General features: G+C 38.6%; 2 protein-coding genes across 2 annotated transcripts; both read right to left on the bottom strand.

Moving 5' to 3' along the window:
- Positions 1-18,591: 18,591 nt before the first annotated feature.
- LOC121997417 (putative germin-like protein 2-1) lies at positions 18,592-19,571 on the bottom strand. The gene is made up of 2 exons (XM_042551813.1): positions 19,311-19,571; positions 18,592-19,234 (listed from the first exon to the last, which is right to left on the bottom strand). Exons 1-2 carry the CDS (start codon positions 19,420-19,422, stop codon positions 18,699-18,701), a joined length of 648 nt encoding a protein of 215 aa, XP_042407747.1. The 5' UTR covers positions 19,423-19,571; the 3' UTR covers positions 18,592-18,698.
- Positions 19,572-20,042: 471 nt separating this feature from the next.
- On the bottom strand, positions 20,043-50,534 carry LOC121997416 (twinkle homolog protein, chloroplastic/mitochondrial-like). Its single transcript, XM_042551812.1, has 21 exons — positions 50,263-50,534; positions 50,032-50,147; positions 47,231-47,286; positions 47,030-47,087; positions 46,841-46,936; positions 43,719-43,802; positions 43,533-43,613; positions 43,371-43,436; positions 43,121-43,231; positions 37,763-37,810; positions 37,569-37,654; positions 37,251-37,311; positions 36,292-36,474; positions 23,989-24,120; positions 23,857-23,918; positions 22,474-22,557; positions 22,102-22,233; positions 21,909-22,005; positions 21,707-21,835; positions 21,557-21,624; positions 20,043-20,517 (listed from the first exon to the last, which is right to left on the bottom strand). The coding sequence occupies exons 1-21, from the start codon at positions 50,489-50,491 to the stop codon at positions 20,409-20,411; spliced, it is 2,088 nt and encodes a 695-aa protein (XP_042407746.1). The 5' UTR covers positions 50,492-50,534; the 3' UTR covers positions 20,043-20,408.
- Positions 50,535-72,089: the final 21,555 nt, after the last annotated feature.

Raw genomic sequence — 72,089 nt, 5'->3', positions numbered from 1 at the left:
GGATCAAAGGCAAGAAGAGAAGCTAGGGTTAGGGTTTTCTGTACTCATTGTAAGCTTTGCGCTTGTATTTTGTTTCCCTTTCCTTTCTTCTTGTACTGAGAGTCTTGTAGGGCTTCTCCGCCCTCGGTAGTTACCGAAAAGGAGTGTTTTCATAGTGGAGGGTGTGTGCGTGGTGTGGATCCTTGGATTAGTCACCTCTTGTGAGGTGGATACCAAGTAAACCAACCGTGTTAGCGTTGTTGTATTTGTTTCTGTATTTTCCGCTGCACATCTTTGAAGGAACAAGCAACACCGAGCAACGAGCGAACGCAATGAGCGAACGCGACGAGCTATTCACCCCCCCCCCCCTCTAGCTACTTTTGGTCCTAACATCTTCCACCCAGCAAGGGAGTGGGGTGGGAGTACTACTGATCTCCCCCAAAGAAGAGTGGACGCAGCTGTCTGTTCGGCTGGACTACCCAGCAACCAATAATGAGGCCGAGTACGAGGCTCTCATAGCCGGGCTGCAAGCCGCTTGGCACGTGGGCGCCATCAGAGTTCTGATTCATTTTGACTCACAGTTAGCCGCCCAACAGCTCTCCGGAACGTTCAAGATCAATAGCGCTCATCTCAGGCTCTACGCCGAGGCTTTCGAAAAGTTGAAAGCCAATTTCCAGGAGGTGGTTATAAAGAAGGTTCCCCGAGCGAAGAATCAAGTGGCGGATGAACTGGCGAAACTAGCCAGCTCCATATCGTCGATCATCATTCAACAGTCGATCGACCAAGTGTCCCTTGTGGCCCATATCGACCGAATGGAGGGACTCGCCTTTCCTAACAATTGGAGAACGGCGCCGATAGAGTTTCTGCGAGTGGGAGCTACGCCTTCTGATCGGGAAGAGGCTCACCTGCTGAGAAGGCGAGCGGGCAGATTCACATTAATCGGAGACCAGCTGTACAAGAAAACTTTCTCCCGACCGCTGCTCAAATGGATCGGGCTCGAAGACATCGAATACATACTGCAGGAGGTACACCAAGGCTCCTGTGGGGGACATCCGGACGGCCGTTCCCTAGCAAGGAAGATTTTGCTAGCTGGATACTTTTGGTCGACCCTTCAGGAGGACGCCGCTCAGACCGTATCCACTTACCTGTCCTGCCAAAAGTACCACAATCTCTCACACCGCCCGATGGAAGAAATGAAGATGTCCGTGGTATCCTGCCCGTTCGACCAGTGATGCCTGGACATAGTAGGCCCCTTCCCCATAGCAACTGGTCAACGAAAGTTTTTACTCGTTGTCGTTGATTACTTCTCCAAGTGGGTAGAGGCCGAGCCGCTGGCCAGGATCACCGAACAGATGGTCAAGAAGTTCATCTGGCAGCACCTTATTTGTCGGTTCGACATCCTGCGCCGACTCATCTTAGACAATGGAAGACAGTTTGTCAGACGACAACTCAGAGAGTGGTGCGAAGGATACGACATTCAGCAAACCTTCAACTTAGTGGCTTATCCTCAAAGCAATGGGAAAGCCGAAGTATCCAATTGGGAGATCCTGCGGATTCTCTGAGTCTGACTCGACCACGTCGGAGGCAGTTGGGTGGGCGTGCTCTCAGGCGTATTGTGGGCAATCCGAACGACGCCAAAGGAGGGAACGGGCGTCACGCCTTTCCACTTGGTGTATGGGGGCTAGGCAGTCATTCCCATCGAAGTCGGAATAGAATCTGACCGGGTGTAGCAGTACGATGCGGACAACGCCGAGCGAAGACAACTGGAGCTTGATTATATTTGGCGGATGAGACGCGCGCCAAGGCGACCGCTCAGCTGACGGCCTATCGACAAAGAATGAGGTAAAGCTACAACCGACGAGTGATTCCCCGATCCTTTCAGGTCGGCGACCTAGTATGGAAGAAGGTGAAGCCGGTCGGCGATGTCGGCAAGCTGGAGGCTCCGTGGGATGGACCGTTCAGGATCATGGAGAAGCTCCGCTCGGGAGCTTACTATTTAGAAGATGAAGACGGACGGCGACTGGTGTTGGACCATGAAGAATCGATAGAGGGGGGGTGAATATCGATAAAAAATATCGTCGAAAAGAGTTAAGCACAGCAGAAAATATAAACAAAAAGAAACAAGGCTAACACAGGTTCTTTTTACTTGGTTCGAAGCTTGTGTCGACTCCTACTCCAAGGCCCACCCACAAGGGTGCTTTCGTTGGACAATTCACTAGCAATTCGAATATAGATTACAAATTAAGTACAAGATTGCTAATAAAAAATTACCGACAATAAAAAGAATTAGAATAGAAAAGGAAAGTTTATCGGAGATCACAGCGTTGCAGGAGCACAAGGAAGCAAATTGTCAGTTCTGAGTTGTATCTGAAGCTCCACCCCTGACCCTTCTTTTATAAGATGCTCGGGGCACTCGCAGCCCTTCGGGGCGCCTTGGTGTGACGTAGCCGACCCAACCAGCGAGCTCCACGTGTCGACGCCGCGAACTGGATAAATTTTGCCTCCGGGCGCCCGGACCACCTTTCTCCAGAAACTCCTTCTCCCGCAAGACAAGGTTAGTCCGAGGCAATGTATATCCTGCAAAACAAAGTGTTAGCACAGTTTATAATTTGACAAAAAGAGTATTAATTAGATTCCATCTCTCCGAGACCGGAATCTAGTCGAGATCTCGACTTAGAGTTCCGAAATAGTTCTAAGTCAGATCGACGCCTAAGTTCCCTTCTTGGGAATGCGTCCTCACAGTCACTCCCCTCTAGTGGCTTACCTTTACTTACCTTTCAGACGTCCGGTCAGCCCTTCGACCCTCTGGACTTCGTGCCAGCTATCCGGTCAGCCCGTCGACCTAGCTATACTTCATACCAAATGTCCGGTCAGCCCTTCGACCCATTTGGACTTCGTGCCAACTATCCGATCTGCCCGTCAACCTAGCTGGGCTTCGTGCCAGACATCCAGTCAGCCCGTCGACCTGTCTGGACTTCGCCTGCACACTTGATCAGAGTGTTAGACAACGACAAACCTAACTTAACCTAATTTGTCATTCATCAAAATCTGAGTTAGACCGTTAGTGCTAACCGCACCAACAATCTCCCCCTTTTTGATGGAATGACAACCTGGTTAAGTTAGTGAAAAAATGTAAGTAAAACAAGCATTTATAGGGTTTAAGTTAGATTTTAAATTTGATATTTTGTTGTACTAACTTAACCACCTATCCCTCCCCCTTTGGCATTCATCAAACATGAACATAGAAAGAAATGCAAATAAAAGAATACAACCAATGTAAACATTGCACGAAATAAGGTCAAGTTGACTTGGGGGAGTTTAAAATTTAAAACATAGTCAATTTAACTTTTTATTTTTTAACTTTTGTAAAATGACTAAGTTTTGAAAGATATTTTTCAAACATAAGTGTTACAAAGATAATTTTATAAAAATAAGAATTTCGAAACCAGGTTGATAGTAATTTATAAAACTCATTTTGCAAAAATCCATATTGATAGTAAAGTTAAGTAAAACTTTAAGCTGAATCCAATTTTCAAAATTTTCAAAACTAATTTTAGAAAATTTAGCTTTTAATTTTTCAAAGTTTAAGTAAAAATCTAATTATCAAATTAAGTTTTGAATCTAATGATCAATTTTTAACTCTAAGTTAGACCCATTGTTCAAGTTTAACTTTTAAAACCAAGTAAAAAGTTTTTAAGATTCAAATCTTGTAAAAACTTAGTTTTATAAAAGATAGTTTTTCAGAGATAACTCTTTAAAAATTGAGTTGGTAGAGTTCAACTTTCAAATTAATTTTTCAAAACTAAGTAAGATCTAATTTTCAAGACTAAGTTTGTAAAATTTGATTTTCAAATTCAATTTTTTTTTTAAAAAACTAAGTTAAAAAAAATAGTGTTTTAAGATCTAAGTCTTTTAAAAATAACTTAGTTTTTATAAGAGTTAGTTTTCAAATATAGGTTTACCTAATTAGATTTGCAAAAATAAGTTAGATTTTTCAAACACATTGAAAATATTTTTAAGAAAATATTTTCACAAAACTAATTTCAGAATAAAGGAAAAATAAGTATGAAATCAATTAATTCTCCCCTAAACCTGACATAATTTTTTAAGTAAATCCAACTTTAGTGAGATAATTTTGAAAAATAGTTTCGAAAAAAAATTAAAGATAAGCTTTGTAGAATTGATCAAATTTTCAAAAAAGAAATTTTTTGCAAGTTTAAAACATTATAAGTTTTATAAAGGCAAACGTAAAATTTTCAAGTCAAATTTCAAAATTAATTTGTATTTAATTTTCAGACTATGTTTGAATTTGAAGCACTTCTTCAATATTTTTCAAAAACAAATTAAGTTATTTTTAATAAAGGAAAAAATAGATATTTAATTAATTCCTCCCCTGAATTTGATATAGTTTTTTTATTTATTTATTACTCTTCCTTAATTTATTTCTCCCCCTGAATTTGATACTCCCTCTGAATTTATTAGGATTAGCTAACTTTAGAATTAGTATTAATTTATTAAAGTTATTAAACAATATTAAGGTTCAATTTGAATCAATCATTAATAATGATAAATTATGATTTAATTATAGTGAAATTAAGATTTTGATTAACGTTAAAATTTAGATTTATTGAGCTAAATTAATATTAAGTATTAATTAACTATTTAATGTAAGGTCAAATCTAATTTAGATTAAAGTTAATTTTTGAAGTTCGTACTTCAATTATTTACTTATTAAGTTATTAATTATAAGTTAATCAAATTATAATTATTTGTTAATAATGTCATTAAGGTTTAGATTTAGTTTAACATATTTTAATGTAATTTACATTTATTTTTTTTAATTTTATTCTAACTTTAAGTTTACTTGAAATGCATTTTAAAAGATTTTATTAAAAGATTTTATTTGCTTTTTAAAAGATTTTTTTGAGGTTAACAAAATTTTATTAAAGTGAAAAATAATATTTAAAAGATTTTTTTAAATGATTTTTAAAAAGTTTTCAAAAAAAAATAAAAGAATTTTTAAAATAATTTTTAAATAATTTTTAACATAATTTTTAAATAATTTTTAAAAGAGTTTTTAAAATGATTTTTAAAAGTTTTAAAGGAATTTTTAAAATGACTTTTAAAAGTTTTTAAAATAGTTTTTAAAACAATTTTTAAATAATTTTTAAATGAGTTTTAAAAGAGTTTTTAAAATGATTTTTAAAATAATTTTTAAAAGTGTTTTTAAAATGATTTCTAAAAGAGATTTTAACTAATTTTTAAATAATTTTTAAATGAGTTTTAAAATAGTTTTTAAAATGTTTTTTAAAATAATTTTTAAATGCGCTTTAAAAGAGTTTTTAAATTGATTTTTTAAATAATTTTTAAATAATTTTTTAAATGATTTTTAAAAGAGTTTTTCAAATGATTTTTAAAATATTTTTTTAAATAATTTTTAAAAGAGTTTTTAAAATGATTTTAAATGAGTTTTTAAAATGATTTTTAAAAGTTTTTAAAATAATTTTTAAAAGAATTTTTAAAATGGAGTTTAAAAATAATTATTAAAAGAATTTTTAAGATGATTTTTAAAAGTTTTTTAAAATAATTTTTATAATAATTTTTAAAAGTTTATAAAATAATTTTTAAAAAAAAATTTAAAATGATTTTAAAAAGTTTTTAAAAGAATTTTTTAAAATGGTTTTTAAAATAATTTTTAAAAGAATTTTTAAGATGATTTTTAAAAGTTTTTAAAATGATTTTTAAAAGTTTTAAAAAGAATTTTTAAAAGTTTTAAAATGATTTTTAAAATTGTTTAAATTATTTTTAAAATGATTTTTAAAATTTTTTAAAATGATTTTAAAAAGAATTTTTATAAGTTTTTAAAATAATTTTTAAAATGGTTTTTGAAATAATTTTTAAAAGAACTTTTAAGATGATTTTTTAAAATAATTTTTAAACGATTTTTAAAAGTTTTTAAAATGATTTTTAAAATAATTTTTACGATAATTTTTAAAATGATTTTTAAGTTAAAATAATTTTTAAAATAATTTTTGAGTTAAAATAATTTTTAAAATCATTTTTGAGTTAAAATAATTTTAAAGATAATTTTTGGGTTAAAATAATTTTTAAGATAATTTTTAAGTTAAAATAATTTTTATGTTAAAATAATTTTTAAGATAATTTTTAAGTTAAAATAATTTTTAAAATAATTTTTAAGTTAAATAGTTTTTAAAATAATTTTTAAGTTAAAATAATTTTTAAGACAATTTTTACGTTAAAATAATTTTTTAGTTAAAATAGTTTATAAAGTTAATTTTAAAATAAATTTTTAAGTTTAATCTTTAAAATAAATTTTGAAATTTAATTTTTAAAATAAATTTTTAAGTTTAATTTTTAAATTTAATTTTTAAAATAAATTTTTAAAATTTAAAATTTTAATTTTTAATTTTTAATTTTTAATTTTTAATTTTTAAATTTTAATTATTAATTGTTAATTATTAATTGTTAATTTTTAATTTTTAATTTTTAATTTTAATGTTTAATTTTTATTTTTAATTTTAATTTAGTCATCTCATCCGATTGATGTTTTCAATCAGGGAATCTTATTATTTTGTGAGACGAGTTAGGTTCAATTTTAAAGTTTGGTGTTAACTTGTGTTAGATTTAGGTTTAGCTTTTGGTTCACCAAATAGACGTTCTCTGGATAAAGTTCTGAGCTATGGTGAGTCACTTGGACATCATTAGAGTAACCATGCCTTCGAGGTTTTCCAAATAGTCCTATCCACTGAACTTAGTACAAAACCTTGATCTAACTGGTTAGGATCCATAAGGGGTAGCTTCGGTCAGTTCCACTTAGCCAAATGCACCAGGTCGAAGCCATATCTTCATAGACTAAGCTTCCCTAACGTACTATCATCCAAAACTTCACCGGTACCATTTTTCAAGTTAAACTTGAACCTAGGGATGGCAATGGGGCGGGGCGGGGGCGGGTTTGTTATTCCCATCCCCGCCCCGTTCTCATTTTTTCGGGTTCGGGGATTCCCCAAACCCGAACCCACGGGTTCGGGGATTCCCCATCCCCGCCCCATTTCTAAATGTAATTTATATTATTATTATTATTATTATTATTATTATTATTATTATTATTATTATTTAATAATAATTATTAATGATAATATTAATATTAATATCAATATCAATAATATTATTATTAATAATATTTTCAAAAATTTTAATATTAATATTAACTCTATTATTAATATTTTTTTTAAAAATCATATTATTATTTATTAATAATAATAATAATAATATTCGGGGCGGGTTCGGGGATGGGGATAGTATTCCCATACCCGCCCCAAACCCGCCCCATCCCCGAAAAATCGGGGATCCCCATCCCCATTTCAGGTTTTCCCCGCGGGGCCCCAAACCTGCGGGGAAAATTGCCATCCCTACTTGAACCCTTTTTAACTAGTCCTAATTACCCTGTCGGATAGGTTGGTTAGGGTTACCATATCGGGTATGTTAGTTTTGGAGGTGCTAGCTATTCTGGAGCCTCCCCCTGAATTATTGACCTTTAATTTAATTTTTCATTTTGGGTTTATGTCTATTTCTTTTATAGTTATAATTTACTTGATGATAGGTCCAGTTTTGGTGAGTTTTAAAATATTTAGATTTTGAATTTTTTTGTTTAGGTTTGTATTCTGGTTTTTGATTTGGTTTGTTCGAATTTATATAATATATTTTTTCTTTAGGTATATAGTATTGGTTAAGTCCTACTTGCGTGATCAAACACGCTTTCGGAACCCAGGCTTTACTCGTTGGTTTGTGTTGGGTTATTAATGATTTAAAAGTTTTATTTGAGTTTGACTTATATCCAAGTCCGGTTTTGTTATAACATGCGTTTTGATTATTTAAAATTAGATCTAAGTTTTTTAATCTTGTTGTAAATTTTTCTAACATTTATTTTAAATTATTAATTTCTGATTTTAGTGTTAGATTCTCCTCCTCAAGTGTTGGATCTTGAGTTGGATTATTATTTGCAATTTGTTCTTTGAGGTTTTGATTCTCCTCAAGGAGTAATTTGTTTCCACTTTCTAATTTAACTAATTTACTATTTAAGCAAGAAATAATTTTTAAAAACTTTCGATTTAAAGTTAGGCATACCTCTTCGGAACCTTCGGAAATGAGTACGGACTCGTGGCTCGATTCGGGTTCGGACCCGTCTTTCGATTCGTTTTCCGACTCATCTTCGTAGGCCATTAGCGCAAGATGACTCTGGTGCTTCTAATCTTCGACCTCCGATTCGTCTGAGGAGGAGTCGTCCCACGTCGCTTTAAGGGCCTTCTTTTTGGTAAGCTTCGTTTTGTCGATCTTCAATTTCGGACACTCATTCTTGTAGTGTCCTTTCTTGTTGAAGCTTTTCTTTCTCCTGGTGAACATTTTTCTTACCAAGTTCACCAGGTACTCTTCGTTTTCAGAGTCTTGGTCAGAATCTTTTTCAGGTTCAGGCTTGTTCTTCTTTTCTTTGGAGGAACCTGCAAATAAAGCAACACCTTTCTCGGCTCCAACGTTAGTCTGCTCATGTAACTCTAATTCACAAAATAATTCATCTAATTTAAGTTTAGATAGGTTCTTAGAAATTTTGTAGGCATCCACGATGGATGCCCACAAATTGTTGCGTGGAAACGCGTTTAATGCATACCTGATTAGGTCTCTGTTTTCCATCTGGTGGCCTATTGCGTGGAGCCCGTTGAGAATATCCTTGATCCTCGTGTGTAGCTGACTCACCGTTTCTCTTTCCTACTTTTTTATATTAAATATTTTATTTAATAGCAGGTCTCATTTCGTTACCTTTGCGTCACTGGTGCCTTCGTGCAACTCGATCAATTTGTCCCATAGCTCTTTAGCGTTCTGATGCGGTCCTACCCGGTTCAGCTCTTCCCTTGTCAGTCCGCATTGTAATGTGTTGATCGCCTTGTTCTCCGTTGATGCCTTCTTCTTTATGTTTGACGTCAATTGTACAGAATCCAGTAGATTCCTGGAGCTGTCAACTGGTATTTTGTAGGCTTTCATGACGCTGGGCCACTGGTCGAAATCCATCTTGAGATACACCTCCATCCGCTTCTTCCAGTACGGGAAATCATCCCCGTTGAACAGGGGAGGTCGCACTGTGCTGAATCCCTCAAGTTGCGACATTTTAATCTGCACACAGGAGAAAAAACAAGAGAGGTTCCAAGACTTGTTCTTGAATTAGTAGTGCGGGAAGAATAATACAAAATATCTAAATTAGTGTTGCAACAATTTAGATTTTAATTACAACGGAAAGAAATTTCCAAAAAGATAATAATAACAGTTTGGAATTGTACGAAAAAACTGAAAGCCGAAAGAAAAAAATTTTAAAACAGATCACTCCCTTGTCTGATTGGTGGTTGCACCAAATCAGAGTGATACCTGCTCTCATACCACTTGTTAGACCGTGAAGAATCGATAGAGGGGGGTGAATATCGATAAAAATTATCGTCGAAAAGAGTTAAGCGCAGCGGAAAATATAAACAAAAAGAAACAAGGCTAACACAGGTTCTTTTTACTTGGTTCGGAGCCTGTGTTGACTCCTACTCCAAGACCCGCACACAAGGGTGCTTTCGTTGGGCAATTCACTAGCAATTCGAATATAGATTACAAATTAAGTATAAGATTGCTAATAAAAAATTACCGACAATAAAAAGAATTAGAACAGAAAAGGAAAGCTTGTCGGAGATCACAGCGTCACAAGAGCACAAGGAAGCAGATTGTCAGTTCTAAGTTGTATCTGAAAGCTCCACCCCTGACCCTTCTTTTATAGGATACTCGGGGCGCCCGCAGCCCTTCGGGGCGCCTTGGTGTGACGTAGCCGACCCAACCACGTGTCGACACCGCGAACTAGATAAATTTTGCCTCCGGGCGCCCGAACCACCTTTCTCCAGAAATTCCTTCTCCTGCAAGACAAGGTTAGTCCGAGGCAATTTATATCCTGCAAAACAAAGTGTTAGCACAGTTTATAATTTGATAAAAAGAGTATTAATTAGATTCCGTCTCTCTGAGACCGGAATCTAGTCGAGATCTAGACTTAGAGTTCCGAAATGGTTCTAAGTCGGATCGGCGCCTAAGTTCCCTTCCCGAGAATGCGTCCTCATAGTCACTCCCCTCCAGTGACTTACCTTTACTTACCTGCCAGACATCGGATCGGCCCTTCGACCCGTCTGGACTTCATGCCAGCTATCCGGTCAGCCCGTCGACCTAGCTGGACTTCGTGCCAAATGTCTGGTCAGCCCTTCGACCCATTTGGACTTCGTGCCAGCTATCCGGTCGGCCTGTTGACCTAGCTGGGCTTCGTGCCAGACATCCGATCAACCCGTCGACCTGTCTGGACTTCGCCTGCACACTCGATCAGAGTGTTAGACAACGACAAAGCTAACTTAACCTAATTTGTCATTCATCAAAACCTGAGTTAGACCGTTAGTGCTAACCGCACCAACAACTGGAACGTCCATGGAGTGCAAACCATCTCCAGCCGTACCGAGCTGGGTGAAAGGTGCGCTGATGTATTCAGTACCGTGTATCCCTTCTTTGCCCTATGTTTCTTTACTGCAGGGTTAAAATCGAAAAGCAAAGGATTGCAAAATTATTACTGAACGGTTCAGCAACTCTGAAGACCGTCGATCGACGACGTTAAACGGCAGAGTTGAAGCGGCGACTATAAATACCCCTCTCTGAAGACCGTCGAGCAGCGACGTTAAACGCCAGAGTCGAAGTGGGGACTATAAATACCCCGCTCGGAAGACCGTCGAGCGGCGACTACAAATACCCCATCCGGAAGACCGTCGAGCGGTGACTACAAATACCCCGCCCGGAAGACCGTCGAACGGCGACGTTAAACGCCAGAGTCGAAGCGGCGACTATAAATACCCCGCTCTGAAGACCGTCGAACGGTGACGTTAAACGCCAGAGTCGAAGCGGCAACTATAAATACCCCGCTCGAAAGACCGTCGAGCGGCGACGTTAAACACCAGAGTCGAAGCGGCGACTATAAATACCCCGCCCGGAAGACCGTCGAGCGGCGACGTTAAACGCTAGAGCCGAACCGGCGGCTATAAATAACCCACTCTGAACATCGTCGAGCGGCGACATTAAACGCCAGAGCTGAATCGACGGCTAGATAATTAAAGACTTCATCCGGGATCGTAGTAAGAATCCCGGCGTGGTCACGGACAGGAATGGTGAAGTCTTCAGGGAGACGGCCCTCTGTCTTCAGATAATCGACCGTGGTAGTGACGACCAACTCGAACGCACGAACAAGCCGAACGCTCGCTATCTCAATGAACTCTGTCGAACGGATATAGTTTTGCCGTAGGACGGCGGCGCGGGTCGGCTCGGCCTCTTGATATTCTTTGAACCTAGCTCGGGAGGCCTCCAGCGCGTCCTGAAGGTTCATTAACTTCTCTCGCAGGGCAGTCGCCTCTGCCGAGCAGGCAGTCTGTTCAGCGGTCATCAGGTCCGCCAACTCCTGGACCCTCCGCGCAAGGGCCCGGGCCTCAGTGTTATTTATCTCCAGATCGGAGATAGCCGTGTTCTTTCTAGTGTTGGCCTGCTCGATCTTTTTGTCATACGTCTTAACCTCGGCCTTGAACCGATCCATCATGGTCTGCAGGCCAGAAGATTTGTGTTGTTCGGCCTCCAGCAATCTCTTAGTCTTGTCAAGGTCCGCCTTCAACTCAGCATAAGAGGGGCCTTGAGGGGGAGCCCCCACCAGAAACCTTGAGCTTCTTGAACTCCTCTTCTAGGAGCGCCAGGCGGTTGCTCACTGCAATACTTTCCACCCAATACTGCAACAAGATCAGAGGGGAAAATCAGTGCCAAATGGAAATGAAAAAGTGAAGATTATGATGAGAATTACCTCGGTGGCCTGTTGTATGTGGCTGTTGCTGAGCAGCCCCAGGGGCATCAGAGCAACGCGCGCCCGAGCGTCCTCCCATACCTTCGCTAGGGTCCCCGGATGGTTATTTGGTGTTCGGGGCTCGCCTGTCGGTCGGTCGCCTGCAGATTTTCCTTCGTCGATAGATGGAGTATGGCCTTGATAATCCTGCGCCTGCCCAGGGTAGATTGGGCAGAGGCTGAGGGGGCAGAGGACTGGCCAATCGGATCGGAGCGGATAAGAGATCGCCTAATTTTCCGCTGAGCGGGAGGGAGTGAGCTAAGGGGCTGGACAGGGATGAGGTCAGAAGGCCAATCGCCTTAAGAAGGGGTCCGGTCGGAAGATAGTGCTTCCACCGTCGCAGGAGCCGACGGAGGGGGAACGTCCGTCTGCTCGGACACACGCACGACTGAGGTGGCCGAGCAGGTGGGTGTGTCCGTTCGGGGTTGTTTGAGTCCAGCCAGTGGAAGCTCATCACCAGAAGACCCCGCTTCCTCTGGCTGAATGGCCGGTTGAGTACCTGACGGAGCGGTCTCTCCTGCCGCATCGGTAGTAGCGGTCCGAGCGACAGACGCATCGCCCATAGTTTGCGCCTCTTCGCTCTCGCCTTCATGAGAGCCGACCGGAGCGATACCGAGTCTCTCCGCCTCCTGCGCGGCAGCTGCCTCTATCTCGGCAGCCTTGCGTTTTATCATGCCGATACCACCGACTTCATCATAGTGGCATCTGCAAGAAAAAGAAAAGAAATCAGTTAGACCCAAAGAAAAAGAGAGAAAGTTATTTCTTACCAGGGCCGCCTGGAAGTCTCGTTCGGGTCGAACTTAAGCCGAACATATACATCATTCCTTCGGGGAGCAGCTTATAGATATCCAGCTTCAACCCGGCCAACCGGCTAGCTGCATTGAGGTAGGTCGGCTCGGTCCTATATTTCTTCAGGTCGAGCAAAGGTGGCAGGGTGGTCTGCCACTTGATCCGAAAGGGAGGCCGTTCGGGGAGACACAGATAGAAAAAGTAATCCTTCCAATGCTTATTGGAAGAGGGCATTCTATCAAAAAAGACAAGGCCGATCCGAGACTGAAACAAAAAGGTACCTATCTCGGATTGCTTCGGATAATAAAAATAATGGAAAACTTGAGGCCTTAGGGGAATGTCGTATGCTCGAAAAAGCACAACTATGTCGCATAGCAGCCGAAAGGAGTTTGGAACGAGTTGGGCGAGCGGAATGTGAAAGTAGTTACAGACTTCTATTATGAAAGGGTGAATGGGAAATATAAGGCCAGCTACGAATTGATCTCGAAAAAAGGTGACAGTGACGGCCGACGGGTCGTGAGGCCGATCAGACGGCTCAGGTAAAACTATCTCGTAGTCAGGGGAAAGATTGAAAGCACCTATCAGGCAAGCGGCGTCACCCGAGTCGAACCGACTCGCCATGTTGTGGTACCAAAGGCCGAGAGAAGGGTCAGAGGAACTGACCATGATCGGAAAACGAAAAGCTCGGTGGTTTTGCCAAAGGATAAACGGGAAAAGGCCGACAGGGGCAGAAATAGCGCACAGGAAGGAAAGCCAACGCACGAAGGAATGCTACGACAAGGTAGAGCAACGAAGAAGCTTACTAGAAAGTGAAACGCAAAGGAGAAGTGTGCCGAGAGTTCGCCGGAACACCAAAGGAGCAAGTCGCCAGAGCAATGGGCACGAAAGAAGTCGCCAAAGCACGAAGGCAGCAACAATGGAACAGAAGTCAACCTCAGGGTTTTATAGAAATTGAGCTCGGCCAGCCGGAGCCGTCCGATCTAGGTCACAGGGATTGAGGCTTGCATCCGACCGTGAAATTCAAACCACCGCATGTCCCATCAGAGCTGACGCCCCCGTCGTACGATGATGGCGGTGGTGCCATGTGGCGCCAGGTTATAGGGCGGCATTTAATGGAGGCCATCAATCGGCGTGGCCGCGTGCTCGATTTTGACGACGGGAGTTTGCACGAATTCCGAGGGGATTTCGATGACGACAGCTTTGATCACAAGCGGACCCGGACATGGAGCGATAAGATTAACAAGTACCGGCGCACTCCCCGCCGAGCGCCCAACGAAGGTTCGACTGAGCGGATCACCCATGCCCACCTTAAGCATTTCATCATCACAACCGATCGGCCGGCAAAGCACTAAACCAATTTGTCCAGTCAGTCGGGCTTACAGCCTCCTTCGACTATACTTGAAGGGGAGGCATGTGATCTAGGGGTAAAGTGGGACCAGGATGGTAGAGGAGCCAATGACACATAGGGGTCAGAGTCAGCACGGTCAACATCCCGGGCTCGGCCGAGCGGCCGGTGTACTGCCCGGGCGGCGATGCAACAACCCAGCGCAACGCTGGGTTTCCGACGCTCAGGGGCCGAGCGGAGTCCCCGCTTGGCCGGACGGTGGACACGGCTCGACTACGCGTGGCGAGGCGAGAGCAGGATGAAGCATTAGGAGACGAGCGGGCCTCCCACTCGGCTCGGTCACTCCCTTAGTAGTGTGGGGGCGCAGCCTAGTGGACCCCCCACTCAGTCTTGTAAACGGCCAGATGAGCAAGAGGGGATATCTTCCTCGGGGCAGGTGTCATCAACAAGCGGCATGGTTGGCGGCATGGTTAGGCAGAGAATCGTACGGTGGAAGCCTCCACTGTCACGTCAGGGATATGCCCGGTTTGTTAAGGTATAGCGTCAGACACGCTTTTCTGACACACTTGTTACATGTATGCTTTGAGAAGCGCACATGTCTTGGTAAGCGTGCACGCACCTTCAGGGAGCCCTATATAAGGACCCCCAGACTTCAACGGAGGTATGCGCTATTCACCACTGTAGCTATAGTTCTCGTTACTCTGCTTCGATTTCTCGTCGCCGGGAACTGACTTGAACGTCGGAGGACCATCGTCGGGAACCCCTTCCTGGCTCGGTTTTGTACTTGCAGGTTCCCGAGGGAGGTCTACGTCATCCTGGAGCTTACGTGAAGCCAGCAGAGAGTGTCACGTCCTCAGCGGCCATCGTCTTAGCACTCGGACAGGATCAGTTTTTGTACTTTGTTTTATAGTGTTTTTTTATATTGCATTCAATTGAGATTTGATAAACGTTGGGATAAGATTTTGTAAGTAAATTTGCTAGGAAAAACTTGAAGGGAGTTCTTGTGATTAAATAAGACCAAAACATTATCCACTATAGTATTGTACACCAGATTCTCGGTTGACATGTTTGTTATGGAGTTTTCTACTTACAATTTTTCTACTGTTAGGATGTATACTAAAAGTCTAGTTTTTGGTATAAACATTTATCTAGAAATAAGAATCACATTGGTCAAATGTCTACCTTTATGATAAATGTAGTTGTTCAATTAATTTATATTGTAGATAACATGGTGTGTGGTGTCACACACAGAGGATCATGTTATCAGTACCTTATCAATTATAAACAGTAGCTCACGACCAAGATGGAAAAGAACAAACCATTGGAAGGTCGTAGTGTAATTAGGTATTAGTTTATCTTAACTATATAATTACACTAGTACACTTAGAGTGTATTGAGTAGGACCATTAGAGGTCGTTTCTTTTATACTGACTTTATAAAGGAACAAAGACCTCAGTTATTATGGAAGTGTGTGCTCTTAATCCTAATATAATAACAAGCACATATATTTGATATTCATTTCTTTAATTTATCAATGGGTGAGATTTAGTTCGATAAATCAATAAGCCCGATAAGTTGGGAAATGATATCACTTATAGTATGTGTTGTTGATTATAGAAGGAAACTGTGTCCTAGTGATCTAGGTTGAGAATGTCCCCAAGAGGAGCTCATAAGGATTGTCATGTTAAACCCTGCAGGTGGACTTAGTCCGACATGACGATGAAGTTGAGTGCTACTACTCTTGGAGCTAGATATTAATTAAGTGAGTTGTCAGTAACTTACTTAATTAGTGGACATTTGTTATCTTAAACACAGGAAGACTAACACACTCATAATAAGAAGGAACCCAAAAATGTAATTTGGGATTGGTGCGGTAGTTCAATAATAATTCTTTAGTGGAATGAATTATTATTGATGAAATTAAGTTGTGTGTTCGGGGCGAACACGGGATGCTTAATTTCATCGGGAGACCAAAACCAATTCCCCCTCTCGGTCCCTATCGTAGCCTCTTAATTATAGAGTACTATACTCACCTTCTTACCCATCCTATAGGGGCCGGCCAAGCTAGCTTGGAGACCAAGCTAGGGCCGGCCATGGTTTGGTTCATGGGTGAATTCATGTGGCCGGCCCTAGCTTGAACTCAAGCTTAGGTGGTCGGCCCTATTAAAATAAAAAAGAATTTTAATTTTAAAATTTTTCTTATGTGGATAACATGATTTAAAAGAGAGTTTAAAAATTTAAATCTTTTATTTTATAAGATTCTACAAAAGATTAAGAGAAGAGCTAAATCTCTTTCCTTATTTGTAGATTAAAAGGTTGATTTTAATTTTGGTAAAAACTTTCCTTTTAATCATGTTCATGATTTAAAAGAAAGTTTAAAAATTAAAAAAATTCTCTTTTATTAGTTTCTACAAAAGATTAAGAAAAGATTTGATATCTTTCCTTATTTGTAGATTGAAAGGAGATTTTAATTTTTAGAGATAACTTTCCTTTTTGGAAATTATCCACATGTTTAAAAGAAAATTTTTAATTTATAAAATTTCCTTTTTATTAACCAATCATGAAGGGATAAAAATTATTAGAGAAATTTTTATAAATTTCCGGAAATAAATTAGGAAGTTTTAATTCTTGTTTTTAATTAAAACTTTCCTTGTTTTGGGGAGAAAGTGGCCGACCAAGAAAATTGGAAAAAGAAAATTGATTTTTAATTAATAATTTTTTCTTTTTCATGGCAAAAGAATTAAGGAAGTTTTTATTAAAATTTCCTTATTTGCCAAGACCAAGGATTCTAAAAGAGGGGGTAGAGGTGCCTTAATGGTGAACGACTCTATTCTTTTTCTTCCTCTCTTTTCTTCCTAGGTGTGGCCGGCCCCTAGAGGTTCCCCTTCTCTCTTCTCCTTCTTGTGGCCGAGACTTCATCACCTCTTGGAGATATAAAAGTGGCTGGATCTAGCTTGGAGAAAAGGAGAGAAAGGAGGCTTGTTTCTTGCATCCCTTGGAGCTTGGTTGGTGGAAAAAGTTCTTCATCCTTTGGAAGTTTTTGCTTGGCCGAAACTTGAAGGAAGGAAGAAGAAGGTGCCATGGTGGTTCTCATCTCGGAAGATCATTGCCCACACAATGTCCGAGGTTAGAAGAGGAATACGGTAGAAGATCAAGAGGTCATTAAAAGTTCACAAAGAAAGGTATAACTAGTAATTGTTTTCCGCATCATACTAGTTTTATTTCTTTGTAAAAATACCAAATACAAGAGGCATGTGATTCTAGGTTTCAAATTAGTTTTCGATGTTGTGTTCTTTTGTTTTCTTTTCGAACTTGTGCTTCAATTGTTCTTTTTGGTTAACCTAGAGTTATTTAAGAAAATTAAATATTAACTTTCCTTAAGAGGCTTTGTCTAGGCGGTGGTGGTTGCTCCCATATCCAAGAAGGCCATGTGCCTCACCATGCAGTCCTGGAAGTCAAATTTGGAAATTAATATTTAATCAACTTTGTGACCTAGGTGATTTGGATCGAACGTGTTAAGTTCCGCAGGAGATCCAAATCTAAACCTAAAAGAACATATAAGTTAAACTTGGGATCAAACGTGTTAAATTCCGCAGGCGATCCAAGTTTAATTTAAAAGAACACATGATAGCTAGGAAAGGTTCAGATCTTGTACAAAATTTTTATACAGAAGAACCATTAGGTTTTCCAAGTAGCAACCAACACCTACAGTGTTAAATAATTTCTCTGCTCTCCATTCTATAGGCAACCATTGATTTTTTTTTTTTCATATTTGGTCATCCTCACTTGAGCTATGATTAATCATCCCAATTGAAGGAGTCGGGAAAGATGAAACCTTCACTACTATTTATGGTGAAACCTTCACCTGCCATCATCATCATGATTAATGGTGTCAATCCTAATTTATGGTGCAGCTTGACTGTTTTTCCCATGCTCTACAAGTGTCATGAGATTTGATGCATTTACAAGTTTGCAAACTAGGGTCCGAAACCTCTTCATGGAATGATACTCTAACTCTTGTTCCACAGTATATTAGTCGAAATTTGTTTCCACAATATATTAATTCAGCATGTAATAATGCATTATTAAGTGGTAATTGCTTATGTACTCATTTCTTTTTTGAATAACTGTTTTCCATTTGTCATTTTTGTTTAATTGTTCTGTGACTTTTTGTTTGCTTATCTGCGAGTATATCAGAGTTGAATTATTTCGTATTGTTCTAATCACAATATTGATGTGCTAACGTGCATTTGGAAATTGATTTTTTATTGGAGTTTTTTTTTGTTTCTGTTGAATTCTTTATGGAAGTTTGATTAGTGTCTTTGAGTATGTTTTCAGAACAAGGTTCTTAAGTTATGTTTATTTGATCTTCTGGCAGCACTATATTTCCTAGGAAGAATGGTTCACATTTTTGCTGTCGAGACTTGTTTATCTCCTTCAACTTAGTACGCGAATAAAGAACCACATGAGAACAATTTGTTCCTTTATTGTGTGAGACAAATAGAGGCTACTTCAAATGAAATCAACAGGTAAATTCAAACCAATACAACAAGTTATGCTTCCCTAGCAAACAAATAGTCAAATGCATGCAAACACAGGCATTGACAACAACTATGGCTAATTTAATCTGATTTAGAACTTGGCTTGTATCATGTCAACAGTCTGCTTGCTCACTTGGAAAGCCTTAGCAAGCACCTCGTCAGAGATGGGCGGCGTCGATCCGAAGACTGCATTTGGAACCAAGATGACTCCAGGGTTCTGGCTGCTAAGCCCGGAGATGGCAAATGCACTGGTAGCACCGATGTTGTACTGGTAGTGAATGAGCCCTTGAGGAAACACAAAAACATCGCCCTTGTTAAGAACCTTGGTGAATTGCTTGTTCCCAGGGTTAGACGTGACGAAACCGACAAGGATGCTGCCTTCCAAGACCGTGAAGAGTTCAGTGGCACGCGGGTGGGTGTGGGGTGGGATGAGGCCATATGGAGCAAAGTCGAGTCGAGCCAAGGAGATGCCCAATGTGTTCAACCCGGGGATCTGATCCACGGCGACAGGGGTCACACTAGATCCACCTGCATTCGAGGTGTTGCCAGGCTTATCGAGACCAGAGAAGAAGAAATTATCGGCGGTGACCGTGTTTGGGTCCTTGCAAGCGAAGCCATTAACAAAGACTGCAAAATATGCATGAAAAGAAGTGTAAGTGAACGTGACAAAAGTAAGAATTCAATGAGCAGAATTTATAGTCACCTGCAGAATTCTTATCGGCGACGCAGAAATCTTGGAGCTGGCTAGGATCAGAAGCCATGGCAGCAGTGGAAGCTAAAGCAACTAGGGCGAGGAAGATGATGGGGCCATCCATCTCTCTAGTCTCTCTATCACTTGGCAGAAGAAGCTTGAGAGGTGGTTGATGAAATGAGGTTGGGTTGGAGGAGTTGAGTATTTATAGATCCTTAACTGTGAAATTTAGATTAATAAATATATATTAAAAGTTTGTCTTGGTCAAATTGAGATCAGGAAGCGTGTTCATTTGAACTGATGTTTTCAACAAATTTGAACGCTGATGGAGTTGAAAGAGTCACTGAAAATGACTTATTTATTTTTGCAAATATTAAGATTTGCTCCAAATGTCTAGAAGTTGTACAGGTGATGATTGAGATAGTTTATGTTATATTGGGATTGCCATTCATGACCAAGTTATGGTTGAGTATGAACAAGAACTTGCTTCATGCATGCATGCATGACAAAGTAGCTGAGAAAATTAATTTGTTGTGATTGGTTGCCATAGAAATATTATTGAAACTAAGATGACATATATTAAGTTACTATGTGGAATTCTTGCTCTTTGAAGGACCAATTCTTAATTTATGCTTTACCTCCACCAAGTACCTCTTCACTTGATCAACAATCCAAAGTCGTTGCATAAAGTTCGATTTTTATGGTGAGGATTAAAGAATCTTGTTATCCTTTTACGATTCCAACTTTAAAGAATATAAAATTTTCTCTATTGAAAATTACATAATAGAGTCTTCACTTTAAATTGAAACTCTACCATTCAGTACTGAATATTCCGTAACGACATTACACAGCTATTCAAAAAGAAAACTAGAAACAAAATTTTCACGGACTGACTAAATGCATAATCTTTCAGTCGGAGAGCTGAACTTAAACCCGAAGCAAGTTATGTGGGCGATGCCGATGAGAATGCAAGGACCCCTGCCATTTTTTTCTCTATAGGTCAAACAAGAACTCTGCCATCAAGATGGAATTTGAAGGGGCTGCATCCTCCAAATACAAAATTTAGTGATGAAACATGGATTGGAGTTAGGAACTTGGTATCATTTCTTTTTATTGCTTCACGAAATCTTGATAGGGAGTCCTCTCCAATTTTTCCTCAGAGGAAGTCACAGCAGTCCCAGAACAATTCTGATCTTTATCATGAAACTCTCCTGTGACACTGTAAGATAAAGCGACAATAGAGTCAGATAGTTCAGAAAAAAAAAAGGATTTATTGTGTAGGAAAGACCCATCAAATAGAAAGAAAAAAAAAAGGTAGAGAAAGAGATAATTGTCTTCTATATGATATGAGAGCAACGTAACAAGTGAGAAACAATTATTCCAAGTCTGTATGATATAAGAGAAAAAGTAATGAGAAACTCGGACGAACAACTACTCAGACCTTGTATACATTGTTCTCTTAATCTTCCCTAGAATCTTCTTTCAACATCAATGAAGCAAACAAACTAAATCTCACATCAACGAAGAAAATCTCCCATGAACATTTGGTATACTAGTGACTAGGCACACGATATATGGCATCTTCAATGGTCTAGCACACTTAACAATATGGAAAAATACCTTAAATGATTGGGTATGTCAACACACTCCCACAGCCAACCACATGCCTAGGTCACACTCTGCACACACCTACACTGGACTCTAGGCATGATGCTAGGCCACATGCAGCCCAATCTCATCGAAAGCCCAACACCTTTCTCTGATTTCCTTTATTTTTAACCTCTTTTCCAACCAAGAAACTAGGAATGTAAATGAACTGAGCAGAGCCGGGTTAACTTTCTTTAAACTTGATCATTTTCTTATCAAGTTTGTCCAAAATAAAAGCCTTATCAAGATTGAGCTTTTTCTCGAGCTCAACTAGCAGTTTTATTGTCCTTATCATTTTGGCAAAATGTTGACAAATTAATATTTCTAATTTTAATATATTATGGATGATTAAGCATTGTAAAACTGTATAAATTAAAAACAAATTTAAAAAAAAAAAAAAAAGGAACAAGTTCATAAGAGAGATTTAGACAAATTAATAAAAAAGTTTGTTCATAAACTATTCACGAGTTTTGTTAATAAACCATTAATGCATGCAAGCTTATTTGTTTTATATATTCTTTTACTATCAAATGAACATAAATTCTTATCGAGCCAAACACCAAACTTGCTAATAACAAGCTGTTCTTATAGAGAACAAGTGAGCAAAATACCGTTTATAAGATAGCGATGCTACTCCAACTGTACCAGAAACCTTATTTCGTACTTTACGCACATATACCTAAATAAATAAAATTGAGACAAACGTAAGGCAATTTTGAAAGCATATTAGAAGTTAAGACATATAAATGATGATTGTGAACCTCAACACCAAGGCCAGTAGTCAAATTCCGATCGCGATGGATGACAATTCCATTATCACATTTATTTACAAAATGTGCACTTCCACTAATATCATATAGGTTAGGTGCCCTACCATCCCAATCGTGTAGCTGAAAGTATGTTAGTTTCAGAAGAAAAATCGAAACATCAAATAGAACATGAATACCATCCTAAACTGTATACCTGTTTTGGATGGGCAACAAACCACACATGACAAGAGTGATGCTCAGCAAAGCGCTTGACCTTAGTAAGCATTTGGCTCACGTACTCTGTTTCTGTTCTGTACACAAAAAGCAAGATTGGATTACTAAACACACATGGCTAGAAACACCTAATTTAAACTAAAATTATGTCTGAGCTATCAAGAAATGCTCACTGAAAGTTGAAACGTTGATGATCAAGTTCATTATATGGGTCAATAACAAGACCACGAATACCATAACGAAGAACTGCAAGTTTAGCACGGTCAAGAACCCAAGTTACAGATGGAAGGCAATCATCCTCGCACCTATTATAGATTCAAAAAGCAATCAATTGCCAGCTGACACAGATCAAAAACAAATTACCACAAAGCTTTTGCTTATCCAATATATCCGACTAGAGAAAGAGAGAGAGTTAATATATCAAGCAATTTATGTGTAAGATGAACTACACAGTACTTCCTTTGTCTATTCATGTGTATGAAGGAAAAAAAATCAAAATCACTGGAACAGAGAGAAACTGAATATGCTTCCACATAAAGACTCACCGAATTAGATAAAATGTATTATCGAGCCATTTTTTTCCCGCTTCAAATTCCTCAACAGTCATTCTGTCAGTAGATCCACCATAACTAAAAAGATCCATGGCCAAATAAGTTAATATTAGTATAAAAAAGAACAAAAGTAATAATTAAGAATGAAAGAATTGATAGCAAATTTCAGGCAGACAAATTATAAAAGGTGGTTATGTCATATCTAGAATAAAGTTTAATGGATCAAAATATAAGCAATGTTAAAAGCAAACGTGAAAAGGGTGTCTAATTATAGAATTAACATAATCTACATTTTTTTATCATACATCAACTATCAACCAACAGATAATACAATGAATAAAAATATATTATGATGGTATAGACATGTTCAAAAGCAATTCTAGACTTAGTTAAGTTGACTTAATTATAGTTGAACATAGACCCTTCCCCGCGATCCCGCATTAGCGGGAGCTTCATGCATTAGGCTGCCCTTTTTTTAATCAATTTGAGTAGCGTCTAAGGTGTGGAGGAAGACTAATAAAAATGATTTAATTGGATTTAGTATCACTAAGGAAATAATCTTTCAGAAAGTTCAATGGAAGATCCATCAAGCTCAAATCACTGAGACTTACATAGCTTGACAATGATTATGACTCCATAGATCCACAATGTGGGAAAAATAATGACTGTTTGGGGAGTAAAGAAAGTCAAGAGAGATATAATTGTATTATGTGAGCTCTAATTTTTATTTTTACTTAAATTGACAGAGACACCTATATATAGAGCTCTAATATAATACCAATGGACATGACAACTCATTGGAGGCTAACCCACATTTTGAAGCACTCATTTAATGGTTACCTCTCTACTCCTATTTCTCTCCTTTCTCTCATAGGAAACACGAGCTCCTCAACATGTTGGAGCATAAATAATTCAGTTTCTAGTTTGTTACAAAATAGAAAACACACACACACACAAATAACAAATTTCAAATTTGTTTAGAATTATTGTATAGAAGGGGAGCCTTGGCACAACAATAAAGTTGTTGTTTTGTGACCAAAAGGTCAGGGGTTCGAATCCTGAAACAGTCTCTTCCCCAGGACCCCGTATGGCGGGAGCTTCGTGCACCAGACTGCCCCATTTTTTTTAGAATTATTGTATAGAGGATTTTATAGAGAGAAATGTAGATACAATTTATGGGTCTGATGAAACTCTAGAATGATTAAATGCTACATTCTCAAAGATAACATATCAAATTACTCGCAGAGAAGATAATAGCAAGTGCAATCCCATTGATGGTTGATTACCACCCGAGCATGTTTTCTTCAAAGGGAGCATAAAATTGAGAGAATCCTAAGTCACCATTTTGGACAGGTAAACTATCATGAAATTTGTTACCTTGCACTGAAGAAGGGTTTCTTAATGTGCTTTTCCAAAAGTTTCCGTGCATGTTCTTCAACCTAAAAAATCAGCATCATAAATAATGCAAGCACAAGAAAAAGGTAAAAGTAGAAGATTCACATAGTAAACCTTGTTTTCCATTGAGCAGAGTGCAAACTTCCATCCATGCCTTTCATTGATATTACATAACAAGGCATCTATCCACTCACTTTTGCCTGAATTTGGAACGCCTGTTATTAAGGTCAGCTCTCCAGCCACAACCTGCTCAAAAAACAAAATAAATTTGCAAGTAAATCTTGCATAAAATTGTAAACATTGACATGTATCTATGAACTCCCGTCTTGCCTAAGAATGTCAAAGAAATTGAGATTCTTTTATATCATTGCTCCAGAATTGGTAACTAATAGATTAAAAAATGCCACAAACAATAAATTTTGAGGACAAATGTAATAGACTTAATATCTACAAAGATGGCAACTCGCAAAGAAGCTATTGCATGATTAGCATGGGACAAAAAAGTGTGAATTGATACAACCGCATGCTGGATGCTGAATTAGATAGTTGGCATAAAATGAAGCCTAACCATTGGACTTTGTGGCATCATTTTGGCATCTTAAGTTCAAAATGTTTGAAAAAATAAAATACGAAAACTAATCCTGATAAAAGGACATACACATGAGATCCTTAATAAATCATTTTTGGCACCTCAAGAGCAACATATGAAAAGATTGAATTGTTGGTTAAAATCTGAATGATTTGAGGTATTATTGTAGTAACCTCTAAGAATTTACAAGATAATATATTATTGAGGCATAAGAAATTTCTCAATCTCATGGATCACATGAGATTTATAATCACAATTCTAATATAACAACTAGCCACCAATTTTCTGCACTTCCTATCAAATACCATGATATAACAAAAAAAAAATAGCAAGAGTCCTAAAAGTTAGCTATGAAGTTTCACCTACTTAGCGGACAAGAAGCTAAGCCAGCATAATCATAATAACTCAGTCAATATAGAAACCAGTTCTGTAATATCATATCAAGGAACACTAGTATATTGTAAATTATTGATAGCAACTAGTGCATTGCAAGTAAGCAATAAGGTTTTTGCAGGATGAAGTGTTGCTTTGGCTCAATTATTCTCTTGATCATTTCATGCAACACCATAATCATATTAATGCAGGGCACTTTTTATTTATTTATTTTGAGTGGGTCATGCAAGTGGTGCAACTCTGTCAATGCAACTCAAACTCAGACGAAGAAGATGGGGATCACCTTATAAGCCCTCAAAACAAGAGTAAAACCATGTTAACAATTGCATTAATCTTAACATAAGATCAATAATTAGATAAGATGTGTATAATAGACACAAAATAGTTGGGAATCAAATTTTGCTGTTGATTGTTGTCATGTAAGCCAGGTCATTAATGATTTTGTGGTTGTTTGTCTAAGAGTGGTGATTCTGTTCGAAAGTTGAGAAGACGACGGGTGGGAACGTGGTTCTAGTGGTGTTGATAGAAGAAGACTCCGCGCTGTATTGCCAAACAAAGAGAGTTAGATCTGGGCCAGAGAAGGGGTCCCCGACATTAGCACTCCGATGCTCAAGTCAGTGATCCGTGTACGAGGAGAAGAACAGCAGTAAAAAGACTATAGCAATGGACGTGTTCAAATATGAAGCATCACATACCTCCGTCAGTAGATGGAGACCTCCTTTTATAGTGTCACGTAGCGTCTGTGCATGCATCCCAAAGCATGTACACATTTTCCAAAGCTTTCCAAGAAAAGACAAGTTGAAAAATATCTCTAATGCCTTTAATTAAGCGGGCACGCAAATCTTTGATGTGATAGACTGGAAACTTCTAAAGTACATTCTTTGTTGTTGACAACACAAACTTCCAAAAGGGACGTGTATGTGGGTCCCGCTGTAGGCCGACAGGGAGCCTCTCTGCCGAGCTAGTGACTCGGCCGAGGTGTCACCAACTCGACCGTACTGAATGGAACTATCGTCCCGTTCTTCATTCGACCTTACTGCTGTCGGAGAGGTGTATTAAGGTCCGATCGGCCAGGGCGATGGGCCGGATAACTTAGTATTTGGCCACACAGACGATCTGGTGGGCATTTCACGTCCAACTGGCTCTCAGGGTGTGCTCGGCCAACTTTGACTTATCCACACTCCGCGGTCTTGTAGTCCACCTAGCCCCGCGATTTTAACCGTTTGACTTTGACCTTCATGTCAGCCGGTCTTCCTTACTTTGACCCACCTTTTGGGGGCTCTATCTTCATCACCATATCACAAGTCTTCCCCTCAAGTCTAGTCGAAGGAAGCTGCAAGTCCCACTGACTGGACAATTAGTATTTTTTACAACTCTTCTTCCCGACCACGTTTGGCTTCTGGACCACCGCTCAAATTCTAAGAAAACTCCCTGCCTCCCAGACAGGGGACTTCGAGGTTGACACCGCTCGGATCGGACGTGGACGACAATTAGTCATTTGTTAGCTCTTTTCTGATCCCTTTCCCGAGCGGCCACTCATACTCCCAATGCGTTTTAATTACCACTGACATCATCCTGATTTCTCGAAAATCACTCAAATCTTTTTCCATTAATGCAAAGCATGCCCAACATGCTTTTTAATTATATGCCTGCTAATTATATCCATTCATCATAAATGCATCCGATGATTTACCTCCATGTGTCATTTTTTCCTGTCGTCGAATGTATGATGTGACAAGCGACTGTTGGGATTCGATGTGACGACTGCCTTTTCGAATTCGACAGCCCAAATTAAACCTCGCTTTCCTAAACCCTTAATCGGACGACTCTGATTAACCGATGGCTGGGCTTTTAAAACCCTTTATTTCTCCCTTTGTCGTATCGGACTCGTCTTCGTCTTCGTCTTCTTTGCTACTTGCTCTATGTTCATCGCAGGTGATTCTTCTCAAGTAAGTTCTTTCTCCTTTCTCCCTTTGATCTCTGATGGCGCGCTCTCCTTCTCCTCCTGTCATCTCGTAGCTGTGGTACACCTCCACCAAGTCCGGCTTCAATGTTGACGAGATGGACCAAATGAAAATGACTTATCACATTCTTGACAATTACCAAATCGTCATCCCTTCTGCATATGATTGTCCTCATGCGCCCCTGACGACTTCCTCCTTTTCTTTAAGGATCAACTATACGTCAGTCTTCGTTTTCCTATCCATCCTTTTTTCTCTGAAGTTTGTAGGTATTTTCACATCCCGTTATCGCAATTGGTATCGAATTCCTTTAGGTTACTGTGCAGGATTGTGGTACTATTCCGTTTGTATAGAATTCCTCTCATGCCTCGTATTTTCCGTTATTTTTATTACCCCAAATTATTCAAGCCAGGCGTCTTCCCTTTCAAGCCCGAATGGGTGTCGTTTATTTTGAAAAAATGCCCACGTCCAATAAGGATGGTTAATCTCATTACTTCTACGTCCGACTTCCCAACCGGCTCGCTTTTCAGAGCGGCTGGCAGTTGGATCTACCAAACTCTCTAAGGCTGGGAGGCCGATGGGAGTCGACCTACCTCCCAGCAGCCGCCCAGTTAACAGGTCTAAAATACAGCATACACAAGCTACTGCTAGAGGGCGTCTTGTATATATTCAGGCTAAGTCCCATCTGAGTTGGACTGCCCGACCCTTTTGGTAAGCGATTTTTCCTTCTGTCACTTTTGAATCTAATTGATTTCTTTTTCTTTTTGACAGCCAAAGTGATGTTCAAGGCGTTGCTCAGCGGCTCTAGCAAAACTGATGCAATAGTCGAGACCAGGGGGGCGGCCAAGATGGAGAGTCACAAGCTCTTGCCGGTCCGGCCCTCTGAAGAACAGATCGGCGAAGCAGAAGTGAGCCGGGCGGCCAGTGACGCCGCGGTGACGCCGCGACCAACACTGGCAAGCTATCTCCCGAGCGCTCTTCCATGGCACCCAAAGCAGTTCCTTCAAAATCTACCACCTCTAGCGAGTCGTTAATCCAATGCCAACGCCGCAAAAGACTCTGGCTGAAGGCTTCTTCCCGCTCGAAGGCCTCTATTCCACAAACTTCTGCTGCCGCGTAGGCTCTGCGACCTCCATCAGAGCGGGTGAAAGATCTTCCACTGCAGTCCCCGAGAAGGTGGTCGATCTACCAACTCCCCCATCCTCCAATTGGACACCATCCCTGTCAACGCTGTCGGCCGGCACCATCCCGGCCCAACTAATATCTTTCCTACGGCTTCCGCTGAGTTATAAATAAGTGCATGCTCACTTATAACTCGGTCGAACGGCTCGAGAGTATGAGACACTAAGGCTTGAGGGCATGCTCACTTATAACTTGGTCGAACGGCTCGAGAGTCTAGAGGCTTCTCGCGAGAGCAACCTCGCTTATAACTCGGCCAAACTGCTCGAGAGTCTAGGACACGTATTGTGAGGACTTTGCTCGCTTATAACTCGGACGAATAATACGAGTCTAGAAGCTTCGCACGAGAGCAAGCTCACTTATAACTCGATCAAAAGGTGCGAGAGTCTGGGACACTTAGTCGTAAGGCCATGCTCACTTATAACTCGGTCGATCGGCTTGAGAGTCTAGGACACTTGGCGTAAGGACTTTGCTCGCTTATAACTCGACCGAACGACATGAGAGTCTGGAAGCTTCGCGCGAGAGCAAGCTCACTTATAACTTGGCCGAACGGCGCGAGAGTCTGAGACACTTAGTCGTGAGGGCATGCTCACTTATAATTCGACCGAATGACGCGAGTCTGATAGACTTAGTTGTACGGGCATGCTCACTTATAACTCGGTTGAACGGCACGAGAGTTTGGAAGCTTCGCGTGGGAGCAAGATCACTTATAACTCAGCCGAACGGCGTGAGAGTCGGACACTTAGTCATGAGGGCATGCTCACTTATAATTCGGTCGAACGACGCGAGAGTCTGAGACACTTAGTCGTGAAGGCATGCTCACTTAAAGCTCGGTAGAACGACACAAGAGTCTAGGACATTTAATCGTGTGGGCATGCTCACTTATAACTCGGCTGATCGACTCGAGAGTCAGGGACACTTGGTGCAAGGGCTTTGCTCGCTTATAACTCGGCTGAACGGCATGAGAGTCTAAAAGACTAAATAATTTTTCATTTAAATTTTCCTGCATTCATAGAACAAATATTTATATAATTTATATATATTCAATCGCAAACTTACTACCTGACCCGATAGGACTGTAGATGGCTTGCGCTCCAAGACTGGTCCAGATTCCTCCCATGTTCATTTTGTAGATAATAAGATTTCGAGCTGAGCTTCTGTATCACTTTATATGGTTCACCCTAAGCGGCCTCTAATTTGCTTACGTCGCCGACCGACTTGATTCTCTTCCAAATTAAGTCACCGACCTGGAAAGATCTGGGAATAACCCTTCTGTTGTAGTTTTGTTTCATTCTCTACCAGTATGCCATCAGCCGAGTGATTGTTTTATCTCTGATTTCTTCTATTAAGTCCAGCTCCATTCAACGCCACTCGGAGTTTTCTTCGTCATATAGTTGCCTCTAATCGAACTCCACACCTATTTTGACTGGCATTACTGCTTCTCCCCCATATACCAAATGGAATGGATTATGCTGGTGACTTCTCAAGGCGTAGTACGATAGGCCCATAGCACGCTCGGGAGCTCGTTAACCCAACTTCCTCTATGGTGGTTGAGCCGAGTTTTGAGTCCTTTGATGATTTCTCTGTTGGAGACCTCCACCCAGCCATTGCTCTGGAGATAGGCTACTGAAATGAAGGCTTATAGAATGTCATAGTTGGCACATCATTCTTTAAGCCTTCATCCTTGAAATTGTCTTCCGTTGTCAATGACGAGCTTGTGAGAGACGCTGAACCAACACACAATATTTTGTCATAAGAATTTGATAACCATCTACTCGATTATTTTAGCGAGCAGTTCAGCTTCCACCCACTTAGAGTAGTCCACAGCTACGAGAAGAAATTTTCTCTGATCGATCGCCATGGGAAAAGGTCCAACAATATCCATGCCTCACTGGTCGATCGGGCAAGAGACAATGAATATCTTTAGTTCTTCCGTAGGTCTGTATGGTATGTTCTGGTGTCTCTGACATGATAGGCAAGTTGCTAATGTCCAAGCGGCATCTGTTTGTAAGGTAGGTCAAAAATATTCAACTAATAAAATTTTCCGAGCTAGTGAACGGCCTCTACTACCATAAGAGCCTTGGTGTACTTCTTGCAAGATATATTGAATGTCTGCTGATCCAATGCATGTGAGCAATAGCCTGAAAAAAGCTCTCTTGTATAAGTGATCCCCTATTAATGTAAACCGCCCAGCTCTCTTATCAGTCAAGCCTGCTCCCGATCAGCCAACACATTGCCCGATCGGAGGAACTTAATCAAAGGTGTCCTCCAATCACTTGGTGCTCCTAATTTAGCTGCTCTTTCAATATGAGCTACCAACATCACCTGCTCGATCGGCCTGTCCAGCGCTATTAGACTTAAAGAACTTAATAGCTTGGCCAACTTATCTGCATATTGGTTATCCATTCGGGGGAGCTTTTGCACGATTACCTCTTGGAGTCCTGCCTTTAACTTCTCGAAGGCCGCAATATATAATTTCAACCTGAGAAAGTTGTTGGGTTGCCAGTTGGGAATCCGAGTAGATAAGAACTCATGTTGCTCCCACATCTTGTAAACCGGCGATCAGAGCCTCGTATTCTGCCTCATTATTTGTGGCCCGGTAGTCCAAGCGAACGAACAGCTGCATTCTGTCTTCCCGTGGTGATATTCAAAGTATGCCCACTCCACTGCCCGCAGAGTGGAAGATCCGTCCACATACTCTCCATGTTTCCTCTGGCTCAGGGTTCTGTATTTCCGTCACAAAATCGACTAAGGCTTGTGCTTTAATTGCCGATTTAGGCTGGTACTGTATATCAAACTCGCTTAACTCCGTTGTCCACCTGATTAATCGTCCGAATACCTCAAGGTTGAGGAGAACTCAGCCTAGTGCACTGATAGTTAAAAAGATTATGGGTTGAGAGAGAAAATATGGACGTAACCTCCGAGCAGCCAAGACCAACGCGTAGGCCAATTTCTCGAGCAGTTGTAGCGACATTCAGCATCTTTTAATAAATAGCTCAGGAAATATACCGACTGATGTTCATGGCTATCTTGTTGCACCAATGCCGACCTAACAGCTCGCTTTGTGGAAGACAAGTAGATCCAAAACGGCTCGCCGGCGGTTGACTTTGCAAGTACAGATAAAGAAGATAGATAAACTTTGAGCTCTTCCAGTGCTTTGTTGCATTCGGCGTCCTATTGGAATTTAGTGGCTCAGCGCAGAATTTTGAAAAATAGCTTGCTCGATCGGACGACTTGGAGATAAATCTTGACAAAGCCGTAATTCGTCTAGTCAGATGTTGAGCTTCCTTCGAATTGCGTAGAGGGGGCATGTCTTAGAGTACTCTTACATTGCTAGAATTTGCCTCGATTCCCCGCTCGGTTACAATGTATCCAAGGAATCTTCCGCTCTTCGCTCCAAATAAGCATTTGTTAGGTTCAGATTAACTCCATATTTTCTCAAAGTCTAGCACGTGCCCTTGATATTTGCATAAAGATCAGCAGCATAGAGGAATTTTATTAATATGTCATCTACATATACCTCCAAATTTCGGCCAATTTGCCGCCAGAACACTTTGTTTATCAATCTCTGATACGTCGCTCCGGTATTATTCAATCCGAACGGCATGACGTTATAGCAATAAGTCCCATTGACCGTGATGAAGCTAACCTTTTTTTGGTCCTCCTTGGCGAGCGGCACCTGATGATATCCTTGATATGCATTCAGTATGCATATCAACTCGCAGTCAGCAATAGAGTCCGCCACTTAATCAATGTGTGGCAACAGGTAATAGTGTTTTGGGTAGACCTTGTTTAGGTCTCTAAAATTAATGCAGACCCATCACTTGTTCCCTGGCTTGGATACCAACACAACATTGGCCAGCCAGCTCGGGAATTATAACTCCCTGATATGCCCAGCTTCGAGCAACTTTTTCACTTCTGCTCAAATAATTTGATTTTGCTTCGTTCCAAAATCCCTTTTCTTCTGCTTAACCGGGCGGGCATCCGATCGGACGTGCAGCTCATGTTGCACTATTGATAGGGAGATGTCCGGGAGCTCGTGGGTGGTCCATGCGAATACATCATGATTCTGCTTCAAGCAAGCAACCAGCTCGGACTTCTTCTCAGAACTTAAGTCGGCTGTAATGAACGTGGTGGCGTCCGGTCGGCTAGGATGGATTTGTACTTCTTTTTCTTCATACACCAGAGTTGGGGGAGCCTCCCGAATCGCGTTAACCTCAAGTCTTTGAGCTTTCCGAGCGGCTCTAGACGCAGCTCTTACAACCTCCACGTAGCATCTTCGCGCCACCAAATGATTGCCTTTAACTTCGCCCAAGTCGTCAGGAAATTTGATCTTTTGGCAAAATATAGAGACGACGGCTCATAAATCGTTTAGCGTCGGTCGGTCGAGAATTACGTTGTACGTGAAAGACACGTCCACCACAATGAAGTTCAGTCGACCGAGGATTACGTTGTACACAGAAGACGTGTCCACCACAATGAAATTCGTCTGACGAGTTCTCATGAGTGGCTCCTCTCCTAGTGAGATGGCCAACCAAACCTGCCCGATCGGTAATACCTCGTTGCCCATAAAGTCGTACAATGGAATTGTCATGGGTTGGAGTTCACTTCTGTCAATCTGAAGCTAATCAAATGCCTTCTTGAATATAATATTGACCGAGCTGCCCGAATCAACAAAGGTCCAGTGGATATTGTAGTTGACGATCAGTCTTGATAATTAAGGCACCATCATGAGGGACCTCCACTCCCTCCAAATCTCGAGAACCAAAATTGATTTCCGATCCCTATGCTTTTTCTTCGCTGCACCCGATTACGTAGATTTCCTACCACCTGGCATGCGACTTCCGAGCCCAATTGGAATCACCGTCGATCGGGCCTCCTGCTATCATGCTGATGTCGCCCCGAGCGGCGTTGCTGCGATTATCTTCCTCCCGTGCTGACGGGCGTGGCCACTCAACAGATACCCGAGTGAGTCTTTGATTATCTCTTTGTTGGGGTTGTGGTTGGTGCTGCTCCGCAGGCGTATGACCTTGATCATGTTGTTTATCCAATCGGCAGAAATAGTGGCAATCGGGAGAGGGTGATTGGCGACAAATCCCATGGGGAGTTGGTCTGCACGGCTTTGGATTGAGATGGTAACAATCCTTCGTATTATGAGTTGTCAAGCGGTGATAAAAGCAAAATAACGGGGTCCACTGCCGAGGCTCGGTGAATTTTGTCCGATCGGCCTCCACATGCTGGACTGCATGGGCTCGGGGCCCATGATGTTGTTGTGTTGCACCCGCTCGAGGCTCGAGGCCCTTTTGGCGATGGATGGGTGTGAACGGCTCAGTGTTCAGGGATAGTCATCGGCTCGGGGATGACTTCTTTTTTCCGAGTTGATTGGGCTTCTTAGATGATGTACTTCATAGCTCGTCCGAGTAGATGGTCGAAGTTTCTCAGAGTCTTCTAGATAAGTGAGCGAAAGAAGTTATTATCTATAAGTCTCTGCTAAAAGACACTTACCAAGATCTCCTGAGTGATTGATGGGACATCCGTAACCACTTGATTAAATCTCTTAATGTAGCCACAAATAGGTTCACATTAGTCTTCTAATGACAGCGACTGCTAGCAAAATGCTGAAGAAAAGCCACTCAGACGTCCTTGAAGCTGCAGATGGAGCCGATCCGGAGAGCGAGGTGAGGAACACTCCGCACTTAACTCTGTCAGTGTATTGGTGGAGCATGGCTATGTTACTCTCCGATCGTAAGAGGTCTAAAGTGAGGTGGCAATTGATCGTCGAGGATTTCTTGGGAGAACTGCCTCATGATCTGCTCGGGAGAATCGTCGAGCTAGGGTGCTTTGCCTTTCCACATATCCCGGACGAGCACGCTCTTAGAAGATAATCGTTGGATTTTTCAACTCAGCCATGCTCTTCTGAGGGCGTGCGGAATAACGCCCTGTGGTACGGGACAGGATCAGCGTGTTCGATGCTTGTTGGAAGGCGCTAGTCGGCTTGTGGTTCGGCTTGCGGCTAGCAGGGGCTTCCACTCGGGTTCTTTGATCAGCTTGCTAACCTGTCATCGATACAGCAACATCATTTGACGCTCGGCGATCGGCCACTATCTCCTGTTGCTGTTGCACCATCTTTGTAGCTCGGGCATTAATCAACATCTCTAACTCTTACTTGACTTAACGTTACTGTTGTGAGTCATACAACGTCATCCATCTTCACGTCTCGGATGCAGGTATATTTCCTACAGACAACACCAAATATAATCTTGTCTGAAAGCTAAGACGGCAGCTAGCTAGGAACGTGGCTCTGGTATTGACAGGAAGAAAACTCCGCGTCATCCTACAAAACCAGGAGCATTAGTGCTGGGCAGGGAAGGGGTCTCGGCGTTAGCCCTCTGACGCTCAAGTCAGTGATCCGTGTACGAGGAGAATAGTAAAAAGATTGTAGCAATGGGCATGTTCAAATATAAAGCATCACATACCTCTGCCTGTAGATGGAGATTCTCTTTTATAGTGTCACTCACGCATCCCAAAGAGTGTACATGTTTTCCAAAGTTTTATAAGAAAAGATAAGTTGAAAAGTATCTCTGAAACCTTTCCATAAGTCGACACATAAATCTCTGATGTGACAGGCTGGAAGCTTTTAAAATATGATTTGCCTATAGGTCTTAGTTGTCGACTGCACAAACTTCCAAAAGGATACGATAAGACATGTATGTGGGTCCCGCTGTAGCCCGACCGGGGGCCACTCGGCCAAGGCATCACCAGCTCGGTTGTACTGAATGGAGCTATCGTCCTATTCTTCATTCAACCTTACTGTTGTCGGAGAGGCGTATTACGTCCAATCGGCCAAGACGATGGACCGGATAACTTAGTATTTGACTCTTAACCTCGACTGTAAGTGTGGAGGTTGGTCGCTCGGTCGGTCAAGTGAGCACTTCACGTCCGATAGGAGCCAGGGCCCACTCGGCCAACTTTGCCTTATCCACACTCTGCGGTCTCATAATCCGCCTAACTTTACGATTTTGACCGTTTGACTTTGACCTCCATGTCAGCTAGTCTTTTTTTCTTTGACCCACTTTTTTTTTGGGGTGGGGGCAATCTTCATCATCGTATCAAGTGGGTTGTTAACTTGTTATCTTATTTAGCAGAATTGAGATGCAATGCAGTATAACACTTATATAAAGCATCTAGCATTACAGTTTAAGGATATATTATGAGTTAGTAAATTTAAGCATCTCTCTTTTAACCATCTATCCAACTCCTTTCTCCCTCTCTTCCGACCTTATCTCTCTTATTCTATTCTTTTTCATTTTCTACCTCCTCTTTACTTCATTTATTCCCTCTATCCTGTTCTTTCCTATCTTCTCATCAACTACTCTTTCCAGTCATGTCCTGTATCACGTATACTCACACAGTTGAGTGTTAGCCATGTCCTCTATAACAATCACAGCAATGCAATGCACGCTTCTTATATATGGTATATTGGAATGTAGACTCATGCTTTTAGTTTTCGATGGTAGAATTAATTTCCCTGCCAAACAATTAGGTGATTGGAAAAAAAGGATCAGATACTGCTCCTGCTCAGGTTAGTTCGTGAATAGGGCATGCAAAGTCATAAGAAATGACTGATTTTCAAAAAGCTGGATCAGTTTTCTCAGATGGATTGAAATCTCAAACAGGCTCATTCATAGTTTCACGTAATTAAATTTTGGTGGGTAGAGAAAATATTTTTTTCATATTTTAAACTGCCTTAATGATAATTGCATCAGAAGAAATACTAATGTAATTGCAAACTGATTAATCTAGTTCTACAACAATGCTTATACCTTATGTGCTTATGATATATAGGTTTATGAATAATTATGATTATTCACAACTATAATTTTGGTTATCTTAAATGGATATAATAAATATCAGTCTAACCAATTAGCTTGTCCAGATTGAATCACAATTGACTGATTGAACATGGGTTCGATCAGTTAACCAATGTCCAAGAGCTCCTCAGTTTGATTTCGGAATCAGTTTTAAAACTATGGAGAAATGTGAACATATTGCTAGTACGTTAGAGGGTAGGTCTAACTAACTATGCCAAAAAAATAAAAAAATAAAAAAATAAAAAATAGCTAGCTTGAATAGATTAATTAATACACACAATAAAAAAAATATCACCGCGTATATGGCTAGATGTAAACTAAACAAATCAGAATAAAAATTAAACTCGGAGAAGGAAATGTTAGCATTTTAGTTTTTTAAATAAATCAAAAACATATCCCATGAGTAATCAAGTTAAATTCTTACATTGTATAATCCGTCCAAAGCTCTCCAACCAGTAGAGACACCAAGGTGTTCTCTATTACTCTGGTAATAGTATTCATCAATCTCATGAACAAAATCTTTGAACTTAAATAGACCCTTTATAGGATACAATTCAGCATTTTCTACAACCTTCCTCAAAGAATCTGGTCCAAGATACATTAGAACCTGGAGCAAAAGAGTAAAAAAAAACTTTACGACAAGATAACGAGGGAAAACCTCAAAAATCACTTTTTCTTTTTTGCTTCAATATTAAGATGTTAGGGAAAACAGGTAGCCGCAGAGGCCTTCTTCAGTCGAAGGTTAGATAGTTGGTCAAACAAATGGAATCTACATGCATAAACAAACTCCCTTAACCCATTCAAATAATCAAAAATGTAAAACAGAAAAATTAATGACAACCGATATGACACTTCTTTAGTGCCCAGAAAGAAATCATAATCATGTATTAAGAGGCAGCAAATTAATGAAAACTATGGAACAAAATCTTGATTATACACCTCGTACTGCAACTAAGAAAAAAATCCAAATCTGTCATATTCCAGGTACAGCCTACATTCCTATAACTAGTTGACTCAAAACCCATATTCTTAAGAAGTGGCTGCGAACTTATGGTGGCATGGCCTTAAAAGCAACTTGACTGGATCGAAGTCTCTAGAAATTTTTAGGGACTCAGTTATTGGTCCAGTTTTGGATGCTGACACAAAATAGCACAAAAAGAAACATGGATCGTCCTGAGTTTAACTAAGAAAAAATAAAATGCATATTTACTTACAATAATATTTTTAAAAACTAAAAAATAGTCAATTAATGTGACCTAAGCTGAATTTTAGAAAATTCTAAAACGTGTGGAAGTAGATACTTACAAACAAGAAATTCCTCAAAACCACAAGAACTAATGTTTCTAAACTCTCAAATTTAGGGGAAAAAAAGTCTGAGCAAACCTCATTAGCATCTTTGCAAAGTTCAGCATCATTTTTCTTTGGCCACTCAACTCTCCAGCACCTAGTCAAGAATAAGAAATTTACAGTTTATGATATAAAAATGATTAGAGTTAAACAGCATGAAAAGATCAATATAGTGGAGCCCAAACAGTTGGCAAGCAAGACTTGTGATTGTTGTTACAACAGTAAAAAACATTTAAGAGGATAAGAACAAAGAACCATGATTTAACAAAGAACCATTAATCATGCACATTGACAAACATGAAAAAGGATAAAAGATGGTCACCCATGCTGAATCTTTGATGATAAAAAACAAACCTTTCTTTACCAAGGCGTCGTGCTAGTTCTTCAGCTACAGCTTGGCCCGAGTCATCAGAATCTGTTGCTAGTATTATCCGAGATGCCTAAGAAGTTCAACCAAAACATTTCATACAAAATCAACAAAGCAATTATCACTCAGCCAATCCAAGCTAATGTTCAATTCTTATTTATTTGTTTCACGAAAAACCTACCTTTTCTAGATACTCATTGCAGTTCCACAAATATTGGAACTTTGTATCCTGGCTTAACATAATAAAATGATGTGTTAGATTCTGATATTGAATATTAAGTATACAAAGTATAAAATGTAATTAAAAAATTGATATATATATATATATATAAGAAAACAAAAATACTCTGATTATTGCAATGATTTTTCCAATATAGATATTTGAAGAATATAGATATTCTCAAGATTAGTAGGTTACACTATATTGCCACAGCAAACATAAATCAGAAAATCAAATATATGTCTGAAAAAGCACCCTCAATAAAACTAAATTCCAGTGTTATAAATGGCGGTAATGACCACCTACCGCCGCCTTAGGCGGTCAGTGACCGCCTACCGCCACCTAGGCAGTTGATTTTTTTTTACTATTTTTTATACATAATATTATAAATAATTATTATTCTTAATAATATTTAAATATATTAATTAAAAATATAAATTTAATCTAAATATTTTAAAATAATATATATAAATAAATAATTGTTTGTTATCCTGGACGCCCAATTTGGGCGCTTATCATGGGGGCCAGCGTCCATTTTTTGTTTTTAAGCTACCAGCTGTGTCAATAAGATTTTGCCTTTAGTATTACAATAACAACAACAACCAAGCATTTTTCCCACTAGGTGAGGTCGGCAGTATGAATCTTTTTACGCCATTAAGCTCTATCTCCTATTATATCATCATCTATATTTAAATAAATTTTATCTTGTTTTATTGTTGCTAACTAAGTCTTTTTTGGTTTTCCTCTTCCTCATCTAATATTAAGCAAAAAAAAAAAAATTTACTGAAACAAATTTTTAGGTGTGCAGGGTATCAAATCAAACGCCCAAAGTAAAAAATTTATATATATATATATATATATATATATATCAAACTGAAACAAAATTTTAAGTGTGCAAGGTATCAAACGCACAGAGTAAAAAACTCATATATATATATATATAGTTTTATTAAACTTTAATTAAGTCTATTTAAATTATCTTAATTATAATTAGAAGTTGATTAAAATTATTAACCTAAAGTTATTTAATTAAACCCTAACTCACAACTTGTCCGCGCTATTTTGGTCGGACAATGAGTCACGCATCATCGGGAAGATGCATTGTTGAGCTCGAACAATGCATCCGGGACTATCGTCAAGCCGGGTGACACTACCGAGCCAGGCGATGCGTCATCCGGGTTTATCGCTGAGCATGGGTGACGCCTCCCGGCCCAGGCGATGCGTCCGGACACGTCACGGTGGCGAAAAGGTAGCCACATGTTAGGATGTATACTAAAAGCCTAGCTTTTGGTATAAACATTTATCTAGAAATAAGAATCACATTGGTCAAATGTCTACATTTACGATAAATGTAGTTGCTAAATTAATTTATATTGTAGATAACATGGTGTGTGGTGTCACACACAGAAGATTATGTTATCGGTTCCTTATAAATTATAAACAGCAGCTCACGACCAAGATGGAAAGGAACAAACCATTGGAAAGTCGTAGTGTAATTAGGTATTAGTTTATCTTAACTATATAATTACACTAGTACACTTAGAGTGTATTGAGTAGGACCATTTGAGGTCGTTTCTTTTATACTGACTTTATGAAGGAACAAAGACCTCAGTTATTATGGAAGTGTGTGCTCTTAATCCTAATATAATAACAAGCACATATATTTGATATTTATTTCTTTAATTTATCAATGGGTGAGATTTAGTTCGATAAATCAATAAGCGATAAGTTGGAAATGATATCACTTATAGTGTGTTGTTGATTATAGAAAAAGCGTGTCCTAGTGATCTAGGTTGAGAATGTCCCCAAGAGGAGCTCATAAGGATTGTCATAAAACCTGCGGTGGACTTAGTCCGGCATGGCGATGAAGTTGAGTGGTACTACTCTTGAGCTAGATATTAATTAAGTGAGTTGTCAAGAACTTACTTAATTAGTGGACATTGTTATCTTAAACACAGAGAGACTAACACACTCATAAGAAGGAGCCCAAATGTAATTTGGGATTGGTGCGATAGTTCAATAATAGTTCTTCAGTGGAATGAATTATTATTGATAAAATTAAGTTGTGTGTCGGACGAACATGGGATGCTTAATTTTAGCGGGAGATCAAAACCAATTCCTCCTCTCGGTCCCTATCGTAGCCTCTTAATTATAGAGTACTATACCCACCTATACCCACCTTCTTACTCATCCCATAGGAGTCGGCCAAGCTAGCTTGGAGACCAAGCTAGGGGAGGCCAAAGTTTGGTTCATGGGTGCTTCATGTGGCCGACCCTATTTGTCAGTGGAATTCAGGCTTTTCAATTATAAAACAATTGGTATAAGAGAGAGTTTAAAATTTAAATCTTTCCTTTTTAAGATTCTACAAAAGATTAAGAGAAGAGCTAAATCTCTTTCCTTATTTGTAGATTAAAGGTTGATTTTAATTTTGGTAAAACTTTCCTTTTAACCATGTTCATGATTTAAAGTTTAAAAATTAATAATTCTCTTTATTAGTTTCTACAAAAGATTAAGAAAAGATTTGATATCTTTCCTTATTTGTAGATTGAAAGGAGATTTTAATTTTTAGAGAAAACTTTCCGGAAATTATCCACATGTTTAAAGAAAGATTTAATTTATAAAATTTCCTTTTTATTAACCAATCATGAAGGGATAAAATTATTGGAGAAATTTTTTATAAAATTTCCGGAAGCAAATAAGGAAGTTTTAATTTGTGTTTAAAATTTTTATTTGCTTGGAGATTTGGTGTGGCCGACCATTATAATAATAAGAAGAAAAATTATTTTTAATTAAATAAATTTTTCCTTTTCATGGCAAAAGAATTAAGGAAGTTTTTATTAAAATTTCCTTATTTGCCAAGACCAAGGATTATAAAAGAGGAGGTGAAGGAGCCTTCAAGAGAGAACAACCTCTATTCTTTTCCTCCCTCTCTTCCTTGGTTTTGGTGGCCGGCCCTATTTCTCTCCTCTCCTCTTGTTGGCCGAAATCTATCCACTTGATGGAGCTTTTGTTTGTGGCCGAATCAAGGAAGGAGAAGAAGAAGAGAAAGCAAGCCTCGTCTCTATCATCCCTTGGAGCATTGGTGGTGGCCGAAATTCTTCATCCTTGAAGAAATTTATTGTGGCCGAAATCTAGAAGAAAGAAGGAAGGTGGAAAGGTGGTTCTCATCTCGGAAGATCGTTGCCCACACAACGTCCGAGGATTACGGTAGAAGATCAAGAGGTCTTTGTCTTCAAAAGAAAGGTATAACTAGTAATGTTTTTCCGCATCATGCTAGTTTTATTTCTTTGTAAAAATACCAAATACAAGAGGCATGCGATTCTAGTATTTCGAATTTATTTTCGATGTTATGTTCTTTTGTTTTTCTTTTTCCTTGTGATTTGATTGTTCTTTTCGGTTGACCTAAAGTTATTTAAGGAAATTAAATATTAGTTTTCCTTAAAAGGCTTTGTCTAGTCGGTGGTGATTGCTCCCATATCCAAGAAGGTCATGTGCCTCGCCACGTCAGTACTGGAAGCCAATTTTGGAAATTAATATTTAATGAAATTAATAACCTAGGTGATTTGGATCGAAATTGTTAAGTTCCGCAGGAGATCCAAGTCTAAACTTAAAAGAACAAATAAATTAAACTTTGGATTAAACGTGTTAAGTTCCGCAGGCGATCCAAGTTTAATTTAAAAGAACACATGGTAGCTAGGAAAAGGTTCAGACCTTTGTACAAAATTTTTGTACAGTGGAACCATTAGGTTTTCCGAGTAGCAACCAACAATAGTGGCGGTTCCAAGCGCGGCGGTGGTGGAAGGAGGTGAGTTACCGCCTAAAGCACCGCCTCAGGCAAAGGCGGTGTGGTTGATGCCCGCCTCCTAGCTAGGTGGCTGCCTTGGCCTCCATTTAGAACACTGCTAAATTCAATTGGTTTTTGCAGAATTATTAGCTAGTATATCTCTCAATTAAATTGTCAAGAACCAAAAATAAGTTTAAGAGGACTTATACAAGTAGATAATTGCAAATTGACAGCTTCAAATTGACTATCTTAAAGAGTTTCATGTTCTCAGAAGATAATGTAAAGTTTGATTGCAGTTGATTGCAGAATAGATGGTGATAAGGATTTCCTCAAAAGTATTATATTCTTATCATGTAACTTCTGTAGCTAGGCAAAGGGATATAGCTAACCAATCAAATGTCATAATTTTCAAAACAACATATTGTAACAAAATGAGAGAATCAGCTAGTCCCTCTTTCACTATGAATCAAATTCATGGAGAAAAGTCCCTTCTGTTATGACTTTAGTATCTCTCATGACTTTACAGCTATTGCGGATGATGCTTGGATTTCTACACATCATATGTCAATCCTATAAAAATTTGGATATCGTGGAAGACTTAGTTATATCAAAGGAAATAGCCAATATACGTTGCATACGTTAATTTTAAGGATTGTGTATTTGAAAGCTTCTAGCATACAAAACTCTTGTATTTATTATTATTATTTGTAGTTTTATATCTAGATGGAATAAATCAGTGCATCATTAACCAAAGTTTTGAGTCAATCTCGCAATAATTCAAAGACAGGATCCAGCAGAAATTTTGGTTAACCTATCGAGGAGAATTATTCCAATACCAGTCTGACCATCTGTTATACCTCTAGTACACAGTATCACTGAGAAAAACAAAGGCATAAGATGACCTGTGGGTATAAAAAATTTGTATGTTGTCTCTCATCATTGCATGAACCAGTAATCAGTTAGTAGAAAATAGTCTGATTGGTGTTTTAAACAATGCTTCATGTACAGAGAAAAATTACTATAATGATAGAGGGTTTTCCCAATCAATAACAGATAATTTCCTAACAAACATATGGAATAAGCAACTTGAAATAAAATTTATACAAAGAAATGAATAGATTCTATAGTAAAACAAGTGGAATCAATTACACCAAAAGATATAATGATTGACAGTGTAAGGAATATTGGAAACCAAAGAAAACACTAACATAATGACTTGAGAGCTCTCATTAATACCAATAATATGGTCTTGCATAGGATTATGTTCAATGGAAGGATGAGTCATGTGGCCAACCAAAAATAGTTAGGACTAACAAAACTTATGAAGACAATAATGACATGAAATTTAAAAAAAAAAACATCAAAGTATTGGGTGCTTGCTTTGACATCATAACAATTCACCTCGGAAACATTAAAATTATAGCATAACAATCTTAACAAAGAAAGACTCAAAACTGAGCATAAAAACAACAAAGCGTAAAAGAACACAGAATTCAATAGCATAAGCAAATTTGTTTATATTCCAGGTCTAAAACCTCCAGATCAAGTTGACCGTTGCAAATTTGATCTATTACACCACAAGGTACACTAACACAATTGAGGTAGCCAGCCTCCTCCATAGAGAGCTTATCTATTTCACTTAGAACCTGCATTAAAAAAAATGAAGGAAAGAGATGAAAAAACACCTCAATAAATTAAGAACATAAACCTCAAACTAAAAAATATGAAACATGTGTTACCAAAGCAAAAAAGTATAATTAATTATATATAAGCACAAGAGATTACAATTATAACATCTGTAGCTTGATTTATGTCATCAAGTCCATAAAAGATGCTCTCTGTGCCCAATTCCTAAAACATGGACAAAAAAAAGCTGAGTTTTAGAAAATAGAAACACTATTTAGAGCAAAATAAGCTCAGAGTTGAAAAATATATATTATCTCGAACCTGCCAAATATTCTTGGAGACAGTACGATAACTGCAGCTTACAAGCACTCCTTTCCTTTTGTAACAAAAGGTAATAATAATCTATGAGAAAAAACAAAGAAAAAAAAGATTAACATAAAACACTTCCGTCTTATAATGGTTAGTATATGCAACCTTGTCAAGATAATGGAAACATTATGATCAAACCTCGTTATCATCTTTACTTTGCATGACAGAATTTCTTCGAAGAGTTTTTTCTGAGATATTTCTTTCTGAGAAATATGAAATAAGCTGAAAAATTAAATGAAATGATTTAATTTCAGTGAATCGCATCATCTGTCAATCCTTGCTGATAAACTTAACCCCAGAAAAACAAAAAAGTGTCTTATGAATAATGTTGTAAATGAACCAATTGTTCATAAGCAAGCTTGATAAAAGTTTCTTTATATTCATTCAATATGCACAAGGTCAATTAAATAAACAAACTTGATTGTCTTATTAAACTAAATGAAGAAACTGGCATACATATATGATCAGCTTACTAATGTTTGTGAATACAGATTTTAAAATATAAGCGAACAATGTTCTTGAACAAATCTTGTAAACCATATTCATCAACAAATCTCTTATCAAAGAAATCATAAAGAAAGAAAAAAAGATTACAAGCACTCCTTTTCTTCTATAACCAAAGGCAATAATAATCTATGGAGAAAAAAAATATTACCATAAAACACTACTATCTTATCATGGTTAGTAAATGGCAGCCTCGTCTAGATAATGGAAACATTATGATCAAACCTCATCATCATCTTTACATTGCATGACAAAATTTCATTGAAGAGTTCCTACTTGCTATTGAGATATTTCTTTCTAAAAATATGAAATAAGTTGGAAAAGTAAATGAAAAGATTTAATTTAAGTAAATCACATCATCTATCAATCCTTGCCAATAGACTTAACTATAGAAAAACAAGAGATGTGTCTTATAAATAAGGTTACAAATGAACCAAAACTGTTCATGAGCAAGCTTGGTAAGAGTTTGTTTATATTTATTCAATATACACAAGATCGAGTAAATGAACAAATTTAATCAACTCATTTAATTAAATGAACTCGATAACATATACATATATGTTCAGCTATTTAATATTCGTGAATTGAGATTTTAAAATGTTTGTGGACAATGTTCAAGAACAATGTCTACAAATAAAGCTTGTAAACTATGTTCATCAATAAATCTCTTATCAAACTTGTAAATGAGCAAACAAGTCTTCAAAATGAACAATCAAACTTGTAATATCAAGATAACTAGCCAACCAAATAAGGTTAAAGTGTAAAAGTTTCAGTTAATCAAATAAACTCAAATTAAGAACTTGATAACATCTAAACGAACCAAGTTCGAGTTAAACTAGAACCAAGCTTAAGCTAAGCTTGAACCAAGCTCGAGCTTGGAAAAAAAATTAAAAAACAAGTCAAGCTTGATCAACCATCTCAACAGCTTGGTTAATTTTACGTTCGGCTTGGTTTTGGTTGTTTACCTTATCAAACAAGCTTAAACAACATAAAACTTGGATCATTTAAAGCCCTACATATGAAATAGATCCTAAGGAGTCAAAAAAAAAAAAAAAAGTAAAAATCTTGCATAAAACAAGACAAACAAAAATAAAGCAAGTGAGATTTTCAAATAAAGATTCAAATAATGAATCGCCTTGGTAAATTTTTTAATTCATGAATTGTAAGCTTCGTATAAAAAATATGTTAACCATTAATTCTACTTTATTATAATTACTAAAGTCATGTAACATAATATAATATTTCATTTAATGGCATAATAGTATAAATGGCATAAGTTGATGATGATTCATAAAAAAAAGGTATATAGACTTCCATTAATAATTATAATAAAATGAATACTAGGAAATTCTTAATCAAATGTTTTTACATAAAATAACCATTGTTGTCAAATGAATGATGATATTAGCCTAACAACCTTTGCCTGACAAGACTTCAAAGTCATTTTTAATTTTACCCTTATTCCCATTTTGTATATTGACAAGACAAGACAAGATTTATATTTTTTAAATAATTATTAGATGTCAAGTCCACCTTAGCTGTTATCCACTGTGATACTTCAACTGCTATTGTTATTTTAATATTTTATTTTCTTACACCTTTATACTTCTATTGTATAATAAAAATTCATGATTTCTTTCTTCTTTTCTAATGGATTTGATTTAATCTCTAATATATTCAGTTTAATTTAATATCACTTTATATGGAATTTAAGCTTAGTAATATTAAAAGTAATGAAACAATTGTTAAGATAGGAGAGGATGAGTTGCCCGGAACCGAGAGATTTAAATATTTAGGATCATTTTTATAAAATAATGGAGGGTTTGAGAGAGATATCTTACATAGAATACAAGCAGAATGGGTGAAATGGAGGGGAGCGTCGGGTGGTTTATGTGACCGTAAAGTACCTCTTAAACTTAAAGGTAAGTTCTATAAAACCGTAGTTAGACCTACTATGTTATATGGAGCTGAATGTTGGGCTATGACTCGAGCACATCAGCATAAGATGAGAGTTGCAGAGATGAGAATGTTAAGGTGGATGTGTGGACATACGAAGATGGACAAAATAAGGAATGAGAGCATTAGAGAGAAAATCGGACTTGCATCTATTGAGGACAAACTCCGAGAGACACGTTTAAGATGGTACGGACATATACTTAGATGATCAATAAATGCTCCAGATAAGCGATGTGAAACTATGATAAACATGCATATCAAACGAGGAAGAGGACGACAAAAAAAGACTTGGTTAGAAACAATAAAACAAGATAAAATTTATTTAAATATAGATGATGATATAATAGGAGATAGGGCTCAATGGCGTAAAAGGATTCATACAGCCGACCCCACCTAGTGGGAAAAGGCTTGATTGTTGTTGTTGTGTTATAATTCTACATGCAAATCACAATGCATCACATGTTATGAATCATAAATCATACGATCTAATAAATAATCTACTACCATAATATTTCATAAGTATACTAGTTAATTGGAAAATTAAATTTAGTAATGTCAAAGGCTTCCGTTCAACAATTCTCAAGTTATACTACTTGGATCATTCCTTTGGTAGATTCTCACTAATTTAATAATAATATTATTATTAGTTCTATATCAAGCATATCTGCAGAAATAAAAAAAATATAAGCACATCTATAGCATCTTGTATTGGTTTCTTCTATTAACTAAGAGCTGTTTAACATAACACAGGGTCAATAGAAGCCGGAGAAATCACATAAGGAAATCAAGATATACATGACCTCTTCACATAATGGCTCTAGCTGAAGATCCCTTTCAGTGATTACTCTAAAATTCTTATTTTTTGAAGCATAAGTTGTATTGGCATCTCCATAAACCTGCAAGCAAGATTAACAAAAGCACACAGACTTACGAACAGATTTATGGTGGTGGTAATGCCATATGTGTAAATTACAGTAGGGGGGCAATACCGGTATATAACCTTTCCAACCACATTTAGCTCTAAAACATTGCCACATGGCTGAATCTCTACAAGGTCAAGATAGAATCACAGAACAAAATAACAATAAATCACTATCAAGAAGGACGTGAAGCCAGATGAATCAAAGTAGCAACAGGAGCACAAATAAGTATCACAAACATGCTATCATAAGAAATTTGATAATACTCACCCATCTTTTCTGATTAGAAATGAAAGGCTGCTCTCCGCGGAACTCCCTCCTTCACACTAACCAATCAAAGATCACGAGTTATTTTTAGGCACACTTCAACACACAGACACTAGTCTAAAATATAATAAAGAAAATACAGCAAAAGCAAATGTGAACATCATTACCTAAACAATTTCCCTATGATTTAATATTTGCACATCGACTCGTAGAAACCAAACATGTCGACACCTACATTATAATTTTATAGCTAAAGAAATCATCATTATACATAAGCCAAGTGATGCCATGTAACAATTACTACAAGCCATGAGAACAACAATTTCAGGCCAACTATATAGAATTATCCCTCCATCAAACTATATGTAAGTGATTCTTTAGTAACGCCTAGAAAGGTTTCACATCAGGTTTTAATCGTTTCATATAAATGAATTCTTGGATTGTGGATTATGATATTAGAATAACAACACCAACCACGCATTATCCTACTAAATGAAGCTGGTTATATGGATCCTCCTATGTTATTGAGCTCTATCTAAAAAAAAAATGTCGAACCAAGTAACACCGAACCTGGGCGATGGCCCGGCCCCGTTGAAGTTTTCCACCGGCCACTATCCACTGCTATATCATCTATATTTAAATAAATTTTATCTCATTTTATCATTGCTAACCAAGGTTTTTTTTGTCTCCTTTTTCCTCATGTGTGTATTTGTCATACTTTCACATTGTCTAATTGTAGAGCCGTCTATTTGATTGGGCATGTCGAATTGGCACACCCCGCTAAACCACACCCCGCCAAACAATTTAAGCAGTTTAGGTTAAAATTTTATAAACTCATTTTAAAGCGGATTAAGGCGGGCCAACCCACAAGGGTTGCGGGCCCAATTGGGTCAGCCCGTGGCAGATTGGCTCATGGGTTGAGAAAAAAACTTCAAAACTTTAAAACTAAAGTGGGGCTAGACCCACCTAATCTGCAACCCAATCTTAAAATTTTCAACCTTTTTTTTTTATTTTTTGGTGGGCTCATGGGTTGACCACACCTATCCGCAACCTGCCTTAGATTGGGTTGGGGATTTTCTAGTCCACCAAGATGGTGGGTCGGCCTACCCCATCATGATAAGTTTTTGGCGGGTTGACCCGTTTTACAACACTACCTAATTAGAACATTTATTGTATGTCTGTACCATCTTAAGCACATCTCTCAAGTTTTTTCACAATAGGCACAACCTCGAATATTTCTCTAACGTTCTCATTTCTTCTTCTATCCATCCTCGTATGTCTGCACATACATCTTAACATCCTCATCTCTACAACTTTAATCTTTTGCTCGTGTACTCAAGTCACAGACCAGCATTCAATTTCATGTAATATATCAAGTCTGATCGTCATTTTGTAGAACTTCCTGTTAAATTTTAGAGGTGCCTACGATCAAAAAAGACTTGTATTCTATGTAAAACATATCTTTCAACCCCTCCATTCTTTTGCAAAGACAATTCTAAAATACTTAAAGCTTTCAATTACAAATAACTCGGCATCTCTTATCATAACAATTGTTTTACTTCGTCTAATATTGTTAAACTTAAATTCCATATATTTGTCGTTACTTTCACTTCTAGTCTTTTCCACCAAGATTTGAACTTCACATTTACTGCTTCACAAGTCTCATCTACCAAAACAACATCATTTGCAAACATATACAATATCAACTTTTCAGCCATAGATTCAAATTCATTTTCAATCATTGTAGTCTTCTTCCTTAGTATTTTTCTACCACTCTTTTCAAAGTTTCATGATATAACTCATTAGTTTAATGCCCATATAATTCGCATAATTGTATGCATCTCCTTTGTTTTTATATAGGGAGACTAGAGTACTTACCGTTCATTGATCAAATATATATATTTTTTATTTTTAATATTAGATTGAATAATTTCGTAAGTCATGCAATAACCAAGGGAGGAGACCATTCAATTCCCTAGACATTTTCATTCCTCTATCGGAATACCATCTAGTCCAAAAACTTTTCCATCTTGCATTTCATTTAAAGTTTGAAGTTTAAAATCTCGATAAAAATTTAAATTTCCAACATAGTTAAGCTGATCACCTACACGGCTACACCTTTATTAAAAAGTGATGAAAATACATCTTCCATTGCGCTTTTATTTTCCCATCATTCACTAGTACCATGATGCATTCATCTTTAATGCATCTTATTTTTTGGATAAGATTTCTTTCACCCTCTCTTTCGCTTTAGCTATTTTAAAGATGTTGCTTTCCCCTTCTTTGGCATCTAGCTATCGATATAAGTGTTTGAAATTTTCATTTTTAACTTCACTCATGGTTTTCTTAGTCTCTTTCTTGTTTACTGTATACTTTTTAAAATCATTTTGTCCTTACAAGTGCAAAATAGCTTATAGGTTGTTCATTTTCGCATCACTTTAACCAACATAAATGCATGCAGAACAAATTAATGAACAAGATTTTCACAATAGAAATTATGCTTTGTACCAACAAACCAAATGATAAAAAATTTTGGCGATCAACAACCTTATCGACCAGCTATTCTAATTGAGAACATATAGGTTTCATCTTTTATTGATTCTGTATAAAATAATTTAAATTTTCACCCAACTATATAGATAAAAGAAAGTCACAAGTTACAAGTTATACACGTCCCCTTTTGGCAAATCTTATGATGTCATTAGTCCATTGTTAGCAAAAGTCATAAATTACATGAGATCCTGGTTTGAATATATTGTATGAGCAAATCAAAGGGCTAGGAGGCAGAGCTCAAATAAACAGACCTTTGGGCATAATTGACGAACTTGCTGCCCTGGCTTACATTCACGACTATGAATCCCAAATGCCTCCAGCTTCGATGTCAAATAATCTACCCGCTTAGCAACCTCATCGCCTTCAACTGATTCATCAAATGGGAAATAAAATCAGTAAAAAGTTCGTGAGAAGGAAAAACGAAAACTAACAGAAGCTAACATCTAAAGCAAACAACAAAATCAATTTTTTAAACTGGGTACCGGCATGTGCACCCGTGCTACGGCAAGCAACGCAGGAGGAGAATCGGGAAGACTTCAAACAACAGAAGAGGCTATTGACTTCGGGAGGACATCTGATTGAGGTGCGGAGATGGAGAAAGCGGTGGCGGAGGAACGGCGGTGGTGAGCAGACCGAGTTTAGAGCAGAGGGGTACTTGACACCACCCATGAGGAGGCCGCGGATAGAGCGGCGAGGGACTGTAAAGAGCATCACTGAAGTAGCAACAACGTGAAGGAGAGAAGAGAAAAGAGGGAGCCCGGAGGTCTAATTAGGGTTTTTCCCTCGTAGCTCCGCTTGTGGACACGTGTAGACTTGCTGGCTATTTTAAGTTTTTCAAAATAAAAACCTTTTTATCGAAAAATAAATGGAAAAAATACAATCGACCGTTTAATCTCTCGGTGTTTATTTTTTAAAAACGAAAATATTAATTTTAAAACTTTTGAAAAAATATATAATTGTTTCGAATATCACCAAATTTTGATTAAATTAATTAAAAAATATTGAACTCGTTTATTTTATTATATTATAAGAATTATTACTATATTTCAGGTGTAGAATATTTTGAAGGGTGGCTTTAATATATATATATATATACGGGAGGTCTAGTTAGGGTTTTTCCCTCGTAGCTCCGCTTGTGGACACGTGTAGACTTGCTGGTCTATTTTAAGTTTTTCAAAATAAAAACCTTTTTATCGAATAATAAATGAAAAAAATACAATCGACCGTTTAATCTCTCGGTGTTTATTTTTTAAAAACGAAAATATTAATTTTAAAACTTTTGAAAAAAATATATAATTGTTTCGAATATCATCAAATTTTGATTAAATTAATTAAAATATTAAACTCATTTATTTTATTATATTATAAGAATTATTACTATATTTCAAGTGTAGAATATTTTGAAGGGTTGCTTTAATATATATATATATATATATATATATATATATATATAAAAGAAAAGTAAGGGTTTTTTTTTAATTTTTTACCATATGTCTCTCCTTCGTGGTCCTACTTTGGGCGCCTCGACCTTCTCATGTTTCTATTCTTGTTGATCCTCTTCTTTAACTGTACCATGTTGTTTCTTCGCTTGCCCTCTTCGATCCAACATTCTTTCTCTATCCAATCGATCAAATCTTGTCTCATTTGTATCATCCTCGTTTTTGCTCAAACGTCATTATTTACATAGAATCCCTCGTCATGAGCAGTGTCATACCTGAGATTTTGATAGTCTGAGTCGAACTTCAATAAAAATGATCCCTTTATATCGTCTTCTATTATATTAACTTAAAAAATTATCTACATTTCAAAATATGTTCCTCCTTTCAACGTGCGATCAAAATGTTGTAGCGAGCCTACAAAATATACAATAAAATAAAGAGTTTGTAACATTAATTTTCAAAATATAATAAAAAATAATATTACCAATAATCATCTAATATAAGTCTTGCTTCCATTTTAGGTATAAAAGTATCATGCATATTGTTGTTGTATTTTAGTGAGATTGCAACATGTAAAATAAAATATAAAGTTAAATAACACTTAATATTACAAAATATAATCAAATAAAAAGATAATTATTACTAATAATCATTTGAATATAACATGTCTTGCTATCTTAGATGTAAAAATATCAATTAAGCTTATATAATTAAAATATTCAACTATTTTATTTTCAATAGACAGCATCGCTAATTTATTTAATCTTTCTTATAATATGGTTGATCGAAGATGTTTTAATCAACTTCAACTTGTAAAAGCTCATTTTTACATATGCCACTGTAACTAGTATGGTTAATAAAATTTTATATACAACTTGAGTATTTGGATAATAATCATCCATATTTTTCATATAATCCAAAACATCTATTGCTCTTTTTACTTCCACCGGTAAAGACTATTTCAAAATTGATAATCCATATACAGATCATCTCTATCAATATCTGATTTGTCATTATATCTCAATGTTTCTTCGAGATTTTTACAAAATTTCATTAGGCTATCATCATTAGCAAACTTTAATCTCTCTGATTGAACAAAAATCTAAATATTTTTTCGTACTTCTAAAATTGTTCAAATTGAGTTTTTAGTGAAGAAATAGTTTGACCCATTAAGAAGATAAAATAATTAACTATAAAAGATTCTTTAGCCTATTACATCACATCTTCACTACCGTTTTCATCAAATTGTTTCTTTCTTCAGCTAATGCATTTTTCTTTGAACGTAACTTCAATCTCCATTTATTTTGCCATTTGCTTCGCTTCTATGATAGCCTTATCAAATCTAAACTCTCAATACTCCTCAAAAGTAAGAATAAATCCTTTTAATTATTTAATTACAATATCAATATCCATATTTTCACCTTGAACAAATTTACTCACCGGATTAATCGCATGTAACAACTTGTACCAAATTACCATGCCAAGCAAAAATTCAAAATTTCCAAGTTCATATGTTGACAATGATTTAGCTTCAGCCTTTATTTTGGATCTTTATTCGTTTGTATCAAATCAAGTAAAACATCTCTAATTTTTTATGTTTGTTCTTTTATAGCTCTCACGCGATCAACATGATTTTCCTAACGAGTTTGTGACAATGACTTAACTGTCAGACCTTCTACATGATCTTTACAACTTTCCAACGCTTGGTAGAAGAGGAAAATAATGTATAAATACGTTGTATCACTCCAAACATATACAATTAGACATAACTTTGAACAACAATTAGTTATATCACATAATGCCAAATTCAGATTATGACATCTACAAGATATATAAAAGGCTTTATGATTTATTTCAAGTAATCTTTTTTGCATCCCATTATACTTTCCTTTCATATTGGATTCATCATCATACCTCTATCGCCTTATATCATCAATATTCAACTCCAGATCATTCAAACACATTTTTTACTTCAGTAAATAATCCAAATCCAGAAGTATCATCCACTTTCAAAAAAGCTATACAATATTCTTCAACCATAACAGAGTTTGTTGAATTATCCACACAACGTATTACAAGAGACATTTGTTCCTCGTGACTTATGTCTGGAGTGCAATCTAGTATAACTGAATAATATCTTGCTTCTTTGATTTTTCTAAGAATTATAGTTTTTAACTTCATTTGCCAACATATGAATCAATTCATTTTGAATTTTTGGACCAAAATATGTGGAATATGTCTCATGTGCTTAAATACGTCGTATATGCTCTTGTATTATTGGATCGAACTCAGCAATCATTTCAATTATTTGCAAAAAAATAACCATTATTCTCGACATAAAGCTTTTTATAATTTCCTCGATATGCTAGATTATTTTTTATAAGTCTATAGTCAATAACAATTAACCTCTTTAACACTAATCTCCAATGCTCTCACTACAAGAAAATTAGTCTATTGTGACACTTTCTTGATGACACTTGTTTTATAGTGTCATGATAAACACCTTATAAGGACACTTATCAAAATATATTTTTTTTGAAAATAAATATCAAATTAGACCCTTTATCCTAACATATTTAATAAATATTAGTATTAATATATTAATTAAAATTATATAATTAGTTAAACCCCTAAACCTAATTACTTGCCTTCTCCTTATCCTCATTTCTGCAAATAGTCGCTCATCACTAAGCTTTTCCCTTTCCCCACGCATTCGCGCATCACGAAGTTTCCTCTCCGCAGGTGCCCCTTTTCCTCTCCGCATTGCTTCCACATCTCTTCGCAGCCGACCCTTTTCCTCTCTGTATCGCTCCGCATTGCATCGCCTCCACATGTCTCCATAGACGACCCTCTTCCTCTCTGCATCGCCTCAACATCGTAGGTGGCCTTTCCTCCATCATACCCCCTTTCCTTCCTTTCCCTTGTAGCACCACATCCAACATCTCCATTGCATGCCTCTCTCTTCATAGCACCAACCTCCGTAGCAAGCAAGGTGCTAATATACATTTCTTGACCTTACATGAGGTTAGCTAAGCTCTCCCTTGTCACCTAAGGATAACATGCTTTCTTTTCTTTTCATTTTCATGTTATAATTCTATACAAGTTTTAGTATCCCCAAACTATAGAGTTTATTATAAGACCGTGTGGAGTTTATTATAAGACCATGTGTGGTGTTGTTTATTCTTGTGAAACTTTCAACTGTCGTGAAAGATAATGCCTGCAAGTATTTAAATTTTGCATTTATTAGGATTCCTTAGGCAATTAGAGTGAATTGCCCTCATCTCGATCATCCTATATTTGTGTTGCTACTTTCCCATGTGTTATCTAACTTAACAGAGGATATATTCTATCCTTAAGTGTCTCGTGTTAGTGGTATTGAGTTTAATTAGGATGTATCCTATCCCATCTTTCACATATTTAAAGTCAAGCTAGAGAAGTTCGGGGCTAATAATGGTATAACTGAGGTCCTATTTTCTTTTGTTTCCTACCAAGTTGGACAAGGAATTTGTTGCTCCATCAACCTGCATACCTTTTTCTTTGTGTTTGGACCCAGACTATAACTTACTTTCTATTTCTTTCTAAGCAATTGTTGAGTGATGAATGTGTTGGTGTGGTTTGTATTAACGGTCTAACTAAGGTTTTGATGAATGACAAGTGAGTTAAGTTAGGTGTTTTGTGATCTAATTGCTTTACCGAGTGTGCAGGAATTGACGAGTCCAACGGATTGGACACCAGGCTAAAATCCAGCCAGGTTTGTGGAACTGGATATCTAGTACAAAGTCCAGATAGGTCAAAGAATTGACGATTCCAACGGACTGGACACCAGGCTAAAATCCAGCTAGGTTTGCGGAACTGGATATCTAGTACAAAGTCCAGATATGTCAAAGAGCCGACCATATATCTAACAGGAAGTTTGGTTAGGTCCATGGGACCGGACAACCGGCAGAAGTCCAGTTTGGTCTGCGGACCTGACAATTGACATAAAGACCTGGTGGGTCAAAAGACTAGTCAAACCAACTGTAAGATGGTAAGCAAAGGTAAGTCACTAGAGGAGAGTGACTTTGTGAGGACGAGTCCCAGTTAAGGGGCAATAGGCATCGGTCCAGGTTAGGTCAATTTTGTATCCCTAATCCGAGACCTTGACTAGTTCTTAGTCCTGAGAGGACAGGAACTAATTACTACTTCTTATTTTTCAATGTACTAACTTTGTTTTATAAGTTAGATGTTTTAGTTTTGGACTAACACAACTTGCAGGGCAAAAGGAGCAAAAAACCTTCAAATGAATAGTACCAAAGGCGCCTTCAATAGCCATGAAAGGCGCCTTTGCACTGTTCATGGAAGGCGTCTTCACACTATTCATGGAAGGCGCCTTCAATGGCTTAAAGACTCCTTCCATAGGATAGAATTCAGACCTCGTCGTGGATAGAAGCCGGGCTGTTCGAGATCAGATTTCTCGGGTTGGAGGTGCCTTTAATGGCAATGGAAGGCGCCTTCCAAGCTCTTTATAAGGATGTTCGCCCAAAGGCCGAGGCGGCAAGAAGAAAGGAAATGCCATCTCAGCCATCAGCGCAAATCGAACGAAGGCCGCCGATCAGCCATCAGCCACCACGTGGGCCCCGGGCCGAAGGAGCACGACTACATCAGGAAGCAAGGCCACACGCCGTTCAGCATGTGACCTCCGGGCACCCAAAACCAAAAGGAAAGGTATGAACCCCCATGTTCTGTTCCTTTCATCAGTCAGCAACCCACAATACCCGCGACTGTCGCGGATTCAACTCAGTCACCCAACCGACGCCCAGAAGTTATCGCCGCCGGTCTCCCTCTCCTGATCGGCAACACAGGCACCACAGTGCCTAACGATGAGAGGAAGTAGGGAGATCATCACTATGACGAGGACAACGTCGAGCGGAGACTCCTGGAGCTGGACTTGGTGGACGAGGCACGTGCTAAAGCCGCCATCCAGCTGATAGCCTACCGACAGAGGATGAGGCAGAACTACAATCGAAGGGTGATTCCAAGGTTATTTCAGGTCGGGACTTTGTGTGGACGAAGGTAAAGTCGGTCGGTGACGTCACTAAGTTGGAAGCTCCATGGGTCGGACCCTTCAGGATTATGGAAAAGCTCCACTCGGGCGCCTACTACCTAGAGGATGAGTACGGACGGCGATTAGAACGTCCGTGGAGCGCGAACCATCTCCAACCATACTGAGTCGGATGAGAGGCGTGTTGATGTAATCAATGTATTTTTTCTTTATCCTTGCGCCCTTTGAGTGCAGGACTGAAATCAAAAGCAAAAGGTTGCCAAATTTTATGCCAAACGACAAGTCAAATCGTCGACGACGTTAAATCCAGGTCTCCACCGATGGTCGAGCGGCGACCTTAAACCCGAGTCTTCATCAAATCGTCAAGCGGTTACGTTAAACCCAGGTCTCCACCGACGGTCGAGCGGCGACGTCAAACACCAGAGTCGAGCGACGACTATATGTTGGTGCAGCGGGGCCGACAAGAGGGGGGGTGAATTGCCTGAAAAATCAAAGTATACCCTCATCAAGACTTTCAACTCAAAAATGCAACACTAAGCAAATAAAATAAGCAGAAATAACAAGGAGACCATAAATTAACTTAGTTACAACCAAGACGATTGTTAATCCAAGGCGGTTGAACTGCTCCACTAGAATGTCTCCTTCACTGTAGGCGGAGAAGCCTTTTTACACACTTAAAAGAACTCACAAGTTGCTAGGAATTAATTGCTTGAATGAATGATTATTTCCTAGCTCCAGGGGTCTTTAAATAGCTCCTAGAAATCCTATCTCGAAGGTCCAAGGTGCCTCTAACAAGGTCCAAGGCGCCTCCAACCAAGTCAAGCCGATAAAACTCTATCCGTGCTCAAACGGTTGAATTGACCCGGTCTGAGGCGCCTTAAACAAGATTGAAGGTGCCTCCAATGCTGATTGAGGCGCCTCCAATGTGGAGGTGCCTCTAATACCTAATGAAGGCGCCTTGAGCTGCATTTCCAGTTGTTGGGACCGAAAATGTAGCTAGAGGGGCGCGGGGGGGGGGGGGGGGGGGGGATAGCTCTTCACAATCTTTTGCTCTTCGTTTTTTTGTTTCTTCGATGATGTGCAGCAGAAATACAATAAAACAAACACACAACGCTAACACAAGGGATTTACTTGGTATCCACCTCAAGAAGAGGTGACTAATCCAAGGATCCACACACTCATGCGCCCTCCACTATGAAATCACTCCTTTACGATAACTACCGAAGGCGGAGAAGCCTTACAACACTCTCAATACAACAAGAAATAAAGAGAAGCAAATACAAGGGAAAAGCTTACAAGATTTACACAAGAAACCCTAACCCTAGCTTCTTCTTCTTGTTGTAACTCGCCTCTTGACTTGGACGTGCCTCCAAGATCCTTTAAGAACTGGCGTGAGAGTGGAGAAGAAAGTTGTGGAGAAATCGCCTGTGTCGCTCGTGGAGTGGAATCGAAGAAGAGCTGAGAAAAACGCTCGCCAACATCTTTATTTGCGCCAACGGTCGAATCCCAATCGATTGGGGAGGCTTTGGATCGATTGGCTGATTGATCCAGAGCGCCTCTGTGCTCTCGGGAATTGCCTGGATCGATCGGTCAATCGATCCAGGGCTTATCGCGCTAAATCGCAGCTCCCAATCGATCGGCTGATCGATTGAAGGCTCTGAATCGATCGGCCGATCGATTCAGAGCTGTTCTGTGCGATCGCGAGCTTCTCCCAATCGATCCACCGATCGATTGGGAGGAGGCTTGTCGCGAGGACTCACCCAATCGATCAACCGATCGATTGGCTCTGATCAATCCAGCTCATGGTTTTTGCCCAAAACCAAGTTCAAAGTCCCCTAAACCAACATCCGGTCAACCATGACCTGTTGGTACATCATGTCTAGCATCCGGTCACCCTCGACCTGCTAGGACTCCCTCGCCAAGTGTCCGGTCAATCCCTTTGACCCACTTGGACTTTTCTTCTCGTGCCAAGTGTCTGGTTATCCTTTACCCACTTGGACTTATCTCCACCAGGTGTCCGATCAACCTTGATCCACCTGGATTTCTCTTGCCTGGTTTCAATCACCAGGACTTCCCTTCTGCCTAGCTTCACTCACTAGGACTTCACATCTGCTTGGCTTCACTCACCAGGACTTTCCTTCTGCCTAGCTTCACTCACTAGGACTTCACTCACCCGATCCAGTGAGCTTATGCTTACGGGAAAACTCTTCTCAATCGATCGCCCGATCGATTGAGGCACTCCAATCAATCGGGTGATCGATTGGAGCTCTGAAGACTAAAAATTTATTTTAGTGAATTTCAGAAACCCTCCTAAAATTCTACAAAAATCAAAAAATCATGAAAATTCATGTAGACATTCCTTAGAGCATATACTATCAAGGAAAAATAGTTTTCTATGAAAATACTTTCTATTTTCAAAGATTGACACAAACTTAGAAACTTGTAAAAAGTTTAGTGTTTTCTTCCAAGTTTGTGCTCAACTATTCAATGATGATTACTATCAAAAGATAGTCTCCATCAAGGTTTTCCAAAGCATATTTAAAATCATTTTCAAAACCAATATCCAACCATGTTCTTTGGGCTCAATGCACATGACTTGTACATTAGCTTTCCCAATGATTGGAAAACACATAACTATGTGTTCTGATGAACTTAAAACTCAAAAGAATGCACTAAATCAACATCTTGAGTTTTGTTCACCATCCTAACATCTCACTTGCATTTAATGTGTATAAAACCACATACAAGTCACCTTATAGTTCTTTAGTGAGATGTAAAATCTTGGTTTTGCCCTAAACTAGGGATCATACATATCTATCTAGGTATTTTTGAAACTATGAACATCCACCCAGGATGTTACTTGTTAGTGAATGTCATTAGTCCTTAATTGTAAGGAATTAAACATGATACATGATGATGTTATGACATACATCAAAAAGAAATAATTTTCAAAAGAAAATTTCTATAACTATATGATGTATGTATGACATGACATGATATTTTTATATTTTTCATATGTAAACCATGAATGCAGAATTCGATGTCATGGCATATGATGGGCAAACAAAGCATGGTAAAATAGCATAAATAAAATATACCTAGATTATCTATCTAAGTATCCTAAAACCTTAGCTAACTTAACTTAAATCCTAGATTGCCCATGATTTCCCAAGAAGATGCCACAACCCAATTTGACATTTCTTTTGCTTTTATAAATTTTATGTCAATTTAAATTAAGTATATTCCTCAAATTTTGGCACAATTTACTCTTTCAAGAGTAACAAAAAAATAAGGCTTAGATTTGCCTTTAACTTCCTAAGAACATACCACAATCCCAACTTGGTAGTTCTTATGATTTTCCCAAATGTGCCAATTTTATTTTAAAATCAAGCTTCTCACAATATGACACATCTTACTCTTTCCAAAAGTAAACCAATAATCCTTATCATTTTCAAAGGTTAACAATAACCTTGAAAATGCTCTTAGAGTGTCAACTTTATTATGATTGGGTTAACTACCCTTTCAATTAGAGTTGATACTATCTAATTCATCTAAGGGGTAGAGAAAATGCTCCTAGGAACCCAAAACCTATTGATGCTCCTTGGATGCTCTAGGTACTCACTAGGGATAGCTTCCCTAGATACCTTCTTAGTGACCTTGTTAGGCTTCTTAGAAGCCTTGGTCACTTTTTCTAGGTCAACTCTAGGGATTGCTTCCCTTGTGACATTCCTAGTGACTTTCTTAGATTTCTTAGAAGTCTTAGTCACGTTTGTTGTTGTAAAAATACTTCTAGGGATAACTTCCCTTGTATTTTTGACTTGACTACTAGGCCTAGGGTTAGTTCGCTATATGGAACTCTATGGTAAGACGACACATCCTTTTTAGTTTTAGGTTTGTATCCCAAACCTCTATTACCCTTAGACGAACTTTGATGTCCTAAATCTAGGTTTTTCTCATTTTGCCCTTTTAGGATACCTTCCATCCTTTTTAGGTATTATCTAATTTATCAAGTCTTGACCTCAAAACTTGATTTTCCATCATTAAATCCTTAGTTTTTGGTTTTTCAATGAATCCATGAGCATTTTTATTTCTAGACCTATAATTAAAATTCTTAGTTTCCTTACCTAGATTTTCATCTACCTTCCTAACCCTAGGTGTGGTAGTTTTAGCATGTAGAGCCATATGTTTTTCTTAAATGACATCATGCTTCCTATTTTTATGGTAAATAGCATTAAAATGATAAAAATTTGAATTAGCATGCTTTTTACCATTATTTAAAGGGGGTAGACTTAATAAATGATACCTTTCATTTTACCTTGGAGGCTCCCCCTTGAGTTGTGTTTCCTCCTTGAACCTTGACCGCTTTCTCCCCCTTGGGACATTGACTTGGCCCTTTTTCTTGGCCAATTTAGGGCACTTACTTTTGTAGTGCCCATGTTCCCTACATTCAAACATATGATATGATTTTTATTTTTAATTAAAATATTTATACCTTCACATGTAGGGGTGACATCTTCTCCTTTAGATCCAGAGGCAGAGACTTCCTCTTGATTCGACATTGATACTCCTCCAACATATTTGACCTGACTTGTGGAGGTGGAAGCTTCTTCATCCTCTTCTTCTCTTGACTCGGATGTGGAGACTTCTCCTTCTTCTTGATCCGATGTCACCAAAAGTCGCTCCCCCTCAATCCTAGAGATGGAGGCTTCTTCATCTTCATCTTGTATATGGAACAAAGAGTATGCTCTCTCTTTGCTCTTTTCATTGTATTTCTTTGAAGATGAGGCTTCTTGGACTTCTTCTTCTTCGGAAGTTGAGCATCTCTCAACTTCGGAGTCCTCTTGCTCTTGGTCTCGCTCCAATGAGTTGCCCTCTTTGGATTTATCTTGATTCAGTACAGTGGAGGGTTCTTCATGAAGTTTTGCCACTTTGCTCCATAGCTCCTTGGCATTCTCGAATTCTCCAATTTGAGCCAAAATATTGCTTGGCAACAAATTGATCAATAGCTTGGTCACTTTATCATTTGCCTCGCTCCTTTGAATTTGCTCTTTGCTCCATTTGCTCTTTTTGAGGACCTTGCCCTTTGAATTTCTTGGAGCCTCGAAGCCTTCCATGAGAGCAAACCATTGCTCTATCTCCATCATAAGAAAGTTTTCGATTCTTGATTTCCAAGAATCGAAACTTGTGGATACATATGGTGGAGGCACTCTCGTGTCGAATCCGAATTCATCTCCGAATTCCATTTAAAGTTGAGCTTGATGATGAAGTCTTTTACTTGATAGAATTTCCTCCAACTTCTACACCCTCTAGTTTGTTGCCCCTTCCGGCGATGATTCCGGTGAAGAGCGACCTTGCTCTGATACCACTTGTTATGACTGAAAATGTAGCCAGAGGGGGGGGGGGGTGAATAGCTCTTCGCAATCTTGTGCTCTTCGTTGTTTTGTTTCTTTGATGATGTGCAGCGGAAATACAAGAAAACAAACACACAACGCTAACACAAGGGATTTACTTGGTATCCACCTCAAGAAGAGGTGACTAATCCAAGGATCCACACACTCACGCACTCTCCACTATGAGATCACTCCTTTACGGTAACTACCGAAGGCGGAGAAGCCTTACAACACTCTCAATACAACAAGAAATAAAGAGAAGCAAATATAAGGAAAAAGCTTACAAGATTTACACAAGAAACCCTAACCCTAGCTTCTTCTTCTTGTTGTAACTCGCCTCTTGACTTGGACGTGCCTCCAAGATCCTTCAAGAACTGACGTGAGAGTGGAGAAGAAAGTTGTGGAGAAATCGCCTGTGTCGCTCGTGGAGTGGAATCGAAGAGGTGCTGAGAAAAATGCTCGCCAACGTCTTTATCTGCGCCAACAGTCAAATCCCAATAGATTGGATTGCTCCCAATCGATTGGGGAGACTTTGGATCGATCGGCTGATCGATCCAGAGCGCCTCTGTGCTCTCGGGAATTACCTGGATCGATCGACCAATCGATCCAGGGCTTATCACATGAAATCGCAGCTCCCAATCAATCGGCTGATCAATTGGAGGCTCTGAATCGATCGACCGATCAATTCAGAGCTGTTCTGTGCGATCGCGAGCTTCTCCCAATCGATCCACCGATTGATTGGGGGGAGGCTTGTCGTGAGGACTCACCCAATCGATCAACCGATTGATTGGGCATGAGCCAATCGATCGGCTGATCTATCTAACTCATGGATTTTGCCCAAAACCAACTTCAAAGTCTCCTAAACCAACATCCAGTCAACCATGACCTGTTGGTACATCATGTCTAGCATCCGGTCACCCTCGACCTGCTAGGACTCCCTCGTCAAGTGTCCGGTCAATCCCTTTGACCCACTTGGACTTTTCTCCTAGTGCCAAGTGTCCGGTTATCCTTTACCCACTTAGACTTATCTCCACCAAGTGTCCGATCAACCTTGATCCACCTGGATTTCCCTTGCCTGGCTTGACTCACCAGGACTTCTCTTCTGCCTAGCTTCACTCACTAGGACTTCACATCTGCTTGGCTTCACTCACCAGGACTTTCCTTCTGCCTAGCTTCACTCACTAGGACTTCTCATCTGCCTGGCTTCACTCACCAGGACTTTCCTTCTGTCTAGCTTCACTCACTAGGACTTTCCTTCTGTCTAGCTTCACTCACTAGGACTTCTCATCTGTCTGGCTTCACTCATCAGGACTTTCCTTCTGCCTAGCTTCACTCACTAGGACTTTCCAGTCAAGTATCCAGTCAACCTTGACCTACTTGACTCTCCTTCACAATCTCCCCACATGAACAATTTCACCTGCAATCTCCATGTATCGTCTTCATGTATTGTCAAACATCGAAACTCAAACATCAAGACTCGAGCTTGAACCAATTCAAGCTCAGTCAACCAGGTCAACCTTGACCTAGGGAATATTGTACCAACACCAGCATCCTTTCTCCTTTGTTTTAACTTCCGATGCTCCGATCTTTTGGGTGATTGCAGCCAACTGGAATAGGGCTCACCCGAACCCAATTTCCGACCTTCTCCTCGAGCAGTCTTCTGTCCCGGCTTTACGTCCCTCGAACGTCGTGCATATTCTTCTTGCCCACCGGTGCACTCTTCCGCAGCTCTCTCGTCCTTAGGATGTACCGAGCCCGTTGGCTCCATTCCCGTGTCGTCCTTCTCGCTAGCTGCGTCTTCCGCTCGACTTCTTGCCTTTAGGTATTCTTCTAAGTTGACCTTAATGCTTTCTTATATACCAATTTAATAGATTCCATCTCTGGTTTGTTTAATTTGTAAGCCTAAAAAAAAATTAAGTTCCCCCACCAAACTCACCCGAACCCAATTCCCTGCCTTCTCCTCGAGCAGTCTTCTATCCCGGCTTTACGTCCCTTGAACGTCACGCACGTTCTTCTCGCCCACCGGTGTACTCTTCCGCAGCTCTCTCATCCTTCGGACGCACTGAGCCTGTCGGCTCCCTTCCTGTGCCGTCCTTCTCGCTAGCTGCGTCTTCCACTCAACTTCCTACGCTCCTAAGCTCCTGCACACTTAGACACAGGGATCAAAAACACACAGGACCTAACTAACTTTGGTTGATCACATCAAAATAACCACGGGGTCCAACAATCTCTCCCTTTTTGTTGTGCATCAACCCAAGTTCAAGTTAGGGTAAAATCTGATAGATCGAATAGTGCGATAGAGGGGGGGGTGAATATCGCGTCTTTTTAAAACTTGTCTTTATCTTTTAAATCAAAGTCATGCACAGCGGAAAGTAAAAGGGAGATAGATTGTTTACTTCGTTCGGAGCCTAGCTCGATTCCTACTCGAAGGCCCGCGGTCCTTGACTGCACCGATGGACAAAGCACAAAAACCCTTCTTTCCGAGAACCTCGGAAAGAAGTGGATCGTATGGGTACAAAGATGTAAGATAGTAACACTCCTACTATCTTACAGGAAATTAAGTACAGTACAAAAGAAAAGATATACCGACAATAATAGTAGTAAGTCGTAGCTCGGTCGACACTATTGGATGAAGTCTCTTGTAGACTTGATGAAGACTTGTAGCGTGAGCAGCTTACAGAAGAGCACTTGAATTGATCAGAAAGTTGTTCTCTGGCCACATACTTCGAGCCTTCTTTTATAGGTGTACTCCACGTTCGATCGACCGAACCTCATTTTCGGTCAACTGAACACGCTCCCCTTTTACCTGGCTGGAGTCTGACACTGACTCGAATTTCTGCATTAATTGACCTTTAATGGTTCGATCGATCGAACCCATTTTTCGGTCGACCGATCAGCTTCCTTCCCTGTTCAACTTGAATTGCCGAGATCAACATTTATTGCAGATTTAATGTTGATTGGATCGGTCGATCGATCCTCTGGTTCGGTCGACCGATCATCCTTTTCCCTTTTTTTGTTGATCGATGCTGATGATCTGTTCTGTGCTGAGTCACCATGGTTCAGTCGATCGATCTTACTGTTCGGTCGATCGATCGATCAAGCTTTGATCGGGCTCAGACTCTGTTTTGGTTCGATCTGAATACTGAACTAAACTTGCCTAGTTCAGTCGACCGATCAGGTGGTTCGGTCGACCGATCGGGCAGAACCTGTAAAACAGTGTTAAGCAAAACACCCTGCAAAACTGAGATTAGCACAGTAATATAAAAATGCATGAGTAATATGAAAGATAGTAAAACTATCTTGATCTCAACTTGGAAACCTCCCCGGTTTCTTCAATTGGATCAGCGACCTAAGGTTGTTCCCTTTGGGAACCCAACCTCACTGTCGCTCCTCCAGTTTATTTACCTCAACCTACCTACCAAACTTTTATCCTCCAGATCTAGTTTGGACTTTTCACTGAGCCTTGATCGGCTCCCCAGGACTATTCTCTTGATTTTCGGTCCTCTAGACCTCTCGATCATACCGCCAAGCATCAGGTCCCCTCGACCCACTTGGACTTGCACCTGGGTTCCACGATCTGCTAAGATTTCTCCTGCCTAACCTCCAACTAGGTCTTTCCCGGTTGAGTAAACATCTCGCACACTCAGTCAACTTGTTAGATCACACCAAGACTTAACTTGAACCTTTGACAACATAAAAACTCAGGTTTGATTCTCGTGCAACTTGCATCAACAATCTCCCCCTTTTTGATGTTTGGCAACCAAGGTTCAAAGTTAAGTTAAAAATATGCAACAATTAAATAAACAAGCAATTTATTTTTTAAATTCTCCCCCTGAGTTAAACAACTCTCCCTATGGTGTAATGCATACATCAGAAAAAGATGAACTGGTCATAAAACACCCTGATCTCTAGATGCCAGAGGATGAACGCAGGAAACAACCATCTTATAAAAAGCATTGTCTGTCGGACTAAGGGGTACAGTAGACATCTTTTTAGGGCATGGTCCCTCAAAGAAGTCAGCATACATAAGATCAAGAGTAAGATGCGCAAATGGAGCAGGTAGTGGATTTGGAAGAGAAGCACTGAAAAATATACGGTTAACTGAGGGTCGTATCCGTAAAAACCGAAGAAACATATCTAGATCAAATAGCATCTCTCTGGTGGCGACCCTAGTCCTATAGTGATGAGGATCAAGTTCACACAAGTTGTGATAAAATTCGGAACAGAGGATAGGATTGTATGCATGCCTGCAAAAGATAATGCTATCTAGTTGATAGTGTTGATTGATCTCTATGGCTTCAGGACAAAAGGTTTGGTAGAATTGGAGATCTAGATAACGAGTACCTATCACCTTAAATTTTTTATTTGAAAAAGATTGCCTTAACTCCTCAGAAGAAAACCTAGGGTCTTGACTGGGATTAAGAGAGCTAGCCTCTCGTTGCACAATAGCTCTACTTTTTTCATGAGGCATTGTCGGGCTGTTAGACAAACTGACACCGACGAGAAGAACTTCTAATGCAAGGAGGAAAGCAAAGAAAAAAAGGAGATTTGGGGGATGAGGCTTTCGGCTTCCTGAAACCTGTATTTAAAGAGGTCGATCGGTCGACCAATCCCATAAATTCCTCGTCCTTTTGACCAGTGAGCAAACTTTCGGTCGACTGATAAACCGGTTCGGTCGACCGATATATTAACTTTGGCACAGATACAGGGTAGGTGGAGAGCAGTTGAACGGATGAGAATTTATTTGTTCGGTCGACCGCTTAAACGGTTCGGTCGACTGATTAATTGATAACAATTGAAAACAATTTAAGTATCATTGACCTATTCAACATTGGTTCGGTCAACCGATAATTTTTTCGGTCGACGGAACCCAATTTTTTTTTTTAAGTTTTAAAATAATTTTAATTATGTTTAAAAGTAATTAAGTTTTAATTTAGTTTTAAAATGGTTTTTAATAATTTTTAATTAAGTTTTAATAATTTTTAATTTAGTTTTTAATAATTTTAATTAGGTTTTAAAATAAGTTTTTTAAATTATGTTTTTAATATAATTTTAAGTTAAGTTTTTTTAATTAAGTTTGAAAATAATTTTAAGTTAAGTTTTTAATATTAATTTAATAATTTTAAGTTAAGTTTTTTTTAATTAAGTTTGAAAATAATTTTAAGTTAAGTTTTTAATATTTAAATAAGTTTTAAAATAATTAAGTTTTAAAATAATTTTTTAAATAAATAATTATGTTTTAAAATAATTTTTTAAATAAGTTTAAAAGTAATTAAGTTTTAAAAAGTTTTTTTTAAATTAAGTTTAAAAAGTTTTGAAAAAGATTATTGAACCCATGTTAGATTCAAACTTAGTTTTGGGTTAATCAAGCAGGCGTACTAAGGATAAGCTTTCAGTTCAGTGACGAGGCATATGACCTTCTTGTGTATCAACAGTGGACCACTTACTGAAGACTTTCCAAACTGTTCCCGCTCAAAGAACTTAATACTAAATTTTGATTTAACTAGCCCATGTTTGACTGGGGTAGCTTCGGTTAGATCCACTAAGTCTAGTGCACCAGGTAGAATTCCATATTCAGCCTAGGCATGCCTTCGACAAAGTTTTCTTGACATACTATCATTCCAATCCATTCCGATGCTATGTTGTAAGGTTTGGTAAATCTTTTTCATCTAACCATTCTAAGCAGAAAATAAACCTAATCCTAAGTGTTAAGTTTGGTTAATCAAGTTGGTTATATTATTTTTCTACTTGCTCCCCCTGAGTCATAGCTTAGATAAGGTTTATCTAAGTAATGGATTTGACTCTTAGGGACCAAGTAAAGGTTTGGTTTAATTGATTTGGTTAAATGTTTTGTTTGGACCCATGCTTGGACTTGACTTCTAACATTTTGGCTGATTAGAGATAAATATGATTTGTTTGTTTGTTTGGGTTTGTAACCGAGTCCTGATTTGTTGTACACGACTCGTTGCGACCCAAGTACCATATTTAGACACTTGGATCCCATTTCGAACCTTTCCAACGTTTTCTTGAGTCGCTCAACTTGACCCTTCAAATCGGAATTCTCTTCCTCAAGTTTTTCATCTTGAGTTGAGGTTCCGACTTGAACTTGGTTAGTCGAATCACTCAAGTTAATTTGTTGCTTAAGATGGTCTATTTCCTTAAGTAACAAATTATTTTGTTTTTCAGATTTTGATAATTTTCTAAACAAACATTTAACTACTTTAAGTAAATTAGACTTGGAATAAATCGTTACCATATTTGGATCTTCCGATCCATAGCTTTTGTCAGACTCGATGTCGATCTCGGACTCGTACTCGTCATCAGTCTTAGAGTCAGAATCTTCGTTTCTTGCCATTAATGCAAGATAGCTCGAGTGCTTCGTTTACTCCGCGTCAGATTCGTCGGAAGAAGTCTCGTCCCATGTCGCTTGAAGAGTCTTCTTTCGTCTTGTCGATTTGGGTCTTTCTTCCTTCCGATTTGGGCATTCATTTTTGAAGTGCCCCTTCTTGTTGCATCCGTAACAAATCATTTCTGATTTGTTCTGGTTTTGGTTGAGTGGTGTCTTCTTGGTGCTTCTTCTAAATTTCTTCTGAGTCAACAATCTTCGGACCATGTTGACTAATTCTTCTTCGTTCATTGAGTCAGAGTTTGACTCGCTTTCAGACTCGATCTTGGATCTTGTTTTTGTCTCCTTGCTTGAATCTGCATACAATGCTACACCTTTCTCGACATGGCTTATGTTAGACTGTTCGTGTAATTCCAATTCACAAAATAACTCATCTAACTTAAGAATTGAAAGATCTTTGGAAACTTTGTATGCATCTACAATTGATGCCCACAAAGCATTCCTCGGAAAAGCATTCAAAGCGTACCTTATTGTGTTGCGGTTTTCCAAGTTGTGTCCGATCAGGTGGAGGCTGTTAAGTATGTCCTTCAGTCAAGCGTGTAGTTGCGAGGTCGTCTCTCCGGAAAACATTTTTATATTAAATAAATTATTTAAAAGTAGGTCCCATTTATTTACATTCGAGTCGTCGGTTCCTTCATGTAGTTTGACTAGAGAATCCCACAATTCTTGGGCGTTGTCATAGGGACCAAGTCGATTCAATTCCTCCATTGTAAGCCCGCACTAAATGGTGTTGATCGCCTTGTAGTTCAGTTGCGCCTTCTTGATCATTGGAGGAGTCCAATCTTCAGGTTCAAGAGGCGTTCCATCTTTCGTCGGGGGAGTGTAGCCTTTCAGGATTGTGAACCAGAGCTCGATGTCGGACTTCAAATAGCACTCCATTCTATTATTCCAATAACTGAAATTCTCTCCTTTGAACAGTGGAGGTCGTATGGTACTGCAACCTTCTTGATATGAGTTCGACATCCTTGTAAGAAAAAAAATTAAAAGACAAAATATTTCCAAGACTTTCATCTTGGGATTAGTAGTGCTTGAAGAATAAAGAATAAAAAAATGTTCCAAAAGAAAAGAAAAAGAAAGATTTTTAAAATGCTTTGAAAACTGGTTAAGAGATTCCGAGCTAACGAGGCTCTGATACTAATTGATAGATCGAATAGTGTGATAGAGGGGGGGGGTGAATATCACATATTTTTAAAACTTTTCTTTATCTTTTAAATCAAAGTCGTGCACAGTGAAAAGTAAAAGGGAGACAGATTGTTTACTTTGTTCGGAGCCTAGCTCGACTCCTACTCGAAGGCCCGCGGTCCTTGACTGCACCGATGGCCAAAGCACTAAAACTCGAAGGCCCGCGGCCCCCTTTACCTGGCTGGAGTCTGACGCTGGCTCGAATTTCTGCATTAATTGACCTTTAATGGTTCGGTTGACCGAACCCATTTTTTGGTCGACCGATCAGCTTCCTTCCCTATTCGACTTGAATTGTCGAGATCAACATTTATTGTAGATTTAATGTTGATTGGATCGGTCGACCGATCCTCTGGTTCGGTCGACCGATCAGCCATTTTCCTTTTTCTGCTAATCGATGCTGATGATCTGTTCTGTGCTGAGTCACCATGGTTCGGTCGACCGATCTTACTATTCGGTCGACCGATCAAGCTTTGATCGGGCTCGGACTCTGTTTTGGTTCGATCTGTATACTGAACTGAACTTGCCTGGTTCGGTCGATCGATCAGGTGGTTCAGTCGACCGATCGAGCAGAACCTGCAAAACAGTGTTAAGCAAAACACCCTGCAAAACTGAGATTAGCACAGTAATATAAAAATGCATGAGTAATATGAAAGATAGTAAAACTGTCTTGATCTCAACTTGGAAACCGCCCTGGTTTCTTCAGTTCGATCAACGACCTAAGGTTGTTCCCTTTGGGAACCCGACCTCACTGTCGCTCCTCCAGTTTGTTTACCTCAACCTACCTGCCAAACTTTGATCCTTCAGATCTAGTTTGGACTTTTCACTCAGCCTTGATCGGCTCCCTAGGACTTTTCTCTTGATCTTCTGTCCTCTAGACCTCTCGATCATACCGCCAAGCATCAAGTCCCCTCGACCCACTTGGACTTGCACCTGGGTTTCACGATCTGCTAAGATTTCTCCTGTCTAGCCTCCAACTAGGTCTTTCCCGGTTGAGTAAACATCCTGTACACTCAGCCAACTTGTTAGATCACAACAAGACTTAACTTGAACCTTTGACAACATCAAAACTCAGGTTTGATTCTGGTGCAACTTGCACCAACAAAATCAACGAAATAGTAATTTAAGAAAATTATTAAACTAACATTTTAAGTACAAAAATTACAATAATAGAATTTGCTTATCCTAACTCCCTCTAAACTTAAACTTGTACTTAACTATCTCCCCCTTTAATCACAGCAAAAAAGAGTGGGGAACAAAGTAAAAAATTTTCTAAGTAAGAGAAAAATTCAAGTTTTCTAAGTACAAGATCAGACTAAAATATTTAAGTAAAAAAATTAAAAACATTTGTCAAGTAATAACAAATCTTTTTTCAGAAAAATTTAGTTAAGATAATTTTAGAAAAAAAATTCTTATTGAGAATTTTCTAAGAGACATTTTTCTAGAAAGAGATGTTTTTTTTTTGAAGAATTTCCAAAAGAATATTTAAAAACTTTTCAAAATATTATCTATATTAATACTTTTATCAAAAAGTTAATTAAATATTTTATTTTCAATATTTTGGCTTCCAGGTTGTGGTGAGGCACTAGACCTTCTTGGTTATTGGAGCAACAACCACTTCCTTAGTCAAAGCCTCATAAAGAAATTTTAATGTTTAATTTTCTTCTGAAAGCCTTAATCTTAAAGAGATTTTAATCCAGTAAAGATTTTGGAACCCAGTATAGATTCCTTGCTACAGGGTTAGTTAAAAACTTAGGGGGTATATAGTCTTTAGGTATCCTTCTAAGTTGACCCTGATGCTTTCTTATATACCAATTTAATTTTCCATAAACCTTGATTTTTGTTTTTGAAAAACATTAGTATTTGAACATGTATCAGATTTTAACTTTTCAATTTGGAGTTTCAATTTATCATTTTCAAATCTCAAATTATCTAACATTTTATTTAAGTTAGCAATTTCTTTTTCTGATTCAGCTAAGTCTTTAGAAAGAGCTTTAATAAATTGAAATGACTATTTAGGGTTCAGAGCATGTACCTTACTTACCTTACTTTGTGGTGCTCCCCCTTCATCATAGCTTTCCTCTTCTGATGTTCCTCCCCCTTCATCTATGCTCATTTCTGAGCTTGATTCTTCTTCTGGCAGATGGTTGGCCATGAGTACTAGCCCCGAGAAGGCTTCGTCTTCAAATTCTGAGGATGATGATTCATCTCATGTAGCTTTCAGGCTCTTGTGCTTCGAGGACGTCGATCTTCGAGACTTTTCGTTGTCCTTTTTCTTTAATTTGGGGTAGTCATCCTTGATGTGCCCTTCCTCATTGCAGTTGTAGTACCGGACTGTCCTTTTGTTGCGCTGATGCTTCCTCGACTATGATTTAAATTTATTAGTTTTAAGAAATTTATTGAAACGTCTTACCAGTAGTGTCGCTTCGGTTTCATTGATTGACGCTTCGGAGTTGGGATCGTCCTTTTCAGCTTGTAGGGCAATGTTGAGGTTTGACTTTTCTACTTGTTTAGGCTCTACAAGTCGAGACTCGTGAAGTTCGAAGGTAGAAAATAAGCTTTCTAAACTACTTACCTCAAAGTCCTTAGAGATGTAGTAAGCATCTATTAAGGACGCCCACTCTGGAGTCCTTGGGAAGGCGTTTAGTGCATACCGGATGGAATCTCGGTTTGTTACCGTTTCACCGAGATTTGTCAGTTGCGTTATCAGCTCCTTGCTCCTCGCTTGGAGTTACGCAACCTTCTCGTCGTTGTTCATCCGGAGATTTGTTAGTTGTGTCCGGAGGACGTCGCACCTTGCTAGCTTCGCTTCTGAGGTGCTCTCGTGGAGCTCCAGGAATTTATTCCAGAGGTT

Source organism: Zingiber officinale, chromosome 6A (genome assembly GCF_018446385.1).
Source record: "Zingiber officinale cultivar Zhangliang chromosome 6A, Zo_v1.1, whole genome shotgun sequence".
Classification (NCBI taxonomy): domain Eukaryota; kingdom Viridiplantae; phylum Streptophyta; class Magnoliopsida; order Zingiberales; family Zingiberaceae; genus Zingiber; species Zingiber officinale.
This window is presented reverse-complemented; position numbering and strand designations above follow the sequence as displayed.

Bases quoted from the DNA above. Each gene is read 5' to 3' on its own strand.
- LOC121997417 (XM_042551813.1), bottom strand. From the start codon at position 19,422: ATGGATGGCCCCATCATCTTCCTCGCCCTAGTTGCTTTAGCTTCCACT. The intron at 19,235-19,310 runs GTGACTATAAAT...CATATTTTGCAG, and splicing joins CGCCGATAAGAATTCTGCAG to TCTTTGTTAATGGCTTCGCT.
- LOC121997416 (XM_042551812.1), bottom strand. From the start codon at position 50,491: ATGCTCTTTACAGTCCCTCGCCGCTCTATCCGCGGCCTCCTCATGGGT. The intron at 37,811-43,120 runs GTTTTAGACCTG...ATGTTAAGCCAG, and splicing joins ACGGTCAACTTGATCTGGAG to GATACAAAGTTCCAATATTT. The intron at 36,475-37,250 runs GTTTGCTCAGAC...CTTTTGCTCCAG, and splicing joins TTTGCAAAGATGCTAATGAG to GTTCTAATGTATCTTGGACC.